This window comes from Neolamprologus brichardi, chromosome 20, assembly GCF_056152115.1.
Source record: "Neolamprologus brichardi isolate AB-2024 chromosome 20, ASM5615211v1, whole genome shotgun sequence".
In the NCBI taxonomy this organism is placed as follows: domain Eukaryota; kingdom Metazoa; phylum Chordata; class Actinopteri; order Cichliformes; family Cichlidae; genus Neolamprologus; species Neolamprologus brichardi.
The window spans coordinates 13,071,888-13,134,463 of NC_142123.1; the positions used below are offsets into that span (position 1 = coordinate 13,071,888).

At 39.6% G+C, this 62,576-nt stretch overlaps 1 protein-coding gene across 2 annotated transcripts; it reads right to left on the minus strand.

The window, feature by feature from the left end:
- Nucleotides 1-34,091: 34,091 nt before the first annotated feature.
- Nucleotides 34,092-47,659, minus strand: LOC102777233 (Krueppel-like factor 15). Of its 2 annotated transcripts, XM_035905473.2 has the most exons (4): nt 47,488-47,659; nt 46,694-46,802; nt 44,083-45,649; nt 34,092-37,283 (listed from the first exon to the last, which is right to left on the minus strand). In XM_035905473.2, exons 3-4 carry the CDS (start codon nt 45,561-45,563, stop codon nt 37,106-37,108), a joined length of 1,659 nt encoding a protein of 552 aa, XP_035761366.1. In that variant the 5' UTR covers nt 45,564-45,649; nt 46,694-46,802; nt 47,488-47,659; the 3' UTR covers nt 34,092-37,105. The 2 variants fall into 2 exon arrangements, with proteins under 2 accessions (XP_035761366.1, XP_006785330.1); XM_006785267.3 differs by lacking the exon at nt 46,694-46,802.
- Between the last annotated feature and the right edge of the window lie 14,917 nt (nt 47,660-62,576).

Genomic DNA, 62,576 nt, shown 5'->3' on the forward strand with positions numbered 1-62,576 from the left:
TATATGGTTAATAAAAAAGGAAAGTTTTAAGCCTAATCTTAAAAATAGAGAGGGTGTCTGTCTTCCGAATCCACACTGAGAGGTGATTCAACAGATTCACCAGAATTAGAGCCCTTCCTGTAAACATTCGTGCCACTTCGTGGTTGCCCTGATGTCCTGCAGTGGAAATATGGCTGCACGTATCCATAATTATGAGGCCAAATACGATGTCTGTTATATTTTCTTGTAAACCTCGAAACAATCACATAGTTTGAGGATTTTGAAACAGTATACACTTGGCACTAATTCTATGTCAGCAGTCAGTGTTAAGAATCATTTGTGGCATTAACCAACCTAATTCTTTGTACAAAAGCTTATATTTCCTTCCACTGAAGCAGGATTCAAATGATATTCATGCCTGGGCCCAATATGGATACATTTTCAGAAGTCAGTGTAAACAACAGGGACTTTGTCTGTGTCAAATCCATGGTTAGACTAAAGCGTTGTACCAAAGTCCTTCTTTGGCAGCTGTCTCATTATCACCTCAGGGGTCGACCTAAGTTAACAAGTTTTAATGATCATTGTAATGAAAGTACCTCATCTATAGAACCACCAGTCATATTGGAGAGAATTGCCCAAATTAGGTTATAAAATTGACATTTTTTTAGTGTGCACAGATACAGATAACATTCTTAGGTGCCAGTCTAAAAAAAATAATAATTTCAGTCATTTTTTTTTTCCTATGTAGGTTCCTACAGAGTGGGTCATGGAGCCAAGCAGTGTGTATAATATTCCCCAATTCTCCACTAGGCAATTTCTGCAGGAACCTATACTTCTACCACCTTTTTTGTCATTGCCTTAGAAGAGTGCAAGCTGTCATTAAAGCTAAAAGAAACAATCAAATACTTTCCAAAAATATCTGCTTATCTGCATTTTTCTTGTTTCTCAAAATTGCTAAGCCGATATTATCATTTGTAATGAAAAAAATGTCTGTGAAATTCAAAACATATGCAAAATAGACATATCATCATTAGTGGTCTCTGACTTTGGACCCACTGTATGTATCCAAAATTCAGAGAGGCCAACAATAATAGCTCAATTATCCCCGAGGAGAACTGTTTCCACAAACTTGAACACAGGAAATGTTTCCAAATCCGGTAGAGTATGTGAGCTTTTGGGAGGTCTTTTGCCAGTAGAGCAGTTTGATTGAAAGAGTGAGCATGGCTTTTGGTTTTTCACAAAGCAATTCATTCATCATTCATCTGCTTCATTTTATGTTATTACTTTAGTTATCTCTTTAATTTTACATTTTCATGTCTCACATTAATTTTTATTCCCGTCATGTGCTATGAGTCAGTATATGACCAGTGGAAGGAAGCACTTGTGTGTGCTTGAATGCACTGACTTGCAGGTATGTGCACAGTAGTTATTCTGCTGTGGTGAATGTGAGTGGGCACGTCTATTCGCCTGTTGTTGTTTTTATGAGTTTAGTTATAGAGCATTTACTCAATTAACATCTATGTTACAATTTATAGTAAAACTTTTGCTCTGCACATATTTGAATAACTTCTGTTCTGTTCTGACTGTTTTGAACACTGATTGATATATTGATCAATAGATTAAATCTTTGATCAATATAATAATTGCCAAAAAATGAGCTAAAGATGGCATTTGATATATTGATCAATAGATTAAATCTTTGATCAATATAATAATTGCCAAAAAATGAGCTAAAGATGGCATTTGTGCAATGAGATAGAAGGCTTTGAAGCTTTTCTTTGTGAATGCATCAACTTAATGATGAATAGACTAATCTTTTCATGTGAACAAATGAGAAACTCCATATAGATTTGGATGACTTGTTTTGATTACCAGTGGCTACATTAAAGTGATGGCCACACACTCAAAAAAGTATTTATGCACAAAATGCTGACTTTAAGTAATTTGACTAGATATTTGTTAAAGTGTGCATGTAAATTTCCATGTAAGTACAATGTTAACCATTACATTTACATTACAATAACAAGTAAATACAGGGCCAGTATTAATGATACAGATACTTTTAATCTATAAAGGAAGGCTTATGTAGAGAGCAGCGTGTCATGATTTATGAGATGAATTGTCTGTGAAGGTTCTCAGTCATCCAGGTCATCGTAGTCAAAGGAGCTTGCAAAGAAAAGCGTCTGGACTTCTTTAAGTTACTTGAAGACGTTTCACCTCTCATCCGAGAGGCTTCTTCAGTTCTAAGGTCAAATGGTGGAGAGTCCCAGATATAAACCTGGTGGGAGTGTCCCCCCACAGAGGGACAAAGGACCCCCTGATGATCCTCTAATCGCCTGAGCCAAGGTGTGGAACTGGGTGTGGGTCCCAATCAGCCAGAGTTTCGGGTGAGTTCATTGTGAAACCTGGCCCCACCTTATCATGCGAATTCCTGAGGTCAGATGGCCCAGGGTGTGAGTGGGCCTTAAGGCGTCTGGGAAGGGATCTCAAAACTGGATTATAGATGACAGAGAGTTGGTGTCGTAAACCACCGCCTCTGTTCAAAGATGGTCGCTCACAGTGGACATAGATGGCTTCTTTCACTCCTCTTTCAAACCATCTGTCCTCTCTGTCCAAAATGTGAACATTGGCATCCTCGAAAGAGTGTCCTTTATCCTTAAGATGCAGATGGACAGCTGAATCTTGTCCTGTGGAGGTGGCTCTTCTGTGTTGTGCCATGCGCTTGTGAAGTGGCTGTTTGGTCTCTCCAATGTAGAGGTCTGGGCATTCCTCGCTGCACTGTACAGCATACACCACATTGTTGTGGTGTATGCTGCTGTGCACATTGAAGAGAATGGCAACCTCAACATCGAAGTTTACCGGAAGCCCACACACACGGACCAGTACCTCCTGTTTGACTCCCATCACCCTCTGGAACACAAACTTGGAGTAATTAGGACCCTTCACCACCGGGCAGAACATGTTCCCTCTAAGCCTGAAGGGAAAAAGAAGGAACACACACATGTAAAGGAAGCACTCAAAACGTGCGGCTATCCTAAATGGGCATTCTTAAAGTCAGCAAAGAGGCACAGAAAAGAAGATCAGACACCAGCGAGGGAGGATAAGAAGGACAGACGCAACAACATTTTCATCCCCTATGTAGCCGGTGTATCAGAGAAACTCAGGAGGGTTTTCTCCAAGCATGACATCCCGGTGTACTTCAGACCCAGCAACACACTCAGACAAAAACTGGTTCACCCGAAAGACAAAACGCCAAAACACAGACTTAACAATGTGGTGTATGCTGTACAGTGCAGCGAGGAATGCCCAGACCTCTACATTGGAGAGACCAAACAGCCACTTCACAAGCGCATGGCACAACACAGAAGAGCGACCTCCACAGGACAAGATTCAGCTGTCCATCTGCATCTTAAGGATAAAGGACACTCTTTCGAGGATGCCAATGTTCACATTTTGGACAGAGAGGACAGATGGTTTGAAAGAGGAGTGAAAGAAGCCATCTATGTCCACTGTGAGCGACCATCTTTGACCAGAGGCGGTGGTTTACGACACCAACTCTCTGCCATCTATAATCCAGTTTTGAGATCCCTTCCCAGACGCCTTAAGGCCCACTCACACCCTGGGCCATCTGACCTCAGGAATTCACATGATAAGGTGGGGCCAGGTTTCACAATGAACTCACCCGAAACTCTGGCTGATTGGGACCCACACCCAGTTCCACACCTTGGCTCAGGCGATTAGAGGATCATCAGGGGGTCCTTTGTCCCTCTGTGGGGGGACACTCCCACCAGGTTTATATCTGGGACTCTCCACCATTTGACCTTAGAACTGAAGAAGCCTCTCGGATGAGAGGTGAAACGTCTTCAAGTAACTTAAAGAAGTCCAGACGCTTTTCTTTGCAAGCTCCTTTGACTATGAGATGAATTGTTATTCATTTGCAAATTTTATTGACCAGTAAATCACAGTGATTTTACCTTCCACAATAATTAGTTAATACATCAAAAGCACAGCTTTCTGAGCGTGTTTTGAAACTGTGTTTCTTGGAGACCTGGAATGTAAATGTGTTTGTCTTTAAAGCACATTTGTGTCAGTGCTATAGGCTATAAATAAACTAGTCGTAACAGTCAAAACAAAAAGGTTCAGACATTTTTCATAGTGGGGTTTTCAAAAAAACAACAATCACAAAACAAGTTATTAAACACAATTCATTAAGCTACATACTGAACTTGGAGGACAGGAATCAAATATCGATCCTATTGGCTCGTATCGATCTGAAACCAATGTCAGTGTTGGCATCGATGATATCGATATTTGGATTGCTCTGTCCACCTCTACTGATCACACTCACAAAGTGTCCCAGTAGCATCTCTCCACTCAGTCTTGCTTAAAATAACCATTATTTCTATATTTAATGGAAAACCCGTCAAGCTCCATGAAGCAGTTGAGGATTGCAGGAAGGAAGAAAATTTTTTCCAAGATTTCAAAATAAAACTCTGTGTTTCTGAAACAAGGCTGTGAAGCGGTGCCACATGAAGGACAAAACAAACTCACATCAGATGAGATGCAATATCCCAGACATCCACCACAAGTACTTGTGGAGCAAAACCGTAGAGGTCAAATTCACAACTCCATCAGTGTGTGACCTAAAAGAAAAAAAAAAGAGGCCAATGCAAAAGGCATTGTGGGAAAAGGCAAAGCAAAGTAATAAAGTAAAAGACAGCTTTTTAAAAACAAACTTCTCACAGCGACTTTCTGGGGCAACCAGTGAGGTTGGTTAAAATTAGCTGGGACAAGTAGGGTTGTGGGGTGCAAACTGATGAAAGATCACACACATTCGTGTGATGGGAAATTTCCTGTAGCACATTAAATATGATTAATATGGCCACTGTGTATGTTGGCAGCCTATCATGTGGAAATGTGAAAGTGTGTTCTTTGTTTCTTCAGTAATTGGCTCTATCTGTCCTCGAATGGCACGAGTACTGCTCTGTTCCTGGCTGAATTACAGTGTCGCTAACCTGGTGGAAACACAGCTGAGCCTGCCAGTCACAAACACACACTCACACAAACACATACTGTAGCCACCATATTGTAAATGCATAAATGTATAAACTAACCACCATACATTCCACCGTGATACAACCACCGATTGCTAGGGAAACATGTATTCCCCAAATAGTTAGCAGTAGTCCTGGAAGCTGCTAGTTCTTGCTTGTTCAAATTGGTTGCAGAGAAAGTGCTGCACCAACAACTTCCTAGTGACTGCTTTTAGTTGTTAACAGATTGCCATGGTTGCCTGTTGTTTTTCATGTTCGTCTGCAAATACTAACTATTAGCCGAGCAATAGTACAACTTGATAAACTGCGATGCAAACTGAAAATGGAAACAGGTCATGTTTAAAGTTTGTGTTGTACCTCAGCAAGTTTTACTTTGAAGGCAAATGGTCTCTATTTCTGGTTTCTGTCACAGTTTTGCTAAAGTTAGGAGAATAGCTAGACAGTGTTGCCTACAATACATGTCACTAAACACGTCATTCAAACTACAATCACAACAATAGCTAAAGTAATCATAAGGAGGTTTTTTGCCAACTGGTAGAGAATCACACATACTTATGTCCCTAGCAACAGGTGGTTGCCAAGAGGTTTCCAAGATGTTACTGATTGGTCAGTAGGTCTGTGTGAGTCGTGACTTATTGATTTCACCCCACACTGTCATCCAAAACAGCTGCCAAGTTAGTCTCACACGGTTAGTCTGTTGGATTATTTACATTGCTTATAAAACGCTGCATATTTTACTAGAGAAGTTGTTGTAATGTGCTAAACTATACAATTTGTTAACATGTTTTAACACATATTGACACTAATGTAATCACCGAATTGCATAAAACACTCCGTTTTGATATGCATTAATTTTTCATCAGTCAAATGTAATTTAAGATAATACAGGAATGGGTTTCTTCACATCTCAGTTCACATCCACAGATTATCTGCTTCACAGAAACACTCTTGATGACAGTAATATGATTTCAGCAGCCATATGGTATTGTTGAGCCTGTGCAGCTTACAAGTTCACACCTAGTAAGAGAAAGGTATCTTGGGCTTCAAGTTAAAAACAACATACACTGAAATCCCTCGGCTCATCATTTTGCCAGATTTAGCCAGTGATTAGTCTAGGCCGAAGCTGCTTTGAGATTCTTTAATTTTATTTCTTAATATGTGCATATACCGAATGCTCTGCCAACTTTATACTACAGCAAGTCTCTGAATAGAACTGAGTGTATTTACATTGTACTTTGCAAATGGTACTCAATGTACCTGGGTAGAATCTGTGGTCTGGCAATCTTTCCCTTTCAGGAACGCAGCCAGTGCAAACAGTACACTGTAAAATGTGATAAGTTAGCTTTGCTTTTTAAAAAAAGTATGTAAACTTGTTTAAAAAAATAAAGAAGAATAAATGAAAAAAATGTTATATTAAAAATAATGAATAATTTTCAGCTTAGATTGGCCAAGTCATTGGATCTCATCCTTACCAAACAGCAGTTTCCTTACTCTGGGCTTCATCATCAAAGAAGAGAGCTTTGCTTTGTCACTTACCAAGTAAAGTTCAGGCCTTCGTTATTCTCTGTCTTTAAAGATATTTAATTTGTAAATAACAGAGAAAAGAGTGATGAGCATTTAACAACTCATGTACCCTATGGCTGCTCCAAGATCTTGACGGAAGAGCTGAAGAACTTGTTTGGGCTGCTTTGCAGAAATAGCTGCAGTTGCAGACCAACCCCTTATTAGCACCTGAAAATAGATAAATGAATGTGAACGTTCACAAAGTACTAAACAGGATTATTTTCATCTCACCATTTAAATGTTTAAAGAAGTATTTGAGTAATGTCACAGATTCCTGACAGGATGATATACACATGGGTGGAGTGAAGGACAGGAAATGAGAAAATAACTTTATCTTCCTTAGTAATCGTGGTAGTGTTCATTTACCTGTCACAGTCCCCGTGTGTGTGTGTGTGTGTGTATTTGAGTGTAAGGGCTTGAATATACTTCTGTATCTGTATATTTAGATTACTACTGTATGTGTATGCTTAGCCAGCCCGTGGTTGCTAATGGGACTGAGACAGAATGTGAGATCCCAATAATGACCTCCATTATTGTAATTTCAAATAGTTCTCCTACATTTTAGGGCAAATAACTACCAATAAACACCTCAATTATGGGGCGCAGCCAACCGCAAGGGTTTTCTTACAGATCTGTCTTTGGTTGCTTACGTTCAAGAAACACACTGTGGAAGAAAGCGTTCAAATGTTGAATGTTAACTAAGTTCAGGCATGAAATGGTTCAGTTTTTATCATTTAAATGTTCTTTAACTAATTATATGTTTTTGTATAAATATGTCATAAAAAAGGGGGACCTTTGTTTTTTTTAGGTTTTTTTGCACCATGAAAAGATGAAAAGTTTCACAAGATAGATGTCAGCCTGCCTGAAATCTGTTCTCATTCACTTTTTTTTCAGTTATTAATAGATTACAGATAATGTTGCAATTTTGTTGAATCTTTGAGAAAACTATTAAGTGGATGAACTTTTGGATTCAGCATCTGGCCATTTAAAAAAGATAGCAGTAGTTGTTATGCAGTGTAATTATAGGATAGTTTTGTACAGTCTGTAGCTTAAAATATTTCATGGTAAAAAAAATAAGTAAATAAACTAGGTACTCAAAATTCACATAATCATTACATGACTGAGTAGCATCATACATAAAATAAAAGTTTTGTGACCTCTGCTGTAGCCAGGGTAGTGCACTGTGACCAGTGGAACCTCCCCCAGAAAGCCACTTTCTGAAATCCTGTGCTGTTGATGCTGATTTGATAATAATAAAATATTGGCATGTGTTGGGATCAGTGTGACTCATTCTTCATGTGTTGTTTTTGCCCCAGGAGGTTTCACACGTTTCCCACAAATAAGAACTACTCACCTGTAAAAGTGTGTTCTGCTTTGGCAGCAATTGCACTACCCTGGTACTAGTTACTGAATTAAAACAACAACTAAATATTCAGTCAGGCTTGAGACAGTGGCAGCGCTCGCTGTGTATTTTTCTCAGTCCACAGAAACGAATCCTTGCTTTCATGTTAAGACATGAAAATCATCGAAAGTGGTTTTTACAATGTTTTCACAAAGAGAGAAAGAGACAGCATCAGTGATGTAAGACAGTCCACATTAAACTGCTCAATTAGCCTCATGCTGCTGCCCACAGGCAATATTTGGAGCCAAAACATTACATTGCATAGCAGCAAACGATTTAGCAGAGTTTCCATTTGTTTTATTTCTTGGATCCCCACTGATTGCAGGATAAAGAGTTCTGCTGCTCAATTCTTGAGTCACATACTGTGCATTTTCATCTTTTGCAACTTCAAGTGCTGGCATATCTGAAGTCTCAGTGAAAACATACTTTTCCTGTTGTTCATGTTAACATTTCCTTATCTTCACTAGGTCAGTAGAGTAAAGTCAGATGTGATTAAGGTTAATGTGCTTCCTTCTTTTTACACAAGTGAAAGTGTCTCTGTATACATTATTGCAAAATGCCTACTGAGAGCTCTCTCGCCCACAACAGCTCCCTCTCTTTGTCGCGAAAACACACAAACATGCATGAAAAGTAAACTTCCCAAGGTGTTCTGTGAAAAGAGCTTGTGTTCTCACTTAACTTTCCACCACACTTGGGTTCAGTGAACACAAGCCAGCACTCATGGAAACAAGTACGACAGGAACTTGAGGGGAAAAGCTACCCAAAAGCCCTGAGTTTGTTGTACTTTATTGACCCCTGTGGGGCAATTATCTTCTCTGATTAACTCCCCCTCCAAAAGGATATCAGAGGTCAGGTACAGAAGAGCTTCTGTGTTGGAATTTAAATCTCTCCTGATTAGATTTTATGATCAACTTCTTATACTACATTTCTTCACACTGACTCCCCGTAAAGACGTCATGGAACAGTCAAAACAACATTGGTGACATGCTTTGGTGTATAGTGTTGCAAGTGTATGGGAAGTACACAAGGGGGATTTTGAAGTGTTACGTCAAGTTGGGCTCTAGAGGTTTTCTTTTAGGAAAGGCCAGTCAGTAGCACCATAAGAATTCACATTTCAACCATATGAGTTCTTCAATGTAGGTGAACCCACAAATGTTACTATAGAATGGTCCATTGGTGCTTTATGGCAGCAGTGGGTGATGTTCTGGGTTATGGCGTTAGCGTGATTGGATTGTCATTCCCAACTCTTTATTTTTTAACTTCAAGGGTTGCCAGTATGCAATGTTTTTAAACCTAAACCTCAGCCGGAAACTTCCCAAGGTGGAGGGCCCACTCAGGGACAAGTTCTTGCCCAAGTGGAGGAGTTTAAGTATCTCGGGGTCTTGTTCACGAGTGACGGGAAAAGGGAGCGGGAGACCGACAGACGGATTAGTGCCGCGGCTGCAGTGATGCGGACGCTGTACCGGTCCGTTGTGTGAAGCAGAGGTCTTTGACAGTTTATCTACGTCCCTACCCTCACCTATGGTCACGAGCTGTGAGTAGTGGTAGTGGTCATGGACCTTGTGGGCTTCAGTACAGTGTTTTGTACAATGTTTTGATACAGTGAGTGAATTTGGTACCAATATAGATCAACAATGTCACCAGTGTGTGTAATAAAGAAATAAGGTGCAGTTATTGTGACCCACCATTGGGTACAAGTTCTTGGTACAAGTTCTTGTACCGCGGGGGTACAAGAACAAAAACTGATATTGTTTTTAAGATGCTGTCTTCTTTCGGTGAGCAATCGAGGCTTATTTGTTAGCAATCAACAAACTGAAGAAAACAGAAGAAAAAACAAACTTTTACTTTACATGCAGCCAGAATCTTCGCATTGCTTTCATCTCATCTTCATGATGATTTCATAGCATTTATAAAATAAGACACGAGTGGCTCTTTGGTCCCCACCCCCATGCATGATAAAGCTCATATTTTTCACTGTGGATTACCACCAAAGCTCCAAACCTATTATTCAGAACAGCCCTAAACTAAACCAGAGGCACAAAATAGAGGGGCTGGCAGAAAAGACTTTCTTCTCCACTGTATGCAAAGTTTTAATGAATTTACAGTTATTCAAATGATCTCAGTCTAAAAAATCACTTTTTGGGTCCATGATGTGGAACCATTGGATAGCTTACCCAGCTTTGCCTAGCTGGTAATCCGGCTCTAAGAAACAGTCCTGTTCCCTGTCCTTGGATGGCATTCAAGTCCTGTCTTTGAATCACCCCTTACGTCACACACCCAACTTAAAACCGATCTAACAACAAAGTTGGTTTGCACAAATCAAAGGGAAAATGGCAAATTATGACAAAAGACAAGAGGATGTAATCATTCCCATTTCTAAACCATGCAAATAATTGCTTGCAGGTAAATGATTAAAATCATCATTATTAAACAAAGTTTGAAAACGTGACCTGACTGTGTTGCCTTGCGGCAGTTAGTTTGTGTTAGAACATGCTGGATGAGAAGCATCTAAGGGTTTATTTGCAAGGTCTCCCGCTTAGTATGTGGCTTTGTGTGTGTGTGCTTCTGCATATTTGGGCATTATTTGCAAACACTTATTTTTGTGTTTCATCTGCGTTTGCGTGCACTGATGAATCCAGTGTGTATGCGCACTTTGTATGTGTTTGGTTCAAAAGCCTCCTGCCAGCTGCACGTGTGTGTGTGTGTGTGTGTGTGTGTGTGTGTGTGTGTGTGTGTGTGTGTGTGTGTGTGTGACTTTGCATAGCACATCTCTCCATCTGCACAACAGCAGACGCAGCACTAGCAAACAGCTTTTTTTCCCCTCCACCCCTCGCTGTGAATTCCTTACATTCATAAGACCTGAGGGCAAATGGGAGTGAGAGCACAAGTGTGTTGTGTTTCCCCTGCTCTCTCTTTTTTATTTTTTTACAACACTGCCCTGTGCCTGGTGTGTGAGCGTGTGTGTCGGCCTCTAATTCATGGCTTCTTTTCTCAAAGTGCTGGTAGAGTGAGCGTAAATAAGTATAATGTAGCCGCAGAGTTTCTATGCAGCCATAAATAACGTGTGATAAAAGGTGACAAGGGTGGGAGGGCGGCGAATGGATTGCTTTTTATATGGCTCCCAAGTGTGGAAATAAGCCACACTGCACATACACACAGGCACAGCACATAATCTTGACATATACATGATTACATAAGACAGAGATTGTGTGTGTCAAGGCAAAGGCAAAGGGGGGTGGGGGGGTCACGGCTCCAATTGTGACTTTTAGCTGTTTGACACACTGCAGGTATGAGCTGTCAAACTTTAATATTGTGTTTTTTAGTAACCCTGTGAGGTCTAAATCACCTACCATGTTGTAGGTAAAAATGCGTGTTGTTTGGGAATGCTCATTTAAATCATTGTTTTTGTTCCCAAGACTTGGGACATCTTCTTTTTCTTAAAAAAAAAAAAAAAAAAAGGGAAATTACACTGAATTTAATTCAGCTTTATTGATGTAATGCCTTGTCACCTCAAGGTGTGACATATTGTAAGGTAAAGACCCTGCAATAATAAAGAGAATTCCCAAACAGATTAAGGTGGCAGATTCAATGTTTTCTCTGTAGCACCTAGCATTACAATGTCATTTTTCTGTCATTGTAATTTCTTTCTTATAGCTCAGTCACACCAGAGTAAAGTAAGATAGCAACTTCTTTGCGACTTGAAAAACCAGTGGCTGCATTCAATTTGTTTCTCTTCTGTGACTGATTGTAAGCAGTTTTAGCAGCCAACTGTCAAAAGTGATCGCCCAGTTGCATGACAAACCTTCAATTACAAGGTGAATGCAACAGTTCAGTGGTGAAAAGCAACCTGTTTTTACACTTGACTCAGACTGACTATAATCACTCTCAGACAGACTGGAGAGTGTTTGCAAACAACCACACTGCAAAAACTTACCAAAACTCTCTATTTGTGGAGAAATGTATGTTTTATAACTAGGAGGTCGCAGCTGGAATCATGAGAATTTCTGTTTAACTGCCGACATGACCCAAAAGACTTACAAACTGATAGCAGACTGACTCCCTCTTATTGCCATTTTAACACTATCTTTCCTGTTAATGAATGGGTATGTGACCATTTTATGCTATAACATGTTGTTTCATGAGTTCAGTTCGTGTATTTGTATTGTTACCCTGGCATGTTAATGTTTGTGGGTAATTATAAACATCTTTTTAAAAAGGGGGGGGGGGGGGGGGGGGGGGGGGGGGGGGAGGACAAGAGCAAAGAAACAAATGTTTGACATCAATCAGCAGCAAGCAAATGCTTTTGTTTCTCTTCCTTGTTCTTTCCTGGCTGTCAAGACCTCATTATTTTCACTATATTTAATTTTGCCATTTTGCCATTTTGCCAGTCATTTGCCTAATGAGTGAAATATTTCTGGTTTGAAACTGGGAAGAGAAACGCACATATGTCGAGTTACCTGCTGTGGCTAAAAAACAAACAATAAACAAGAAGTTATGTATTTATTTCCTCCATCTCCTTCTTTATCTGTCAGATATGTAGTCAAATCAGTGTTTGCCAAAACAATAATTTTATAAGAGCCTCAACTTTACACAAGAGATAAAAGACGAAAGAAAGAAAAAAGTAAAACTGCTGCACTCAATGTTGGAAGGGGAAAAATGAACATTTTGACTTTTCCTCAGTGCTTTTCCTGGGAATTGATAGTTACTATCAGATGTGCCCATTAATGACTTCAGCATGGTCTAAACAAATTACTTCCTGTGAAGTAGCATCTGAACACCTCTAAAGACGAGCACAGCCTCCTGTCCTAGCACCAAGATGTGATGACCCTTGGTACAATAGGGCAGATATTTGGAGAGTCTTCCCTCAAACGGATTTAAGGAAGGAGTTGAGTGAGAAATACAAAATAACAGCCTGACAGGGAAACTCATATCACCCCCTGCCTCCACCCCCACCCCACATGGCAAGTTGCTGCATGAAGTGTTAAAATAAACTTAATGGATGCAGTCTGTCAGTTCCGAATGTTGGAACGACTGGAGGGGGTCTGCTGTACTGGTGCATTAACAGCAATGACATTTTGAAAATGCTAGAATCATTCAATCCAGAGAAAACATTCAGTATGGTTAATGTTTATTTTTGTGGCTTTGACTAAAATACACAAAAAGTGTCTCTCTCTTTTTTGGAAATCCAAATTTAAAGGCTTTTAATGACCTCTGGCAAGCAGCTCCAGGCTACAGCTCACATCTTACCTCAGATTCGTTTTCGTGCGTCATTGGTTTAATTAGGCTTTTCAATCAATGGCCCTCAGGTCAAACTCTGCTTTCCAAAACATTCTTATTTGCTCCTCCAAAGGGTTTAAGAGAGCGATAAGGCTTTCCCTTTTGGTCTCTGTATAACATTTTTAAATTACATTGTGGAATGACATCACTTAACTTAATCTAAGTACACAAAGACACAAAGAAATCACTCTTGGGACTATGAGAACCGGCACGGATACCAAATAAAAAATAATAATATTTTTTCCTTGAATGTAAAGAAAGAAACAGTATTTGTTTCCTAGGAGTTCAAAGTTACAGTAGAGGTGATGCTTCCATCTGCAGTTACTTATATTTGATGGCATGTGCATTTCTCGTGCATAAACAAAATTTGGAGACAGGGAGTTTGGCAGCAAGACCATGCGCAGAGCAGACATTAGATATGACATGACATGATATGGTACGCGTCAGATACAACATGAAGGAACGTGGCTTTCTAGACCGTTTGCAGATGTGCAGCAACTCTGGACAGACTAAAGCTGCTTAAATAGCACACCTCAAATAAGATAACCAATTGGACTTGCAGAAAGGTATCAGCTGAGCCCATCAACTGATGTGGGTTGCATTGATATTAGTTGATCTTGCTGGTATCTGGTCTTTAAGTGATGACGTGATAAATTCTGATTCTGGGTCGAAACTACTCTGCGTTTAATAAGGCTGCTGTGTTTTTAACCTTTTTAAATGCTTTGTCTCTTGTTCTATTTAATCTAAAAACAGTCAGTGATCACTGTTGGCCTTGTTGGCCATTACCGCTATCCATTTTAAAGCTCAGTTTTTAAACCCTTACGATGTAACTACAGCCCAGCCCATGCAGCAGATTATCTCAGTTGTTCTCCTGGCTGAAGTTTGGTCTGCTTACAGCATCCTCCCATGCGACTGCATTTGTCTCTAACCGTCACGTTAACTTTTATCAAGTAGAAAAAAGTTAGGATTCATCCTCTAGTTTCACTGTTTATATTATGCTAACATAGCTGTGTCACTAGCGATCACATAGCACATCGTTATATACCAGCTAGCCAAACTTCAGTAACCCTACAAACATGACTGCTGTTTACTTTCCTGTCTTCATTTATGTCGGATATTTCAGAAATCTCTCAGTCAGAACATGGTATATTAGATTTAGATGGAAACTAGTGAGCTAACTTCCTGCTAACTTCTATCTCCGTTAAATTTCATGAATTCATGTTTTAATGGATGCCTGGATGTTAAACTTAATTGTTAAACCTGGTAGAGCAGCCACACTGATCATTTTATTAAAGATGAAAGGATTTGTACAGTTTTTTAACTCTCAGTGATGCTGCAGTGATCGTTTGACTTATGGACCTGCAGCTGAGTTTGGGCCCAGACACGGCTAATGACGTCAGACTTAAAGATCGGATTGTAGCCTGATGTGTTGGACCGCCAGAACAAACTCTACGCTTGTTTTATGCTCTTACAGGTATACAAGAACACGCCGCCCTCCAACATGAAACCTTTATTAACATTCCTGAAAATGTTTGAATATGCAACAGTTTTCTCACATCTCAGTTTTTGGTCACGTTAAGGTTTCTTGATGAATGATGTAAAAAGGGCAGCTCCAACTGAACTACTCAACTGTCTGCAATGTTGAGGAAACATTATGGTCACGATGATTATAAAAACATCTGTGTATTATTGGCCATACTCTGGTTCAAGATCATATGTCACGGTCCTGAGTCTTTGATCCAGCATTTTAAAAATGGACTTTCAAATTCAGTTTCCTATTAAATAAACATGTTTTTTGAAATATGGCGCAGAATCAGGGTCAACTGCCAGTGATCTCGATTATCTCAGACAAGCTGGCATCTGCCCTGTTAGACTTGGCTCTGGGACTCATGAACTCTCTGCTGCCCAGCCTCCAACTGCTGCCCGGTCCGTCGGTGGTCATGTCAAACCCAGCCTCTTCAGAAGGTGAGGACTGTAGCCTTTTTTTTGCCTGCTCACTTCCAGGAGGAAACGATGCTCCTGCCATTGCGCTCTGCGTGTGTCTGCTGAGACTGGGTGTATCCGAATTTTGCCTCGAGTAACCTTGAATTAATCCCGTGTCTTTATCTTTTGCTAGGAGAAGCCACTTCACAAACAAACTTGCCACTCACTGCATCACTTCAGTCTGAAATTGCCACAAATAATTAATTTGTCCATTTTTTGTATCTGAGCCGGCAGATCATAAAACTGTGTGTTCCATTCATGGGTGTAACTGTATTGAGACTATGTCATTTGTTTTAGAATTATGAAAACATGAGTTGGCAAACTCGAACAAGTGTGTCTTTAGTCCTGATTCCACCCCATCACCCCCAACCGCTCACAGCAGATGGCTGCACTCCCTGGTTCTGCCAGAGGTTTTTTTCCTGTTAAAGGGGAGTTTTTCTTTCCACTGTCACCAGGTGCTTGCTTATAGAGTGGTTGTTTGATATTTGGGGTTTCATTTGTATTACTGTAAGAGGCGCTATACAAATAAAATTGAATTGAATCACAGATTGTATCACTTGTGGCTACTCAACTTGAGATTTGAAATGTATTGACTGTTGTTCTGCCTGGTGCTTCCCCAGAGAGTATTTGGGAGTTTCTACAGGCTCAGCTGGTGACCTCTGTGTATCCTGAGCCTAAGCTACAGCTGCCAGATCCTGAGTCAGTGCAGACTGGATACACTAGCTACAAATAATTGTACACTGCATTCAGCATAATTGCAAGACATATCTACAACTCTAATTCCAAAAAGTTGGGATGCTGTCTGAAATGTAAATAAAAACAGAATAGAGTTTCATAATTTTCAAGTCTCCTAGAATCATATTTTATTAACAATAGAATAGAATATTCTGTGTTTAAACTGAGAAAAAAGTGCTTTTTAAATTTGACAGCAACATGTCTCAAAAACACCAGGACAGGGGAATGTTTACCACTGTGTGACACAACCTCTTCTTTTAACAACAGTCCATAAATGTCTGGGAACTGAGACCAGTTGCTGTACTTTTGGCAAAGGAATACTTTTTACCATTCTTGTGTTACAGGATTCTGTTGGCTCAGTAGTCTTGGGTCTTGTGTTTTATTTATTTATTTTTTGTTTCATGGTCTGCCAAATGTTTGCAGTTGGTTAAGCATAGTTTAGCATTTTCATGCAGAAATATGTGAGGCCTTCCCTGAAAAAGACTTCATCTGGAACTGAACAAATATAAAAGCTGGATATACTTTTCAGCATTAATGGTGCCTTTCCAGATGTGGAAGTCTACCCCATAGCATTTTGATTGAGCTTTGATTGAGCTGGTGAAGACGGTGAGGTTTCGGGTTCATGTTCACATGACTTGGCTTCGTCTTCTCAGGACAGAGCCTTATTAACCTGCATTTATGTTTAGCAGGATAAACTGTGTTCACGGACAGTGATTTCTGGAAGTGTTATGCCTGTTCTTAGAGCATTGCCTGAGAGGCATCCATTATTGATATTCATCCTTGTCCCTTACACAGAGATTTTTTCATACTCTCAGAATTGTTTCATGATACTATGTTTGAGATATAAAGTCTTCACAGTTTTGAATTTTACAAAAATTGTCTGAAAATTGTTCCACAATTTGTAGACCAAGTTTTTTGGGGGAGATTTGTCAACTGTTTCCCATCTTTAATTCTGAGAAATGCTAATTATTTTAATACCCAGTCATGTTACTGATCTGTTATCAGTTAACCTGAGTAGTTGTTCCTCCAGCTATTTCTTTTTAGTACTACCTACTTTTTCATCCTTTTGTTACTCCCGTCTAAACCTTTTGGGGAAGTATTGCTGAGAATAAGCTGAAATAAGCTATTTTTGTTAAAATAGTACATTTTTTCAGTTTAAATATTTTATATATTTATTATCATTTACTGTGAACAAAAAGTTATGGGATTTTTAAATGATTGCCTTCTGTTTGTATATACATTTAACACAGCGTCCCTTCTTTTTTGGAATTAGGGTTGTAATATGGCGATATTTCCAGGGGTTACACCAATGGAACAGTCTTATTGGTAGAAATATTGGATGGTTTTACAAATCCACACATTATAAAATTCATTATAGACTATTTAAAGTGAGCCATCTTACATACATTCCCATCCATTCTCTTCGGCTTATCCTTTTCAGGGTTATGGGGAGGGCTGGAGCCTATCCCAGCTGTCTTAGGCCGAGAGGCAGGGTGCACCCTGGACAGGTCGCCAGTCTGTCGCAAGGCTAACACATAGACACAGACAACCACTCGCCCTCACATTCACACCTATGGGCAATTAACCTAACCCATACATTCCACTTTGTAAAATTATGCTACTTATAAAGTTTGATGAAGAACTTTCAGTAAGCAACCTTTGGAATTGAGAATTAGTCAAAAATGCCCATCCAACATCTTAACACCTTCCCCACGGTTTTGTTTTTTTTCTTCTGTAAATAAAAACAGGATACACTACACTCGCACTGAACCAGGTTGCCAGACTGAGCATTAGTGCTTTTGACTTTTAACCCACAATTACTTTTTTTGTCACGTATCCCATACTGGCACGTCAAAACATTTGAAACACTTCAAAACTTTTGGAACTGCTGTTTTTGAAACTCCAGGGGTGCCTCTGTGAACTGCTCTGTAATACTTGGCCGTTTGTTCCAAAGAGGCAGTGTATGAATAAATGGAATAAATGGAAATGCAGCAGAGAGACATTGTAAATAACACACTGGATTAAAAACACATTAAAAAGTGTCAGTGCTAAAGTGCCAATCGCAGCTTAATTATTGCAAACACATGCGTAATGTTTGTAATGGGGTTCAGACTGGAGGTGATTTTTGCTCCGACGGTGACAGTAATGCTTTGTGTAATGTTACACAAGAGCTGATAGTACTATACAGGCGTGCTGGTACACTAGCAAATCTGTGCATGTACATATACACATTGTACAGCACATCCCCCACCCACGCTAGTGCACAAACACAGACCCACACTGCTTTGAGACAGAGTGAATGTCTTTGCAGATGCTGTCAAGGATAGATTGTGGTCATCACGGCCTTACCCTCAGGGGATATGACTCATTAGACAAACACATGAAGAAACCAGACCTCACATTGGCACTGCTATGCATTTTTTCCCACAGTGGATAGTACAGTGCTCACGGATAATGATTTTGTGACCAGCACACCAGCCTCCTTAAAAGTCCCTTTAACTACTCCTTTACTAGGAGTAATACTTTTGATCGCATACAATAACCTGAAATCAAAGGTTTCAACCTCCCAGACAGCCAGAAATAAAGAGAAAATCTGATGGTTTGAAAACATTAATAAACTAATAAGCAAATGTGTATTCTCTAAATAAGTAGAAGCACAGTCTTTGTTTAGCCACTAAAAAGTTATCTATTAATCATTTTTGACAGAACACATTTGTTCAGAGTCTCAAATCAACAGCCGGGTTTATGTAAATCAACATTATACCAGCTGTGTACAAAACGACTGACAGTGAAGGATGATCACGGCTAATTAAATCCGTTCCCAATAATTTTCTGTAGTCAGCCCATTCTCCTTATGTATATGATCCAAAGTGTTCCTCTACAATGTATAAATCCTTAACCATCGTTCTCTGTCACTCTGCTGTTCATCCCAATCATTGGAGAAAAACCTTAAAGTGTATTATTCTCACAACTGCTTGTTGAAGATATTCTGTGTCTTAAATATCCAGCGTTCACCCCCTGTGGGCTTAAAAAGGTGGCTTTTTAAAGTTTATAGATGTCTCTTTCACAGAAAACAGCAGCTGGTACTGGCTTTATTCACAGCAGGTACAGTGGATTCCAACTGCGGCCAGCATTAATGGCAGGGAAAAAAAATGTGTCAAAACGTCAACAGTACCCACTCAACCCACTCTGGCTGCATAATAAGGCTTTTTCACTGCAGACATTTTGACATGTCGCAGTAGGAAAAGCACACATGTAAATTAGTATATATAGATTGATGGCTTTCTGATACATTTAGTTGCTTTGGTATCAGGGTCATGGTATGCACATGGCTCACTGCCATACTGGCATGTCCAACAGTGACACTGAAATAGAGACATTAGCTAAACTGAACTCAAATTCCAGACAACTGTTCAATTAAAATGAGCAATAATGTATGTCTCAGTCCTACTGTACTCACCTACTATAAGGCTCAACAATTAATTTTAGTGTTTATTTGTTTCGGGTATCAAATAAGGCCATTACTTATTTCAATGACGGCCCCCACCCCCACCCTTACCATAGAAAATATTTATATGTATCCAAAATTATTTAAACATTATTTCAACTATTTTTACAGTAGACATTTTTCTTAGTGCAAGAAAAGTGTGATATTTCCATTCTTTCTTCAAGTTCAGTTACCAATATAATTTATAAAAATCCAAATTATTTTAACTTTGTCATTACTGTTTGCGTTTATTTTAGCACTTTAATAATGTCACACATAATTCATCATTTATAGTTCCCTATCATATCATATTAACTCTGGTGGCTTAGAAATCAGAGGATTAAACTCCTCATATTCTGCCTTAAAGACCTGAGGTCTGACTGCTGAAACAGCTTTAACCATGCCTAAATGTTTCCAGACTATGCCATACACAATTACATTAGACACACCTCTTTAATTTCAGTTATAAAGTAATAAACTAACCAACTTTTCTATGAATACAGGCAGAAGCACTTACAGTCATTGTTTAGCATGCACCACCAGTGACGGTGCAAAGACGTTGGTAGGATGAGAAGATAAATGTGGAGGCAGCAGATTATCTGTGAATCTTGTTATCTTGAACAAATATTTTTATAACACCTATTTTCCATCTTATATTTTTTTGAAAAGTAAAGTAACAAAAATCAAATGATTGATTTTTGATTGAATTATGATATTTCTGCATCTGAGAGATTAAGGTATAGCTAGCCAGCTAACTGCTGGCCTGATGTAACTGTAAGTGTGTTTATCATCCAGCTGGAGAACCACTGAGGCTAAAGACAGCGTTAGAGGAAGGGTCTAAGTGGTGCTAGGTATGGCTCCAGTGAGTCATCAGACCATGACTTCTGGCCCTCCCGAATAATCCCAAACACAGAAATGAGGAAAAATTGTTCGCTGGCCCTACATCATTTCCAGTCGTTTACATGTTTTCACTAATTATTTTCTGACATGTGCAATATTTATTTAGAAATTCATAAATGTCCTTTCCAAAGATTTTCATATTTTCTTTTCCCAGTTGCCAAGCGGATAAATAGCTTTGTGTTAGCTTTCGAAATTACAATTTATGCTCAGCAGTGATGCCACCATAATATGCAACACCAGTTAAAAATGCTTTGAAAGTCTTTCGCCTGGGTCTGGCGGTCACGCTCCAATCCCAACCTCATGAGCCCCTGGCCTTTTTGGCCCTTTGCCCAACTCTTTGACAGCAAGAGGTGATTTTAATGGAGCAGAACAAACTGGCAAAGAGAGACATAGGAAAGGAAGGGCAGAGGGAAAAATGGCTGGTTTCTCCCCTCTACTCTGCCTTCACTCTGAGTCACTACAAATACCCACAATATAAAACATATGCTGATGTTGACAGATAGGAAAAAGAAGGAGAATAAAATATAAAGAGATTGTGACAGGTGTTGTCTCTAAAAATTAGCATCATATTGTGTAGAGACAGTGGTACTAGAGTTTACCATCTAGTAGATCAGGGTCGATCTTTGCCGATGACTCTTCCTGAAAGGTTTACAACATATATTATATACATCCAAGCACATATATTCCTAAAAAGAAAAAAAGTCCAAACGGATGTGTGTGAGCTCCTTGGTTTGCCAACCATGTTGAATGCCAGTGACAGCCCACTCCTTTTGCACTTCTGTTCTACTACTTTTCAATGAAATTTCATTGACTTCACTTCTCTTCCAGTCTGTGGGTGTCAGTCAACTCTGAGAAAAAAGTGGTGTCAATGTTCAGCTACTTCTGTGTTGGATCAGCAGGACAAAACAAGAGTTTTCACAGACTTCTTTTTCATTTTTTTAAACTTCTTTGTCAAGCCCAGAGAATTACAGCATGAAGAGAAGAAAGAAAAAATGAAAATGAGATCTGATGAAAAAGATAACATCCTCCCCTCCCTTTCTATGTAAATTAGGCACAGACACTCAGAGCTGGATGGAAATAATAATTCATGCTGGGAACTTCACTCCATGCCATGTCACTCACTGCAGGCTAACATTAACATTTAGTTTCTCAATATTAGTATTATGAGCAATAATATCACTTTGATGATATCATTTAGTATGGACTTTTTGGACACTGTTTTAAATGAGAATATTTTATCACTCATACTCAAATGTCATATGTGTGTTTTCCCTCTGTATCCATAACTCTACAAAACCTGTACAAAAAGGTTTATTTCACAGCAAACATTTTTCTGGCGCAACTTCTCGTGCTTCCAAGGTGCGTGGAGAGGATGAAAAAAAATCACAATGCAGGGACTCCAGCAACACTTAAGAGGAAGAGGAACAACTTTATTGACTGAGCAACATGTTTCGGCTTGTGGCCTTCATCAGGGTCAAAAAAGTTTATTTAACATTCTACACATGTTATTATCATGATGTCACATGATGTCTTCATTCTCTCGCCTCAACCGGTTGCGACAGATGGCCGCCCCTCCCTGATCCTGGTTCTGCCGGAGGTTTCTTCCTGTTAAAAGGGAGTTTTTCCTTCCTAATGGCGCCAAAGTGCTTGCTCATAGGGGGTCATATGATTGTTAGGTTTTTCTCTGTATATATTATTGTAGGCTGTCAAATTGTATTGTGTGACTGCAGTTGTGAATTGGCGCTGTATAAAAAAAATAGAATTAAATTGAATTGATCCCAGTATGTCACTTGTATGTGGTGGCACTTGTACAGCTGAAATGTATCCACTATGTTCACCAGGGAAGAAAGTAATCAGAATACAGATGCAAATAATGTGGGACTAATGGGACCTAACAGATCCTTGGGTTTAGCCAAGGATCTGTTAGGCATATGGATGCACCTCACATCTAGGAGTATGAATCAAAGCATAGCATAAGCGCAAACCTGGATGCTGTCATACACTTATCATTATTATTATTACCTTTTATTATTATTACTCAATAAAAGGCACGTAAAATGTTGTAGAGGAGGGGCAAGCCATCTTGACTTCAACACCAGAGACCTAGGTTCATATCATACATGTCACTGCTTTTGTCATACATCATTTGCATGATTTTAAAATATGTTCTTAACAACTACAAAATTTTACTGTGATTAGGTTTAAACATTAAAAACTACCAGTTTAGGTTTCGACAATTCGCATGGTTTTGGTTAAAATCCAGTGGTTGCCATATCTTTTAAAACTTGGTTTTCTTGGTTGCTATCTTGACAACTCCCAGCTTTCTGTACAGAAAACAGATGGTTGGACATAAGATATATTTGTTATTGCAATCAATTACTAACAAATTCCTGTTCACTCACATTTAAAAGAAGAATTGAGTGTTTGATAAACTGCTGTGAGACCGAACTGCCCATGAACAGTGCAGCATGAGCGTAACATCTACAGCTGTGAGAGAGACCTGAGAGTCCTGCCTGATGTGTGGATTCTGACAGGACTGCCAACTCACGCTTGTTTGCTGCAATATCACTGCTCAACTTGAGTGCTGAGCAGTCATATTATTGCAGCACAGGGCATGAGGACCCTCAGGTCACAAAAAAATGTCCTGGTTCTCCTGATGGACGTCAAGTAGGACAGTACCTCAGTGGTTAGTGTTCTTACAGAAAGAGATTAATGGATTCAGCCAAGGTCCTTATTAGTGCAGTTTGCATGTTTTCTCCAGGAACAATAAAGCTAAATTATGATTTAAATAAAGGTTAAACAACAAAAGAGTGCTTTAACTAGAATGCTTTAATGCTAAACTGTAGTAATGATTCTCAAAAGCATTATTTCATCTCTAGCACCATCGAGCCATAAAGACACATGTTGTTGATTTATAGGTAGCAGTGTGACAGAGATATTGCTGCACAATAAGCACAATGGCGTTGATGCAACTGCTGGACATGAAATGTTGTTTTCTTTGAAACACTCATGGATTCCTTATGTTTGTGTGGCTCCTGAAAATAATTGGAACACTCTACCCTCAGGAAATTTCCATGTCTTTACTGCATGAAGTGCAGTGCTTTAACACAGTGGTATGTTTTTGATGTTTTTGATCATTATGTACACAAACAAACCCATAATTCTTGATAAGCCATGTCGGGCTCCATGCTGAAATGACTTACCTCAAATTAGAGTCCAAAATATGTGAATAAAAAAGCGTGTGTATTACCACCGGAGTCAAACCCATGTGCAGTAAATCTTTCCTTTGGTGTAAAAGATAGTGACGAGGTGCTGACTGCTGTGTTAGGATGATCTGAATAAATGCCAGCAATACCTGGGCACATATAGTCACATAGTCACACATAGTCATCTTCTTCATGAAAAGGGAATGGCAGACCTGAAGTCAGCTGTGATTTAAAAAAGCAGTCAGATTCCTGACTGTTGCCTTCTTCAATACTTAGGATGGTACTTTGCGTCCACCCACCGCATAGTGTCCTGTGGGGTTTTCTTTGTACCCTATGAATAACCAAATTACTATTAACATGTAAAAGATTCTCCACTCCTGCATACAGTGGGGCAAAAAAGTATTTAGTCAGCCACCGATTGTGCAAGTTCCCCCACTTAAAATGATGACAGAGGTCAGTAATTTGCACCAGAGGTACACTTCAACTGTGAGAGACAGAATGTGAAAAAAAAATCCATGAATTCACATGGTAGGATTTGTAAAGAATTTATTCGTAAATCAGGGTGGAAAATAAGTATTTGGTCAATAACAAAAATACAACTCAATACTTTGTAACATAACCTTTGTTGGCAATAACAGAGGTCAAACGTTTACTATAGGTCTTTACCAGGTTTGCACACACAGTAGCTGGTATTTTGGCCCATTCCTCCATGCAGATCTTCTCAAGAGCAGTGATGTTTTGGGGCTGTCGCCGAGCAACACGGACTTTCAACTCCCGCCACAGATTTTCTATGGGGTTGAGGTCTGGAGACTGGCTAGGCCACTCCAGGACTTTCAAATGCTTCTTACGGAGCCACTCCTTTGTTGCCCGGGCGGTGTGTTTTGGATCATTGTCATGTTGGAAGACCCAGCCTCGTTTCATCTTCAAAGTTCTCACTGATGGAAGGAGGTTTTGGCTCAAAATCTCACGATACTTGGCCCCATTCATTCTGTCCTTAACACGGATCAGTCGTCCTGTCCCCTTGGCAGAAAAACAGCCCCATAGCATGATGTTTCCACCCCCATGCTTCACAGTAGGTATGGTGTTCTTGGGATGCAACTCAGTATTCTTCTTCCTCCAAACACGACGAGTTGAGTTTATACCAAAAAGTTCTACTTTGGTTTCATCTGACCACATGACATTCTCCCAATCCTCTGCTGTATCATCCATGTGCTCTCTGGCAAACTTCAGACGGGCCTGGACATGCACTGGCTTCAGCAGCGGAACACGTCTGGCACTGCGGGATTTGATTCCCTGCCGTTGTAGTGTGTTACTGATGGTGACCTTTGTTACTTTGGTCCCAGCTCTCTGCAGGTCATTCACCAGGTCCCCCCGTGTGGTTCTGGGATCTTTGCTCACCGTTCTCATGATCATTTTGACCCCACGGGATGAGATCTTGCGTGGAGCCCCAGATCGAGGGAGATTATCAGTGGTCTTGTATGTCTTCTATTTTCTGATGATTGCTCCCACAGTTGATTTTTTCACACCAAGCTGCTTGCCTATTGTAGATTCACTCTTCCCAGTCTGGTGCAGGTCTACAATTCTTTTCCTGGTGTCCTTCGAAAGCTCTTTGGTCTTGGCCATGGCGGAGTTTGGAGTCTGACTGGTTGAGGCTGTGGACAGGTGTCTTTTATACAGATGATGAGGTCAAACAGGTGCCATTCATACAGGTAACGAGTGGGGGACAGAAAAGCTTCTTACAGAAGACGTTACAGGTCTGTGAGAGCCAGGGATTTTCCTTGTTTGAGGTGACCAAATACTTATTTTCCACCCTGATTTACGAATAAATTCTTTACAAATCCTACCATGTGAATTCATGGATTTTTTTTTCACATTCTGTCTCTCACAGTTGAAGTGTACCTCTGGTGCAAATTACTGACCTCTGTCATCATTTTAAGTGGGGGAACTTGCACAATCGGTGGCTGACTAAATACTTTTTTGCCCCACTGTATGTGTGCATCTGTCACACACTTAGTGACCTGTCTGTGTGTACCTCTTTTCTAAAGTGTACATGTCAGTACGTACTGACTGTACTTCTCCCATTGTTGTAGAATAGTGCAATAAACTGCTGGTACTTTGGGATCCATTTAGGGTCATTTTGTGTTTGTATGTGTGCTGTTGTGTGTTTTCACCAATTAAACAGAACTAAGATGTGCAGAAATCACATTAACTACTTACTTTCAGAGTCCAGCCAGAACCTCACGCATTTGGCAGTTTGACTGCAAAATGTTATGTCAAGTCCTGTAATACAAAGAGACTCATGACTGATGCAGATGAGTTTCCCTCATCAGTGCCATTCCAGCTGCCAGCAGTCTGAGTCAAACCCCAACTGTTTGCAGAAAGGATGCCTTCCACCAGGCAACCTGTGCAACCGCCTTGTGATTGAAAGAGGCTGTCAGGTGACACAGCTATTTGCGGTCTCCAACAGCAAAACAATTCAGCACAATCAGTGAGCAACCACTGATTGCTATCCTATTTTTTTCTCTACTGTGACTGAGTCATTAGATAATTATTGGATTTACATCAAAAATGAGTTGGCTGGACCATGACTTTCCATTAAACCATTCAAAAGTTGTTGATATGCTTCAGTTTGGATCAAAGTGTTGGACTGACTGATATAGCACCATACTACCACTTCAGCATGACTAAATATGTGTGACATCGCATGCAAAGCTACAGTTTTGAGCATACTACTGTCAAGGAAATGAGGAGTAAGGGCGTGGAGAAATAATTTGTTCCAAACTGGACAGCTGCAGCACAAAGAATGTTCTACATTATCAAAAAGATCCAACACAAACACAATAATTCACTGTGATCAGGAAATCAAGAGAAAGTTAACACAACTTCTAAAGGCTCTTAAATAAATCCACCAGGACACTAAGAAACGCAACCTGCACGTGAGTCTCCACTGTTGCCATGAATGAAGACACGTACAGTTTGATGAGAATCAGATTTCACTGATATTGCAGCATGCATGTGACACGTGCGGCTCTTTATTAGTGTTTTATTAAGTCCACACACTGGGCCTGAACTTGGCAGAGTCGTAGACAGTTGCATAACAGTTATCATCTGATCCCACATGTCAAATCAGCACATGGGCTGTAGTTAGCTGTGGGGTAACTTGCCTCTGACCTTCAGATGTGTGTACAGTATCTATTTCACAAGCTCCCTCAACATGATGAGACAGTGTGACACAAACACGCAATCGCTGGCAACTTTTTTTTTGATAAATGCATTTATATTATAAAATATTCTTTATTTTAATCAACTGATGCTTACCAAAAAATTTAACACAATGCTAAGTTATTATTAAATTTTCATCCTTACTTCAATTATTAAAAATATAAATGTAAAAGATTTATTAGACATTAATGCAGCATCAATTTCCGTCCACTAGGGGGCAGAATACAAAGCCATGATTCCGTCCCAAGCTACTGTTACAGCTAATGAAGGATTTATGATCAGGCAAACGTGTCTGTCTGCAGACACAATTACGGTCGGACAGAGATCTGGGAGAGGACTTTTCACTAACCCCAGACGTGCTCCCATTGAGTCCTCCAAGATCCTGACTTCCCATTGCTGCATGTGGATGATGTAGGCATCTGCTGATTGGTTGGCAAGTGGGCCACAACAGAACAGGGAGTGACAGCAGAGTTCAAATTTTAAACACATTTATATGACCACTACTGTATTGAGATCACATTCCACAATAATTAGCTAACACACCAAAACACACCTTTCAGCTTTCCATGTATTTTGGATTTTTGCTTTTGGAGTGCCTGGATCTCTAAAGCACTTTGGGTCAATAAAATAGAGGTAATATTCAACATAAAGACTAAAAACCATTTCCAGAAGCATTCTTTAACACAATTCAGTGAGCTACATACCGAACTTAGGGGAACTATAGTGCTAGTGCTGATCTGATGCCAGTACCACCATCTGTATTGATACTATCAGTATTTAGATCCAACTGCCTAACTGACCAAAAACACTTGCAAGAGTGGCTTAAAAACTGGTTGTACTACATACTTGGAACACTGAAGCTATCTGGCAACAGAACTCACTGCAGGACCGGGCACCGGATACGCTACCTCTGCTGGACCATAAATCGGGCTTAGCATGTACAATTTAACTCAACTCAACTGAAATGTATTTATAAAGTGCATTTAAAAACAACTCAGTATGATAAAGGTGCTGTTCAGAAGACAGAATCGATAACAGTAAACAAAAGAATAGATCAGATAAAAGCTAATTTTAAGTCTAGTTTAAAAAAAAGAAAACTCAATAGAGGGAGCAAGTTAGACTGTGAGGACGGTGACAGAGAATTCACGTCTCCTCTGAGTATAAATCTAGAGTGGGGCACAGTCAAAAGACTCCGATCAGCTGACTTGGAAGCCAAGTAGGGGTGTAAGACATTAGAGATGTAAGAAGGAGCAACACCAAACAGGAGGATCCACTTTAATTCTAAGCCTCACTGGCAACCAATGAGGAGAAGCTAAAAGATGTAATATGATCTCCTTTTCAGGTGCCTGTGAGAAACCTAGCAGCAGCATTTGCCAGATGGTTGGTTATTACAGTTGTGCGTCTCAGGCCGTGATGGATGCTAGTGAAATATTGGCTGTTGTGTCAGGTCTCCTGGTTGGGTTTTTACACTGTCTAAACAGAGATAGCTGAGTATTCAGCAACCAGATGCACCAGCCACATATTCAGTATTAGGATGAGTGTAAACCATTGTTCTAAGTCAGCTGATCACTTAAACCAGTGGTCCCCAACCCCCGGGCCAAAGACCCATTTGGTACCGGGCTGCGAGAGTTGAAGCTCGGGTGTGAAATTTATGGTTTTCAGGGTTTTTATCATTATTTTTTTAATCGTTTTATCATTAACTCAGTTTCCCTGTGTCTTTTCCCGTGTGTTATGAATAAATCGTCTTTTTTTTTGGTACTTGTTGGTATTTTGTTGTACTTATCCGCGACACCTTAAAGGCCGGTCAGACATAAACCGGCCCGTGGCACAAAAAAGGTTGGGGACTGCAGACTTAAACCATCCAGAGGCACTATTTAATCTTTACTTGTGGTTTAGTTTGAATCTCTTTCTATTTGGGACGTGCCCGATAATGCACTGCCGCATGGCCCATGCCAAAAGGTGTCCCAGTAACAAAGATGTCACCAAAACAAATGATCGCCAAACCAGTTCCAACACCAGTGATAAACGTTTCACTGTAAACTAAGCTGTAATAATTTGCAAAAGGTCAACAATGTAGATTTGACTGACATATTTAAGACAATATTATTTTATTTGCTACCACATAAATATTGTTCCAGTGGTTGGTTGCATGTCCAATTCATTAAACATGGCCAAAGGTTAAAAAAATCAGGTCAACTATGTACAAGCAACCCTTATGAGTCAAACAGTTTTTCTACTGTTGGCTCTGGGTGATGTCAATAAGAGCACACAGCTCTTGTTGTCATGTTATTTTTCCATAATCTGGATCGAGGAATGTGCCCTTGTAGGAAATTTACTGTAAACACATGTAATTTATTAAAAGTGACATATAATGAAACATAGGGGACATGTCGGTCTGCATGATCGGCACTGGATGCAATGCATGACTGAGTGGAAGATGGGGGTGCTGAATGTGCAAACTAACAGATAGCAAAGTGGAAATAATTTAATGGACTGACTACATGGACTAGCTTGCCCATAGACTATACCAGACCACTAGATGAGCTGACAACCCTCTACTACCAATTGTCTGCTGTACTGGACCAGAACAGCCCAATAAACAAAACACACCAGCCATAGGGAGGACACTCATTCAGATCATGCAACATCAAGTGTAGTTAGAGTGGAAGTAGCTAATGTGTGCCCCTCAGCTAACTCAGAGACTACACATGTTGTGTATATGGTGCTAACTGTACACATGAATCACAAATGAAAGTACCATAATGGAAAATGCAGTGAGCCAATCTGTGAATAATTTATTTGTACGTTTGTTGACTTTACTCAGAGCATCTCATCTGCATATTGATAGCAGCTGGAAAACTAAAATATGAATTTCCAAGTAGTCCAGCTTGTGCTGATAATAACAATATATGACATGCATAAGCCTGTAATTGAAGGAAATGGAAACCTAAAGGCGGTCTGAGGTTCAAAGGGTTAATCTGGGCTATAAGGTTTTATGAAAGGGACTCAACCACAAGGCCGCATTCCTGTTGCTCTTTAGAAATTGTGCTTAAATTTGATTTTCAGCCCTGAAATTTTCATGTGGCTAAGTCCTGTGGGAAACAAAGAATGAAAAAGCACAAAATTTCAACTCACACATGTGGACTCATATAATTTAGAATATTTGAGGGTCTTTAACTAGGCAAATGTTCTTTTATTAATGGATTTTCATTAGTATTCTTTCAAATTAGCTGTAGTAAATTTATTGTGCTTAAAAGCTTATGCTGAGGGGAATCATGTGGAAATATTTTTCACATTTCTCATGGGATGAGCCTTGGTCATCTTCACTGACTGCCTGGTCTGCTTTCTTTGTAAACTCACTCCTAGACAGTTTATGTTCCTTCCTTTGCTCATCTGAGCTCTGAAGTGATTTGTGTCTAAAATGAGTTAATAATGGGGAACCCTTGAAGAAAGCTACATTCAGCTGTAAATGTAAGAAATCCAAATTCTCAGAGTCCACGATCAAGTGCAGTTGTGTGTTTTTATTCTGCTTGTATGTGCTGTTTTAATACCATACACTGTGTTCATCTTTTTCTTTAGTTACATGCTCAGAGTAACATTTTAAAGCAATCAGCCTTAGCTGTATATGGTTCAGTATACCTGACATGCAGTAACTTAACTAACCTTCAATTTTTTTCTCTTCTTTCAGAAAAATGTTGGAGCCATCAACAGAAAAAGGAGCCTCAGTGCTAAATCTCAGACGAGCAGCCAGGGTCTAGTTCAGCTCCAGATGTGTTGAATTAAATCCTCCTGCTGCATCCCAGAATGCCTCAGAGACTGCGCTAGCTCATAAATCAACACGATCTATATCTAGAACAGACACGACACAGACACAGCTTGTTTTGCTACCTTTTTTTTAGCACCTATATCTCCGCTTTTACACAGTGACTCAGCAAACATGCCACAAAACATCTATTCTTTAAAGTGTTGTGAAAAACAGGGGGGGGTTATGTGGTAGGGAGTAAAGGAAAGGCTCTGGCTATAACAGCAGTGGATGGGGGTATAATTTCCATGTAAATTTGCCATGTGGTACAAATCTTAAACTGACATACCTCACGTCTCCCAGCTTTAGGTTTTTTACGCAACTTTCCGGGAAGCTTCTTTTTTTTTTCTTTCTTGGATCTCTCTTTCTGAGCTACATGTGGTTAAAAAACATGTCTATAAACTATATATGTGAATAAGTTACCCTTATATAGCACTTGAAATGATGTTAAGGCATGTCATTAAACGTTTGTGAATTTTATCCTGGCTATGTGGGATTCTATTTTGACTTTTGAAAACAAAAAAGACTTGTAGCAGTCTCGCACTTTCCAGACAGTAAGGGAGAGACGTGTACAGAGGTAAAAAAAAAGAAAATAGAGTATAATATTTGAGCTTCACAGCAGCTCAACAATCTTTCTGAGCAAAAAAGTGTAAACAGAACACATTTTATTATGACATTACCCTGCTAATTTGATATAAATAACCATAACCATAACTGCTCTTGCTCTTGACGAAGGCGGTCGCACCTTTCTCCTCTCCTCCTCTCCCTTAGCTTCCCTGCTTAGCCTCTTATGTCCTTGTCTAGTCTCATGTTTTTTGTATTACTTTTCCCTGAAGCACTCTCTCACAGTCTGTTCTCTAAAACCTAAAAGAGGAATTATGGATTTGATCAACTGGTCCCTAAATGCAATTGACACCCCTTTCTCAACAAGAAGTTTGGGCTTGGGTGAGCCTGAGTGCTGAAGATATCTACCTATTCGGAACCATGGTAACAGGGTTCTTGCTGATCGGAGCTGGCTTGCCCTGACTTATCGAAGAATTAAGAAAGCGGAACTGGCTGTTCAAACCCCCACAAGGCTGCCCGCTGGGATTGAAACGATGGGAAGAGGCGTGAGTTTCTCAAAATGGGCTCATTGAGTGCAGCACGGATAAGCTCTTGGAGAGGCTACGGTTGCTGTGAATACTCAGAATAAGACCTCTGAGCGCAATGTGGATTACATCTCAGAAGGGCTCGCTCGGAATAACATCTCTGAGCGCAGATTGGATGACATCTTGGGGAGGCTCACTGTGGTCGTGAGTTCTCCGAATCTGCTCTTTGAGCACAAGAATGACAACATCACAGAGCGCAAGTTTGATAACATCATGGAGAAGCTCACGGATCTCCAATGGGAGATTGAGAGACCAGTGTTGGACTGTTAAAACTGCTTTGAAATTCATATGAGCTGTTCGCACTAAAGTAAAAAGCACCATCACTTCATGCAGATACCCTTTCGGCACCAGCTGCAGTCGCAAAGGCTGGAGCTGAACAAAAACACCCTGATAACGACTGTGTTGAGTCTGTTCCTTCCCATTTCATGCAAGGCCACCTGGGTTGGCTGGAAGACTGTTTACTTAGCTTAGCAGGGTGAAGGACACTGTCTCAGCTGAACTCTGGACACGCACACACATACATATACACTGATATGCACAAACTCATCCCCCTTCCCTTTCCAAACGCCTTCGATGCTTGTTCCCTCCTGGGAACACGGCGGGTCTGAGCCCGCGCTGGGCAGGATGGCTGCTGTGTTTGCTTCAGATTACTCCTTACCCCCCACCCGACCCTGTGACTTGTCACGTGTTCCATAATGTTGTGCTGTGGACATTTATGAGTTTTTTTGTTTCCTGTTCTCATGCTGTCCTCCCAGGAGCCCAGCATGAGTAGAGGTCTCTTTTTTTCCTCTTGTACTTTCCCATTGTAGTGTATATTTCAGTTTTTGTTTTCTGTAACGCTACCGATCTCCGACCTGTATCCCCATGTGATGTCTGTGTTGTGTGTGTAAGGTCGGGGGGTCCTATTTCACTGCAGGGCAACCTGCACGGGGCAAATAAAGCCTTGATTGATTGATTGATTGATTGATTGATTGATTGATTGATTGATTGACCAGTGAGGCCGGGGGGACAAAATCTCATTTCACACACATAATAACTCCAGTCAAAAGCAGTCAAATTTTACATTGCTGAAATGGTGATTAACGGCCAGAAACTGTCAGTCAAATGTATTTGTGTCAAAACATTAGTGATGCAAAAATGCACCTTAAGCACCTTAATCGATTAAAGAATGTAAAAATCACATCTGCATAAAAAATAAAATGCATACATCTGTTACATACGATCTGTTGCTTATTTATATGGACTTTGACAAACATAACGCTGTAAATTATTAGCTTTGTAGTTGCTAGATACTTCACACTTATTTAACACTTAGCTCACTTTCTGTACCTATCATTTGGTTTTGGGCACATTAGCACAGGTTTTTATATGTGAATCACCTGTTGTCAGTAAAACCAGAAAATGAAGAGAGCAATGATTTGGAACCAAAACAGTTGATCTAAGTTCTATAAATCAGTACTGTTGTGTAACCATTGTACAGAAATGTGCACAACAAAGTATGAGACAAATATAGGGCACTGGCTATTTTTGGATGTATGTGGTTTTGTGCGTTTGTTTAGAGCCAGACATGTTTGACTGAGTTTTTAAGCTCTGTCCAATATATACAGAATATTTCTGTTAATATGCAACACTTTGCCTTTTTAAGTATGAGATATATTTGACAGGGTTAACTGTAGCCTAGGAGGAAGACCAGATTATATATTAATTGGTAGTTTGATTCCTAGGGCGCTTCAGTATTCTTGGGCACATTGTCCATTTAAAGATGATTACTTATACACTCTTGTAAATCTAACTCATGCTTAATTGCTCTATTATGCTCTATCTATTAGAAGTAGTTATCTTGCTGTATTCTGACATTGTAGTAGTAATTTACTACAGTAACATTTAATTAATTAATTAATTTACTCAAGTCAGCAAGCCTAGGTTTGGTAAAGCCAATCACTTACAGCTAATATTAGATGGCATAAGCAAACCTTAGCTAGAGACTATATCAATCTTATAACTAAACAGCAACTATAGATATTGATAGCGTCAACACTTTTTACTCTTTACTCTTAAAAGCTCTTAAAAAAAATGCACACATGCAGTCAGAAATAAATTCATTTTGTCATTCTCAAATAATGTGGCCCAAATCTGAAATTTTTACTGTATCATGTGACTGAAAGTCTCTCAGCAAAAACATCAGGAAAGCAATATAAAAAAAATCTAATGAAACACTTATTGGCTGTTTAAACAGTAAAAACAAGTCGTGTTTTTTTTTTTTTTTTTATTGTAAATGTTTTACATTGTAGAACAAAAGCAAAAAATAACATTTTTAGCTTTTTGTTGTAGGTATGTACAGAACACATCTGAAAATGACTTCAGTGTTTCATAACACACGGACAATTTTATTTCCAACTCAGGTGTAATTTCAATTTGTTTTATTTTCAATGTTAAACCAAGTGCATGTAAATAAACTGTTGCTGACATGCATTTTTTTGACTTCTTACAAAGAATGTATCATGAAACATGTAATAAGTCTATTGTATGTGTTGTGTACAGACCTCACAAACACTAAGTTAACTAATTTTAAAACAATATATTTGAATTATCATGTTATGTACACTTTCTTTACAGTTTTAAAAATCTTTCACAATCACAGAAATCACTAGAAGAATATTTCAATTCTCTTTTAGATGAATATAAAGTATTTACATACATTCACGGGATCACGTACGACACCCTTTCAGAAAAGTGTTTCTTCTAATTGCATGGAAGGAATGGCTGACTGAGTTTACATACTTCCTTTATATAGCGTCACTGGTGGCAAACCTAAAAAGGGTTTGACAATCACTGCAGGTTTCAGCAAATCATCAATTTCTAAAACCACAAAAGTCTTTCTTAAAACCGTATTTTAAATCTGTTTCAAATCTGTGAATTTTGTCAAATAATTCTCAACTTTATGGCACAGAAATTTCCTCTGAGCTCCTCCTATGATATTTGGTTTAATTGAAAGGAAATTCAGAATAAGAGATTAAAGCAATCTACTCAGTTAAGTGAGATATGAAAAAAAAAGCTTAACAGTCACTGCTTCCTTACAGTACAATACCTCTTTTAGAACAATCAATATGTTCAAGACCAGCAATAGTGTTTCTTGAATGCTTTTGAAAATGGTATATATTCTGAAAGATGTGCTGTAAATTCATGTTTGGGCACAACCAAAGTAAGAAAACTTACTCATGAAGATTTCCCTTTAGATGTGGCATTTGATGTTGCAATGACACTAATTTTCCACTCTCAATGGAAAGTTAACTGAGCTCTTTTAGTTTTAATCTGTGGAGAAAAGTGGGACAATATCTATTTGATGCCTCTTTAAGCAAAATCCAAAATATTTCATACATTAATTAATTAACAATTTATTCTCTTACAAATTAAGTCTTCAGTGATAAAGCACTGATTTTAAAAATGCAATATGTACTTGGGTATTTTGCCTCCGTTGCAGTTGGTCACTATTAGCTAATACAAGTTAGCTAACACTAGCTGATGTTAGCTAACATTTTATAATGCTAGTTACCATTTTGTAATTGTACATCATTTACGCTATGCACTATGATAAACGATTGAAGGTACTTATAATTTTCATATGTACTGTGATCCTGTCATTGCAGCATGTGACAACATTGGCCAGTTCTTTAGCAAAAACAACATAGCTTATCTTTAATCTTTTTACTTTGGTGTCCTTGGTGCTAGCCTTAATAACTGGCTACCAAATAGACAAACTCAATTTGACAGGTAACGATTTCATTTAATTTTAGATGTTCAAAAAATCTGGGGCAAGACAAAAGATTCACATTGATGCCAGCAGATTTACCATCTTGTATCATATGACAGCAGTGACATAAAGTAAAGAAAGTCACATTAAGTAATAACTGATATGGTATAACAAAATTATTAAACAGAAGTTGTGACATTTCATGAGATGAACAAAGACAGAGTTTTAAAGCTTGGCTTTAGGGTCATCAGCTTTGATCCAATAAAGGCCGTTAAATTTACAATTATTACGATAAGTAATTTTTTGACAAGATGAATCAAAAAGAGTCAGACCGCAGTAAGATAACACAAAATTCTCAGAATTCTCAGTATGGGCAGACAACCAAAAATGTCATGTGTATCAGTGCAAATTACATGATATTTGTTGGTGAGCAGTAATTCAACATCAACTTGAGCTTTGTTCTTGTGTTTGAGGTCGTAACAGACTCTAAGGCAACAAAGAGACTTATTCAAAGCTAATGGAATGTTGGTGTATATTTTTATCTACTGAGAAAGAATTAAACCAAGACCTTAATAGTCCCCATTACTTCCTAATAGTATGCCCAGTAAGCTCTTGTTGCCGTGCAACAAACGAAATTCAAGCCATTAAGCAGTAAGTTTTTGCTAGTATTACTTTTCAAAACATTTGGCTCCAGGAAGAGTATAAAAAGTGGAGGTTTTAAACAGGGATGCATGTGACTAGTCAACTAGATGTTTAAATCCTACTGCTATTGCTAGTCAGAACCAGAAATACTAGTCAGTTACACAGACTGGTACACCTGGTAGCAAGATGGAAAGTAAGCAGATTACCACTAACCAGCTTGGTTCAGCAGTATTTTGACGCGGAAAATGAATGGTTGTATGTCACCTGTGCTAGCATGCAAGCTAATGGTAAACTAATCATTGTATCTGTGTGCAACATTACATACAGCTCAGAGTTCCACACATGTCAGAGACATTTAAAATGCAATCTGATCACGGAGGAACGTGATTGAAAGTTTCACATAGATCTTAGATACAGCCAATGTTTAACCTCGTCCATTAAGTTTTCATTGTTTTCTACCTTTTAGACAAGTCAGCTAACCTGATTCTTATTTAAACAACTAGCAAATTAGTCGCTATAGCATCCCTAGTTTTAAATAGTAGCCAACCCACCAGTGTTATACCTTTTATTGATATAAGGCTTTTGATTGAACATAGCAATAACACACACCCCAACATGTAAAAAATAGCAGATCTTTCTCCAAATTAGGTTAGCTAAAATATCTGAGAATAAAGTTGTAATATACAAGAAGCTTATTCCACCTGTGAGGGTGCTTTGTCAAGTAACAGTTTTCTGTTTTAGTTCGTTACAGTCTTTTCCTCGTCACCCAATAAATTATCACAGTACCATGAGTGTACGTCACGCACACGTATTTGAACATAAACACACTTGGGCAAAAAGGAGTCCGGCGCAAACTCCTTTAAAGGGCATCTGGACTATCACCCCACCACCCTCCTCTGTCTTTCGTCACATTCCCTCCCCTTCCCTCATATCTGTCAGGCTGCCAGAGCAGGGTCAGAGGGGTCCATTTGCAGAGCGTCCTGTCCTGCTGCTTCGTGGAAAGCGGTGGACTTTGAGGTGTTTCGACAGGTGATCACTGCGAGCAAACTTCTTCTCACAGACTATACACTGGTATGGTTTCACTCCTGAGTGGGAGCGGCGGTGTCGGGATAGCTCGTCCGATCGAGAAAATCTGTTGGAAGGAAACCCAGCATGTGGTTAACAAATTAATCAAATTTTACTGTAAATTAAAAACATTTGGCTATAATAATCCCCCATTATTGCTTCCAAAGGTTCTATTTTATTATTACTATCAGTAATGTGATCTGTTTGTATACAGCTATTGTTATATATATATATTAAAAACAAACTAAAAACAAACTGATGTAGTCACGCTTTAAGCTGCCAAATAATATAAAAGCCATGCCAGCCTTTTTTATTTCAGGGTAATCTGATAGGTGTGAGTATTGCCCTGCGACTTGAAGTTAAAGAGCCATCCCATATTTAGCTTAACACATGAGCACTGTAAATCCAAACCCAGTCTATTCCTGGCCTGCTCTGCTGTGGTTTCTATGGGCTTCGGCCAGCTTGGGTATCAAGCCAGTGAAGGGTTAAGTGGATGACAGAGCAGTGCCTTTATACCTTGATTTGGTTCCGTATATATTAGTAAAGCTGTTAAGATCTGAACAATCTGCAACACAGATTGATTTTCTAACACATTTCCAGGAGCAGAGGCAGGCTGTAGACATGAAGGCGATAATTCGGAGATGTAAAGATGTCACTCACAGTTATTTCAAACCATTTCCACTGTAGACATGTATTATACAACTGGCCTATTCATCATTTTAATAGGCCAATCATAAAAAGAAGGTACATGACAGAGCTTACAAAGCTAAGCAGTGGCATCTGAGACAGCAAGAATCTTAAAACAAATCAAGACGACTCATGTTGTTGATATGGAGCTCTTTCTCTATTGCAAGTCCCACATAATCTCATATAATACTCCAGAAAGTACAGATAATCAGTCCCCAGTGTAACAAAAGAGTCTGCAGCCATAATAGCTATTATGTGAGACACAATGAGCCAATATGCTCAAAGGTGGCAATGCTAACATGTTTGTCCTAAGCAGGTAGAATATTTTCCAAGTACACCCTTACAGCTTTCAGAGGCTTTAAGATGGCAAGTAGGAGGCAGGTGCCAAGGTGACACAATAGCGAGAAATGTTTTAGCTAACCATGATCTTTAAAAAAAGCAACTGTCGCTGCCAGTGAATCTAAAAAGTGTTGGCCATTTGTGGCCATTTTCCAAACAATCTGAATCCTACCACTCTAAAAAGAGAAAGACTGGTCACAAGTGAAAACATTCAGGACAGGTGCCAATCTTCCCAGGAATGGACTTCCCAGCAAATTTACTGCAAGGTCAGATCATCCAGTGCTCAGAGTACCTGCAAAAAGCCTAAAAGCTACAGCTCAGACTTTACAGGCCTTGGTTAGCATGTTTAATGTTAAACTTCATGACACTACAATTGGAAAGGTTGCCAGGAGAAAGCCTTTTCTCTATAAAGCTGCATTTGAGTAAACCACAAGACTTTTGAAACAATCTCCTTTGCACAGATGAAACCACAGTGGAGATGTCAGGCCATAATGCACATCACCGTGTCTGGAAAAAAAATGCAAAAAATGCAACCAAACAACTAGAAAAACAACATTTCAGCAGACACAGCTCATACCAACTGCCGAGCCGGGGGTTTGGACTTCTAGTATTCTAGAGTCAAATGTAAGGCCATCAGTCTGACAGCTAAAGCGTGGCCTAAACTGGATCATGGATCAGGACAATGATCCTTTTGTTGTAAAGGAAAAGAATCAAGGTGCTACAATGGCCCAGTCATGTGTGGATCTCAACATGACTGACATGCTGACCTTAAGAGAGCTGCAAACCTCAATGAACTGAAGCAACGAAGAGTCAGACCAGATTCCCCCACAGTAACAATAATAATGATGAAGTCACACATTATCATACATTGCTGTTAAATGTGTTTGTGCACACTAGTGAATACTGGGGTGTACTTTCTTTTTTGTGGCTGTATTCAGTAAAACCGCACCATTTAACTATTTGCTTTATGCTCTGTTGGGAGCAGCACATCGGACTGACACTAAAAGTTATGACATTCACCAAATATTGTCTAACCATGTTACAAAGGACCTTTAGGTAAAACAAAACGCAGTTACTGATATCAAGTTGCAAAGCTCTCCAAATGTGTGAAAAACACTTTTTGTTGCAGGCTGTTTGAAAAGTTAACTGAGCAACAGAAAAGAGGCAAATGAAAGGTGTTTTTCTAGCTCTCTTACACAAACACAATGTTTACTACAGTATATACTACAGCTAGGGATGATTTGCTCATCTCTTTGTAGCCCTGAATGCAGTTATAAAATGTCATTTTGTAAAACTAACAAGCTCATCTGTTTGTTACACATCTACAGTAGAAGACACAGCAGAGCAAAATAAGGAAAGAGTTGTAGTTTGGATAACGAGCCAATGGAAACTTCTATGACAGGTTTCTTTTCATTTGACACCCCCATGTACCTCTTTACATTTCACACAGTCATTCAGTTTTGTTAACAGACAGTTATGGCTTATTGGAGCCTTGAATAACATTAATTTTGTGATAGACTGTCTACTGAAGTCTTTTGCCTTTGTGTTGAAAGGATTAGTGGGATTTTCTTTTAACCTAGTTCTCCGTACCTCAAGAACATGTCAAGTAAACAGAAATAAATACTGATCCATGTCTTTACGTTCTCTTCTTTATGCGACTACACTCTTGGTAATTGCTGGATGATGTGAATGCAAGCATTAAACCCTAAAGCATTACTATATCAGCTACAAGCTTGGGCACGGTAGAACCCATACATGTGTACTCTATGACTAAATTTAGGATGAGCCTATAAGAACTATAACATAATGTACTGTACCCAGAAAGATCTTTCAAGAGAACATTCATGCAGGAGTTATGCAATTACATAACCTCACTCTCCTCACATGTATGTTATTTGGCATAACGCCTGTTCTCTTTTGTCACCCCACCTTCTCTCTCTCGCCACCTCATCCCCATTCTTGCTATAGTTCTTTGTCTACAATTTTAGCAATGCCACTTTTTCTCACCTTACATGTCACAGATTGTGGACAGAGAGAGAGAGTGTCCTCAAGCTCAGTGAGTTCAGCGAGTTCATAAGTGCTACAGGTTGGGATTAGGGGCAATTTTCTTGATTACGTGAGTTTGTGCTTTTCACTGAGGATTGTGGCTTTTGCGCCTCAAGTCCTTGGGGCAGCTTGGCGTGGAGCTGCACAACACATAGTATACATAACAGCGTGGGCCCTGTGGGAAACACAAGCAGGTCTTGTTCTAACTTGTCCCTGAACTTAGATCTTCCGCCAAAGCAGCATTCAAAGAAAACAGCCTAAAAGGTGTGGCGGTAACAAACAGTAACACAGATGCTGGCATATATATAGGTATAGGTATGCCTACTACATGTTAACCAACACAAAGGCCAAGAAACTCTTCTGAAGGATTTTTGCAAAATAGATATTATCTTTTTATCTAGCTGAATAGCAGCAGCTTTCCATCCACGGTGGTCCCCGCCAGATCAACAACCCTTCGTGAGTGATGGATCATAAACTAAGCACCCTCTCTTCCTTTCCCTTTGTCTCTCTTTTGAGCTCTAAGTGTCCAAATCTGAGGCTAAGTTTGACTGTGACAGCCCCGTCACCACCCAACATTGTTTTGTTGTAATGATGAATGCATCAGCTGACAAAGACAACAAGCCACAGCCCTGATGACAGATGCCGAGCACGCACACGCTGGAGTGTTTTTACAGCAAACTTTGGGTTCCAGCTCAGATTCTCAACAGAATCCTCACATGAGAGCCTCAGTGCAGGCCGGAGATGAAAATGCTCCATGTTTGTGTGCGTGTATAGGTGTGTGTGCGTGTGTTGCTTGTATGTATGTGCTAATTTAAGTGTTTACATGTGACCAGATGGTCACAAGAGGGGAAAAAAATTCCAAAAAGCTTTAAAAAGGAAAACCGTTTGGCAAAGGAAGGAATATAATGTTGAGTGAGTTATATGTGGGAATCCAGCCAATGAAATACCTCTCCTGTCTACTTCAGAGGAGCCAACACATGGATCTACTCTAAGGTTACAGAGGGTACAGGGAGCCTGACTTCTTACTTCACGTCCATTTCCTGACTCAGAGGGAGAGGAGTGTGGAAGAGGTAACTTTATAATATAGTAAATTGCTGCTGCTGTCACGTAAAGACGATGGAGATGAAGTTTTGAAAGAAAATTTAGGATCACTTAAAGAAACATGTAGTTCTCAGTGTTTGCATTTCCTGACAACACAGATTAAATCCAGTCATAAATGAAAGCAAGTGCACCATTAAACCTGACCAATCGAAAAACATGGCTAATCTTGCCACACTGTCAAAACACACTTGTAACCCAAACAAAAAGATCTAAAGTTTAAATAAGTATCAGCAGAGTTTTCTCCACCACATAACAAGCTCATTAATTTCCCTGAAATGAGAACTCCATCTAACACCTAGCTGGTTTCTGAGCTGTAGCACCTGCATCTTTCTCCTTTTCGGTGGACCTCACTGCCACTAGCATAGTCGTGGTGAGTGCTTAGCTTGCATGTCCTACTTTAACATGCACTCAGCTGCTCCTTAGCACCTGATCACACTCACTGAATCAACAGTATGATGGGAAACATTCCTGAGATTTTCTTTTTAGTCACAAGGAGCAAAAATGTGAAGAAATTTTAACAGCATCACATTGATTATTGTAAAGAGTAACTAAATAACCGATTACTTGAACTACAAAACTAACACGTTGGTATCCCCAGTTTCAAGTGATCTGCAAACTGATTACATGCATTGCGCCCATATGTCTGCCACTGATAACAATAACACAGCAATGCAGCAAAACAAAGCTCCGATACAAATTCATTTTGGGCTTCAGATCAGAAGTTAGCTTAGCTTAGCATTAAAATTTGAAAAGGAGGGCAGAGCTAGCCAAGAGTGCCTTTTCAAGCTCACTAATAAAAGTGTTTTTGATCTCATCTCTTTGGTCTGAGGAAAAAGCAGAAAACTAACATCCACAAGCTGTAACTGTTGCTTTCCAGTGAGTGCTCGGGTCCAGTGACCTCATCAAGTTTCCCCTGGATGCCTTAAAACTTCCCTATGAAGCCAAGACATGAGAGTCGTATCACTCATCTCATCTGTCCTTCATCAGCAAGCTTGATGGAATGATAAAGGTTACCAAAGGACAAGTGCCTATAGTACTTTATTTCTCATGGAAAACATGGAAAAAGTATGTCTTAGACTCCAAAAAAGAGATCATTACATACATAACAGGTGACAGATCACAATAACTTGATATAGAAATACCTGGATGTATATCCATCCATAATGTTGTTAAAAAATGTCTGACATGTTTTTTTAATGGCTATAGTTGTAGCACAGTCTCCTCACAGTGTGTGCTGATTGCAGGTGTAACTTTGCACTGGACAACTGCTGAGCTGGACCACCATATCCAACATATCACTCCATGACAAAAACACATCAACCTTTTCACTCTAACTTTAACCTAAATTTAAATCTACCCTTTACTTCAAATCCTTAGCAGAGTTATTTCAACGTTTCCAATGCTTGCCCTAATGTAGGCTGGCCTTTGTCCATATGTACAAAAACACACACACAAACACACAGGGACATGTCTATAAGGCTCTATATGCACACTCTTGGGCAACAACTGAAATAAATGACCACTGCACCAATGATCAAAGAGTTCAAGTAAGGATTTCTTATTCAAATCTAGTCCATGATTTAAACATGGAAAAGCTACTCAGTTTGCAGCAAATTAGACTTTTACCTTGTGTCCTACACTGATAACTTTAAACTTGATTCTGTACTAATGCTCTGCTGCGAGAACAGAAGTAAAGTGGTTGCAGACAGTGAGCAAACAAATGGAATAACTAACAGGGGACAAAGTCTGCATGCAGACTGCTTCAAAAGGCACTCTATCTAATCTGCAATTTTACCATGGTAGAAAAACACACAGCTAGCCGGGATACAACCAACATGTAGAAAAGAACAAATTCTAACCTTCTAAAAAAGCCTTGAGTGCAGCTTCCCTGACGATGACCCATTCCTCCGTTCACTACCATCCATAAACTAATCAAACAGAGGTTCCTGAATCCTCTCTCTGTGCATTTAACATACATTTATACCCTTGTTAAAGTTTTCACTCTCTTGTAAAATGATATCTTTGGTTCTTTCAGATGACGTGGGGACATCAAAGATGCCTCAAAGACAGATAAAGGATGTGGAACAATTTGCTCTTCCTCCAAGAAGCAAAAAAACCCCCTTCTAGCATATTTCAGAAGTCAAAAAGGACAATAAGACAGCTTAATGCTGCTGCACTCGATGGATTACATTTCCTAGAGTATCACTTCTTATCAGTATTAACCTGACAATAGAGTATTCTTCATTACATGACACATTAATGTGTAGCACTGTGGTACCTCATTAAAGTCTGTACACAGTATTCAAGTATCCTATAGAGTGGAAGTCGATAATCCTGGTTATTGTAATCTCTGTAGTGTAGATACGGATATATATGCAACATTAAACCTCTTAGTATCCACCATGTAACCACATGCTAAATAGGAAATTTTATAAAATGAACTTTAATACATTGATTTTGACATTACATGATTTCTTTTCCATTTGGGTGTTCCAAATAGATGAAAATTCTTTAAAAGGGGGGGACCATGGCCTAACTCACTCCCTACTCTTAACCCTAGGTGGGTTGCTGGTTACCTGGTGGATGTTATAAGAAGCTAAAGCAATTGAATGTGTGTCATGTGAAGCTGGCTTGCTTTTGACTTCATTTGAAGTCATACCAGCTTTACTATAAAAACATTTGGTCCCGCTCACCTCCATCCACAGCCAGGCCACGTGCAGGCAAATGGCTTCTCCCCCGTATGCCTCCTCAGATGTGCTTTAAGGTGGCTGCTCTTGGAGTACATCTTATTACAGCCAGGAAACGAGCACTTGTGCATCTTAATAAGGTCTGCGACTGCATTCTTCTGGTACCTCTGACCTCCAGAAAGCACCCCTGTACCCGAACTGCCACCTAACCCACCTTCCACAAGCCCTGTGGGTTTAGCTGCGATGGGCACCGGCGCGATCCGGACAAATTTGGACGAAGTGGTGATCCCGGCTTTGCTTGAGCTCGCGACGTTAGCTGAAGAAAGCAGCTGAGGCACTAAGGCAAAAGTCTGCCCCTGAATGTTAACCAGGAGCTGAGCTATTTTGATGTCAGTTGGGGCCAGGGTTTGTTGGGACTGAGATTTCTCAGGATTCTGTGTGTCAGATTCTGAAATGGCACTGGAGTTTGGTTCCTGTTTGATCTGTATAGGCTGGATTTGTAGGATGACAGGCACAGGAGAAGCAGAGCTGGAACTTTCGGATGAGGAAGGCAGTGATCCAGAGTCCTCCTGTTTGATCCCTTCTGCATGGCTGGTAGCAGAGCTAGTTACAGAGCTAGCATCTACCGATGATGATGAGCTGTCCATGTCTGATGCACATGGTGCATGTTTGGTCTCTGTGTGGGAGGAGAGTGGAGAATGAGCCACAGGCACAGTTTGATCCGAGTTCTGCGACACTAGTTCTCCTGCTAATGTCCTTGAATTTTCTGCATCTACATCCTCCGACGTTGGGGACATCACTTCATCGCACCTTTCCTCTTCTTTTTCCACTGCCACAACCATGTTTTCCTCTAGGAACTCCTCAATCTCCTCTAGAGTGGGCTGAAACAGGAATGCCGCAGGATCCTGCAACTCATCGAGGAAGACTGGGAACTCGTAAGAATCCTCTTTGGCCTGCTGCTGCAGAACACTCAGCTGTTGCTCCCAAGCCAGCCCCGTAGGTAAAATGGGAACAATAGGAGAAGAAGATGTGGAGGAAGGTGGAGAGGACAGGCAGAGAGAGGATGAAAGAGTGTTGCTGCTGTTGCTGGTGTTAGAACTTAATGAGGTGGTGTGGGAGGCCTGAGACAGCAGGAGGTCTAGCAGGCTGTCTTGACTCTCTCCTCCCGAGGAGCTGCAGCTCCCACTGCTCCTGCTGCTCCTGCTTTTGTAGCTGGAGCCGAGGACATGTCGTGACACCGGGGACGAGGACTCGGGACTGGAGCAGAGGGACGAACGAGGGCTGGAGGAGTCACTGAGGTCGTCCTCAGAGAGCCGAGGAGAGGAGGAGAGAGTCACTCCTTGGTACGGGTGGTGGTGGTGGTAGGTACATGCGTCAGTCACCATGATGCCACCATTAGTGTGGCAATAGAGGCAGCTATAGTCAGACTTTGGGGAGCCGGTGTAATACAGGAAGGTCTCCTCACCAAATGGTAAGTGATCAACCATTCCTGTGCGGATGAATGGCAGCTGGCTTTGCTTCACTCTGCTCTGAAGATCGGGCTGTTGTGAACGTTCAAGCGTGTTTCTTGTTCCTACAAAACACAAATGATTCAGTTTATTAGGTATGAAATTGAAAGAGATTCTCCAAAATCCTCATCTAGTGGCAGCTGCTCGGACTGTGTTCAATTTTAATGAAATGGAACTTTTAACAGGCTTGTGTTCCTGGGTGATGGTTAATCCTAAAAAGGTCCAGCGTGACACAAACACAGCAATGCTGTCAATGAGTCTGTTTGAAACTCAAACTCAGGTTAATTTTTTAACGAGAAAAAATAAAAAAAATAAGTAAACCAGCACTAACAGACTGAGAATGATCTCCTATTCTTTGTGGTTTCTACCTGCTGCCTGTTCAAGAGGTTTGCAGCTGATGGCACTTCAAAAGGAAAGTCAATCATGTGTGAAGGAAGTGGAATTTAAAGACTGTGCATGTGTGCGGGAGCGTGGATGCTGCAGCTGCTGGTTCAGACTTCAAGTTGACCATGTGGAGTTTGGGTTTCCGGTTTCTTCTAACATTAAAGCCATATGGTCATTAAACGTGTTTTTCTACCTGTGGTCCTTTGCAGAGCTTTTGTCTCAAAGAGGACACCAATTGAAATTTTGTATCAATAAGATTTTCAATACGGTAGATATTCGACATTAAATCAGAATCAGAATACTTTATTGATCCCTAGGGGGAATTATTTTGGTTACAGTGCTCCAGTATAAACATTAACAAGACAGACAATGCACTAAGTAAGAAATAGACACAATATATACAATATATACATGACTTATATACATATAAGTCACTTACTGATAAATAGCTGAATAAGAGGAAGAGCGTGTGCAAAAGGGTGTAGCTATAGTATACAGTGTGTTAAGTGGATGAGTTGTACAGGGAGATGGCCACGGGCAGGAATAAGTTTTTGTGTAATGTAAAGCTAGAGCCCAAAAGCTTTCTGCAGTTTTGGAGTCAATCGGTGTCACTGCAGGAAGAGTGAGGGATTTAGTGTCTATTTTTATGCCAGAAAAACAATGCACCACATCTACATTTACATGGATAAAAAAAACAACAACGCACTAGACACAAATCTACTTACATGCAGTGAGTGGCTTATGATGATTAAACGCAACTCTGAAATCCCCCTTTAAAACCTCAAAAGTCTGCATGAAAACGGGACTAGAGACAAAATGATAGTGCGCCCTCTTCTGTAAAAGAATAAAAAAAAAAAATAAAAAAAAGTTTTCAAGTGCAGAGATCCTAAGAAAAAAAAATAAAACAAAAAATGTTTTTGTTATGCACACACACACAGAGAGAGAGAGAGAGTGAGAGAGAGAGAGAGAGAGAGAGAGAGAGAGAGAGAGAGAGACAAACACACACACACATGAATTTTTATCTAATGTATGATCTCAGGCTAGAATAAGGTAACATCATATGACATTGAGGGTCTGGTGTTCTGCAGCTGCTGCTTCTACGTGATACCTTATGGGAGGGGGGAGAAAAAGGGGTTTGGAAGAGAGTTCGGGATAGGTTTGGCCACGTCTAAACGATCTGCCCTGGAGTAACCCTGCAGCCATTAAACATCAAACAAGAATTTTGACAGCATGGTGCTCTCCTGCTCTTAACCACGCTGCGTGCTTAGTTAGGTGTGGAGGTTAATTCGGAATTCACGGCATGTTTAACGCTGCAGGCTGACAGCTTGTCCGATCACAGGCACGGGATTACTTCTTTTTTTGTAATACTGCGCCAATTCGCTAAATATTTCTACGTATCATCCGGTAACAGCTTTGCGTGCATGCATGTCTTTCATCAGAGCCACGCTTCACTGCACACCACACGGATAAACAGAAGACACACAGTCACATATAAACAGCAAATCGCCTACACACTCACCTGTATATGCAAGCAATCCAAACCCCGCTCCTTTAAAGCTGAGCGCTTCTCTCCTGGAAGTCCGTGCGTAATAGTGCGTAATGGCAATAGAACTCCACCGCACTGTCTTCGCACACTCTCTCTCTCATACAGCTCTCACAAGATCTCTCTCCCTCTCTCTCTCTCTCTAGAGTAGTCGTTGGTTCGTTTAACCGTCACGTGATCGAAGTTCGGCATGTTATACCAGTGAAATCAGGGCTCACGAAGGCTCGTCTGCTCGGCGCACGGTAATTGGCCTCCGATGACGGGAGGCCGGCCTTAGGGCTTGGCGTCAGTGGAAAGAAGGTGTGAGTAAAGGAAAGAGAGAACATGTGTGCCAATGAGGCTCGATCATAAAATCACTTTCATATCTTAGCAACTGCTCTTGAGGCTATTGAAGGCGCAAGTCATTTTCAACATTGTGTTGATGTGCTTCATTTGCATTTGGCAACTGGTAATATTTCCATTGCCCTTCCAGCGAGTGTGCCATGTGTGTTCACTGAAAACCTGCAACAAGAAGTGTCTATAATATTCTCAGTCAGTGCTGCATGTATTTTCTTTCCTGTATCACTTATTTTGTAGAAATAAATAGCTTTTACACGACATTACCATAGAGACTGTGTTTGAGGCTGACACATGATAAATCATACATTAGTATTAAAGCTGCTGAAAAGTAACAGCCCAATTTTCCTGAAGGGAAAAGCATCAGCAGCTGCTGCCTAGAAAGCAAGCTGAGATTTTCGCATTTACCATTGACCATGTCTGGATAAGTGGCCAAGTGATTGAGTGAATGAGGGAGCTATTGAGCAGGCAAGTGAGCGTGTTTACATGCTGCCTAATGACATCAGTAAGAGAAGTTTTGCTTTCACTCCAGCTGAGCAGACCTCATATAAACACCTCCGCAGGGCTGAAGGAACTTTACTGGCTACAGCCTAATTTGATTTGCCTGCGTAGGTTAGATTACCGTTCAGTGTTTGGATAAATGATCCACTTTCAGCCTGCTTGTAAACATTAGAAGTGTTTCAGTGTGTACTTGCATGCACCACAGTCACTGGCTATTATGATGTATAAAAACACACACACAATGCCACACTGAGGAGGTTCGTTGTGTGCATGACTCCCGTTGAGCACTTCCAGTGCCACTGCTGAAACTGCTACTGTCACTCGTGGCACTGTTTTTTTGTTTTAGTACAAAATTGTTATTGTTTAGTTAAATGTTGTAGTTTGTTTCCCAGGCACCAGGTGCAACATAACTGTTGAATTAGAGTTTGCCATGGAGCTAATTTGTATCTACAGTCTCAGTGCAGGAAATCGTTAGAAACAATACAGTGCAGTACAATTATTAAAGTTAGGCTGACATCATATAAATATCATATGTTTGTCATTTTACTAGAATATTTGCATTGTCTTACACCATTTATACTGTTAATCATTGTAAAATTCAATATAATTTCAGCAGCTATTTTAATGCTACTACAGTTACTAATATTTATTATTATTATTATTATCATCATTGTAGAGTTTTTACTGTTGTGATTTGGTGCGACATAAATACAACTGAATAGAACTGATCTGAACCATTATTACTGCTGCTGTTACTAGTGTGACAACTAGCACTGCTTTTAAGCTACTATGACTACTAATATTGGAACTAGTATAATTATGATTGCTACTACCTAAACTATACCTCATACCATCACTAGACTGCTATTCTCATTGCTAATATCATGACTACAGAGGGTTGGTGAGATAGAAGAGGATGCTAGGAACAGGATGAGATGGAAGCAGATAGCCCGTATAAGAAGAAGGCTTTTATTGCTAATGTCATTACTAATGTTACAGCCTCCAGTAATGGTAGTCAATGGTAAAGATGAGGTTGGAGTGATCAATTTAGATCATAAAGCCATAAAAAAAAAGTTGACTGAGATGATAGTGAGTGGTCAGCTTGTTTGCTGATAGACGCCTGTATAAATGCAGATTTATCAGAGAAGTTTTGCTCACTGGCCATAGAGAGGATACAGGTTCAATACTCCTTGGCGATGCTAATGGTACACCTTTGTCTTTGCTGTATTTCTACTGCTAACACTGCTATTATTGCCTTTGTTACTTCAAATAGTACAGCAGCACAGGGCCCAATCAATAAATCAATCAACCAATCAATCTATTTATTTATAAGCAAACAACACAGGTTGACCAAAGTGCTGTACAAAGAGAAAAAGTAAATAATAAATAAACAAACACACAAATAGAAGATAAGATAAGAAGCTAAACAACTCCGTCACAATTAAAAGCTATAGCAAGTAAAGATGCATCTTCAGGCGGGTTTTAAAAATGCAGAGTGTTGGAGAGGTCCTCATTTGAAGAGGCAAACTGTTCTGAGGTTTAGGCGCAACAATTGCAAAGGCCCAGTCTCCTCTGTGTTTTAGTCTGCTTCTAGGAACAATCAGAAGAAAGTTATCAGCTGACCTTAGAGTTCTGTTTGGAGTATGTTTAGCTAAAAGATCAGAGAGGTAAGAGAGAGCTAATCCATTTAGAGACTTAAAAGCAAGCAATAAAATCTTAAAATCAATTCTAGAATGTACTGGAAGCCAATGTAAACGAGCCAACACCGGGGTAATATGGTCATGTTTGCGTGTGCCTGTCAAGAGTCGGGCTGCAGCATTCTGAACAAGGTGATGACGAGAGAGCAGAGCCTGGCTGATACCTAAATACAGACTAATCTAGTAGTCAAGCCTGGTGTAATAAATGCATGAATTACTTTCCTGCAGCAGGCTACAAAACATTCTTACGTTTTGCAAGTGCCCTGAGCTGGAAGAAGCTGCCATCAAAGAACACCCCCAGATTGGGACAACTGGGATTACTGTTCTTATGGCTGTTTTCACAAATACAACTACCTGTGCTGCTATTACTGCTTTTGCTTATACTTACTAATTCCAGGCTACATCTAGCAGCATGAAAGTTGTTGTAGTGTTTTTACTGCTGCAACTACTGATGCTGCTGTTACAACTGCTACTACAATTATTGCCACAACAGCACCAAAGCAGTGAAGTGTAATTATAAATGATGTCATGAATGATTATCATCAATTCCATTTTGCTGCTTCACTTTCACATTATTGACTTAATGGGACACTTGAGTGGAATCGGGCCTGTTATTAGTAGTTTTTTGCTCTGAAACACAAGAATCTGTTCATTGAAAAGTATTTTGTTTCCTACTACTGCTGCTGGATACAGTAAATACCTAACATGAGCTTGAGCGGGATTACAGTTTGAGTTTAAACATTCTTTCCCTGCTAATTGAATGGACCATGGCTCATTTACCAGAGTTTCAGCCTCTCTCAGTTGACACATACCTGAGTCAGAGAGAATTCCTGTAATGAAAGGAGAAAAAACAAGGAGATGAAGGACAAAGTCTGTACACTGCACCCTGTAAAGACTTCACTGTTTCCTCATGTAGATTACATCTTTGCTCATATCAATAGACAGCTTGTTAAAAATGTCAGGAAGCCCTGGTATCTTGATGAGCTAGAAGTTACTGGAGTTTGTGACTAATTGCAGGTCCCAAGATATTTTTCAAGCAAAATTTTGCTGGAAATTGTACTGCAAGAACTGTAGTGCTGCTAGCATTTGAGGACATGCAGAGCTCAGAGCAGTTACTCACTGCAACAGTCACATGAAGCCTACAGAGGTTCTTTTCTTTGCCCCACATACTAATTGGTTTCGGCTGCTCCATTCAAACTCACAAACACCTACACATATGCATATTATGTAAGCCCCAGATGGACTTAATTAATCAAATTGATTTATTTCCTCTGGTAACGCTAGCAATCTGCCAAAACTGAAATGGGTAAAATGTGTGCTTCTTTGATCACAGGCAATACCCTCAAAAGAGCTGGCATTCTCGCCGAAGAACCACTGGCCGGGAGATAGATAAATACTTCCTTTGTATGACAAGCTTCTTGCATATGGAAGAACACAAAATAAAAATCATAAGTACTCACATGTAAATGTAAACAGTTTGAGACTTTGGTCTTAGGTGGGTATCAGTTGGATCTTTGGTATGATTACTAAATGCATATGTTAGATACAGTGTTTGTACCCTTTCTAAAGTGTTATCATGGGTTGGGTGCTCATGCTGTAACAGGATTTAGCATCACCAGCTGACCAGCTGACCAGCTGACCAGCAGACCCCTGGAGAGTTTAATCCTGCCATGTAAACAGTCCACTGTGTGATCTGAACAGGTTTACTTCCCTTCACACACACACACACACACACACACACACACACACACACACACACACACACACACACACACACACACACAATTAATTCAACTGTGACCTGTTTTGTTTTTGGAAATGTTGGGAATGCACTTCCAAGAACAGTTTTCACGAGCAGCTGACCCTTCACAAACACACACTGAAAAACTGCAAAACGACTACTCTTGTAAACTTAGCCTTTACTCTAAACTTTGTCTAGCCTGAACCTTACATAAACCTTAACCAGATTTTCATACTTTGAGTTGAACGTGCGTGGGTCCCTCAATATAAGCGTATAATCATGTCCCCGCAATGTGAGTAATACAAGTATAGACGCACTCACTTCTATTATTAGACGCTCTCTTGAGATACTAACAATACTAACAGTAACTCATATTTGTTTTCTAAAAAGTGTATTTGGGAACAAAGATGCCCTCTGAGAATTGTGCAATGGGGCTTTAATAAAACTGCAAAGAAGCTCAGCTCTTCCAACTCCCCCATCCAGTCGTGCTGCTACCACCAACACAAACAGTCACACTGGTACAAACACCCTTCTCGACTCTAATGCACTTCTTAGACAGCTTAGTTGGCTTTTAGTTAACCTGGCAAGTCTCATCCTATTTGATGGATTAACTGCTTTGCCTTATGCCTCGTACTGACTCTCACTCAAAGCCATACAGATACTTGGCAAACAAACTGCTTTGTATGCTGATTTTTTTAACACACTGTGGTTGGAATTGACCCTAACCCTACTTTCAAATATTAACCTTAACCTTATCTTTTTGTGAAAGTCAAGCAGAACCTTTTTGTTTTTAAAGTAGGCAATTTTTAATCCATGTCAGCTACAGGTAGAATGATTATTTCTTAGCTTCCTGATTCCTGCTAAGATCTGGCAGGTAAAAAATTTAATATTCTGATAGCAAAGGATTAGGGTTAAAGTCATCACCATGGACGACTTAGTCCTCACAAGGTTAAAGATAGTTAATTGTACGCATAGCTGTCAGTTAGGGCCTATTCACTAGACCATTTAGTTTATTACAAACATACAACACATGTTGGCTGACAAGTGTCAAGACTGGAGGTCAGGAATGTCAGAGTTAGCCAACCATTTATTTCTTGCTACTTACCACAGACACATCCTGTCTCTTCCTGGAGGATTTGTAGTCCAGATGGAATATAAAATCCCACCAGAGCACTGTGCCCAAAACAAATGTAAGTGGCAATACTAATTTAGTTTTGGCTGAGTCAGAGCCTTCTTTGAAAGCCATGTCCAGTTCTTCTTAATGTGTCTGTTTACAATGTATCCATAGAGGAAGGTGCCCTAGGGACATTAAAATGAGACTTTTTAAACATTAAGTGACCTTGTTAATGTTTCCATTTTCAAACAGCAGGATACATATACAGTATGTGTAATCCTATGCACAGTGTAGTAGGAGTCTTAGCATGTGACATGATGACATCGAAAAATTTACTGTGTAGAGATTATTAAAGAAGACTGTGACATTATAGCTTTGTCATATAATTTACATTTTTTAAAACATTTATGTCATCATATTAGCTTCTGTACTTTCATTCTAAGATCACAAAAAAAGAAAGACAGTCTGCCCTAAATCCCCCAGGGTCCATACATCCTGCTGATGTTTGCTCTTCTTCCTTTGTTATTTGTTTAACCAATCAAAACATGATCGGGACAGAGTGCATAACCCGCCTTTCAAGGTCGTCAACCAATTCTGTCGTCAACAGACGTCATGGGTCAATCTTTTATCTGCCTACGTTTGCCTACACACATTTGTTTACAGGAGGGAATTATGTGAAACATTATACGTATACCCTCAGTTAGCTCTTATTTTTTTTCACTCATTAGAGCTCCTTTTACTAACAGTTTGTTTCCTGAAGCCTCTAACAGGCTGTTGCACAAACAGTTTAGTCATATTATAGTCTTATAGTCATATAAGCCTTATTTTTGAAATCAAGTATCCCATTTCAGGAGCTAATGGAAAGCCGTTAGCTTGCTATGTGAGTGGGTGTTTAATAAATACATGCTGTTAATGTGGAAGAAAGATGGTATATCAGACCCAAGCACATTCATGGCATCGCGTTATGCAAAATGCCTGCTGTGAGATTTATGTCTCCATTCTGTTGAATTTCCTGATGTTTTATACAGTATAGTGACAGAGTAGATCAAGTGCTTATAATATTGCTTTCATTTTTTATTTGATTCAATAAACAAGTATGATTTAGGCTTTTCCATTAATGGTACTGCATTCTAACTTTAAAACAGCAGTTTACTTTCCTTTTTTATGAGCAGTAGTTTGATTATTCCCCTTTTGAAGAAGACCAGAAAAAAAGACACAAGAGCATGTTGTGGCGGTGTAAAGGATAGGAATAAATGGGATTGCACAAAGCTGTAGATAACAGAGAGTCACCATCGTCATCATCAGGAGTGGAAGAAGGAAAACCAATATTTAGTCAACGACAGCAACACTGCTGTCATAGTTTCTGGTAGCAGCTGAGATATTTTAATGTTTTAATGCACAATAATTTTGTCTTTTTAACATTTACCTTTGTGCTTTATTTGTACACATATTAATTTTTTTAACTCTTTAACTTCTGAAGCCTAAAGACACATACACCGAAGAAAAAAACAAGTGATTGGGGCCGATGGGTCAAATAATGTAAAGCATCTTACAGATCAGGAAAAAAACACAAAAACTTTAATATCAATATTTTATAACTTTAAAAACACACATATTTACACTGTGTAGATACTTGTGGGTCACCTGAGTCTCATATGCTCTTAAAGCAGCATATGAGAACCTCTCTGTGTTCAAATACAGTACTCTTCAAGACATGTATGTGTATGACACCAAACTGTCCAATCAAATTCTTAAACAAGGCAGGTAGCTCAATGTTAATTGGGCAGCGATGAATTGCGCCCTGAGCTCCAATTGAAACTCAGCCTCAGACGCTTGTGACTGAAAAACTCCCAAGTGGAATTTGGTCAGTGCCTACAGGCAACAACACGTTATATGAGGAAACTGTACATATGTATTTAATGTATGTTGTTTTAGATTTTGTTCCTGGTTATATTTTTACGGCCCTAGCACCCTCTGTTGACGAACCGCCACTGCTGACAGTTGTTGAATCTGTTATTTTAAAAAAATAAGTACAAGTCCATAGTTCAATTCCAGCATCAGGCTGGGGTCTTTCTGTGTGGAGTTTGCATGTTTTCCCCATGTTTGCGTTGGTACTCCCCGGGGCCTCCGGCTTGGGGATAAGTTAATTGGAAACTCTAAATTGCCCGAAGCTGTGAATGTGAGTGTTGAATGTGAGTGCAAATGGTTGTCTACGTGTTAGCCCTGCGACAGACTGCAATATTCCCTCTAAGCTGCGCACGTGCGCACTGCTGGCACTGTGTCTGGGCACAGAAAATCTGCGTTGCGCACAAAAAAATCTAACCTGAATTGAAATTAAAATTAATACTTTAACAATTCTGTTTTGCAGTGTTAGTCAGTAAGTGACTGGCTGCTCCCATATGGGATTAGAACGATGCCACCTGCGATTCAAATTCGTATATACGCAGCTAATCAACGTCGTTGACAGGCTATGACAGCCGACACCGGTGTTTTAGCTAGAAAAGCGGCGTGGCTGATGTGGAGTGAAGCCACATTAATGACAACGTGTACAACCATTGGAGATGTGAGCAGGACAGACGGAACAACTGACGGAAAAAGTGTGGACTTTATACCAGTTTTTAAATTGAGTTGATAGGCCACGTAAAGCCAGAGTTATGATAAAAATATATGCAATGTTTGGTTTTCTTCCTGAGTACTATCATAGTTTATATTTACTGCGGGAAGACACGGTAAAAACGGCGTTTTATAAGAAAAAAGGCTCGAAAGCGCTCTCCGCCTGTGAGCAAAATCAAACCCCGCCCCCCTCTTCCTTTCCTATTCGTCCAAAAAAGTACCATGTCGACCAATCAAAAAATGATATGGCAACGTGGCATCTAGATGTTAAGAAACGGGGGGAAGTTTTAGGAGTGACGGTGGTGTTTTGAGATGTGAGAGATTTGAGACATTTAGTGCAAATCCTGTGTAGTTAGTGTGTAGTGTAGTCAATAGTTTTGTTGTGTGCGTCAGAACAATGAGGCGACTGCTGAATGTTACAGGAGTGATACATCTTCTGTTGTCAGGCATGCAGGTATCAGGCTGTTCTTCTCCTTTATCTCGTAGTGGACAGAAATTATTTTTTGGAGTGGCACAAATAATTTTTGTGTCATCAGATTTGATGGAGAACAGCTGATTGTTCTGTCAATAGTTTGAAATGTTTATTTAAAAAAACGCCTCGGCTGCATTTTAAAAAAATAGCTGCAAAAAACGTTGTTGTTTGCATAACTCAGTTACTTTTTTGAAGAAGTAACTATATAATTAATTGCCCAGCATTGGTCATTATGTACTATATTTTGCAGACAGAGAGTTACAGGACTCTCTCCCAGACCACAGACTCATAAGTCAGAGCTTTATTAAAAAAAAGAAAAGAAAAGAAAAGAAAAGAAAAGAAAGTGGTGTTTTCAAAATTGGAGTTCAAGTTATTTTTTACTTCCAACAGTGTTAACATACTACACAGGTCAATGACTAGATTTTTTTTTTTACATTTTCATTGTAAATGGGCTAAAGCAGTTAATTAAAAGTAGTCTAACATAAATGTAAACGCTGTAATTTGATTATTTTAATAAACCATGTAACTTGGATGGATTTGATGCTGGCGTGACCACAGTGCACACGTCTGATGTCACTCACAGTGGTCCATTGGATCGCTCAGGGAGTTTGTTTGTTCGCTCAGACACGTGAAAAATTAGAGGGAACATTGCTGACGACCTGTCCAGAGTGTACCCTGCCTCTCGCCCTAAGACAGCTGGGATAGGCCTCAGCCCCCCGCGACCCTGAAAAGGATAAGCGGTAAAGAATGGATGGATGGATGGAAGCACAAGAAAATATTAGATTTATTGTTGTCATAGTAGAACTTTACGGCCTCTTCAGTGAAATGTGCAATGATCGTCAATCTTTAAGAAATGGTACAGGTCGTATTTTCATAAAAGACAGAGCTTGGACTTGATACCATGGAGGAAGACGTCAACGGGTTATTTTTCAGATGCATTTAAAGTGGATCTGAAAGGTTAACACTGAGCATAAATGGTGTCACAAATCTGGCCGACACAATAAAAATCTTTGGGGCTTTACCTTAAAGGTCTGACATTTTGCTTGTGGGATGTGCTATACTGTAAAAGGTACTAAATAAAGTCATCTGCAACATTGTTTTCCAAGACTCCTCAGCTCCCAGATACTGTTTTTCCAGGACAGAGGCTGCAGTGTTTAGCGCTGCTCTCATGGCTATTGCCATGCTCCGCTGAGAATATTATGCCTCCAAGTCTTGCATCTGTAGTCCTAATCCAAACCGTTTACAGACACAGAGAACAAAGCATTGCCTTTATTCAAAGTCCAAAACAGGGGTATTATGTATCCCTCTTCTTCCTCAGTCTGTTCTGATCTAAAAAATGGTTAGCTTCAGTATGTAGTGGCCAAATCATGATTTAATAGCTTTAAATTATGTCTCAGGCTATTCACAGAATCCAGTGATGGGAAAAGATGCAAAGATTATATGATTGTCAGTATTGTCAGGTACTTTTGGACTGGACATCTTGCACTGAGATCATCAAGTTTGATTGGATTTAACAGAACTGACTGTAATGAGAATAAATGCAATATGTAGCAAGCAGTGTCTTCCAAGTATGCTGTTAACATAATTGTCATGGCAAAATATACCAGGGATTTAGTGGATAATTTGATCCAAAATAGCAGTTCACATTATAGCGGGTTGCCTCAGAAGCCCCAGGCTAAGCTGGATCCTTTTTCCTTAGTGTGAAAAAGTTCGTGCAGATCATTAAAATATAGACCTTTAAATTACAGATGAGTTTACATTTTATATAATACACAAAATGCATACTTGGTAAGTACAATTATGGTAGGTACAAATGGTTAGCTTAGATTAGCGTAAACAACAAACAGCTAGTCTGGCTAAGTAACAAAATCCACATTCAAAGATTGTTTCTTCACAAAGGAGAACATGTAGTAAAGCATTGACATATCTCTTTGACTCATCAGAAATTAAGCACAACCAAAAGGTCAAAGTAAAAGTTGGGTGGAAAACTATATCTGACTGGACATCTCTCAGTTAGATATAGTTATGTCCAAAAGATTTTCCCAATTTTTGTATGGATTAAATAACAAAAGTCTATTAGTTATCACTATTTATCTATTTAATAAATGTTGAAGTGCTTATAAGAGGAGAGCTAGCTGTTTCTTCTTGCCAATACGGTTTAACCCAGTTAGCATAAACACTGGTCCAGCATAGCCGGTTAGCATAGGTTTACAAACTATGCTAACTGGCTTCGTATGAGAGTAGTGTTCAAATTATCATCTGATTAAATTTCAAAGTGTTTCTTTAAAGGTATTTGAGTCATCCCCTCAAGAGAGACATTACGTGCATTTACGCAGCATGAGATTTTGCCAGCTTGCTCTTTATTTCTCTTTGGTTTTTACCTTCATCTGCAGCACCTCTCGGCTATGACAGCATGGCAACAACAAAAAAGCTGTTTTATAAAGCAGCTTGGTGGTGAGGTAAGTGGAAAAACAGAAAGGCTGCATTGTTGTTATAGGTAATACTACTGGTGCTTTTATGGAGTCTTTTAAAATCTGACACGATTTATTTCTCCTCGATTATTTACTCTGCTTTAATTTGCAGCTTATATGATGGATTCTGACACTTTGAATTAGGCGCAGACATTGTAGAATCTCATAAGTATTCTTAAAGTCTTGCTGAGCTGTACCCTACCTTGGTCCTAGTTAACATTTAAGCAAACCACTCTGGATCAAATTCAAAAACTCTACTGCTTTTGTCTGTAACTAGTACTTAAAGCAATTTTCTTGAAAAGTGTTACGCACATTCTGACAGTAGTCTGCCCAACCCCGGTAGCCCTAAAGCAGCTTCCTGAAAATTTCACGTGTGCCTCCAGTTTCTTGCTTTTTTTTTCGCTCAGGGCTTGAAAGCTTCATTTATATTTACCCAAAGTTTCCCTGAGCTAAGCCTCTCTGACCTATTACCCAAAGTCCCACAAAACCAGGTTTGTTCAAGTCCCTTTAAAAACACACGTTTTTGCCAGATGTTGTTCCTTGTTTCTTTCCACATACTCATAAAATATTATGTTTAGAAAGGAGGGGGGGGGGGGAAAGAAGAGCGTTGTAATGACATCAGGATCTGCTTGTTGTCCAGAGGTGTAGCACACTGAGGTGCTTTGGATTACTGAAAATGAAAAGATGTCTGGGTGACTGCGACATGAAAAGCAGTTTATCTGCAGTAACATTACACTTTGCTCAGAGGTAATTTCCTGACCTGTTTTCAGCCTGTGTGAATGAACTCTTACTTTCCTTGACTCTGGCCTGCTTCAAAACACCTCTTTTTGAAACACCTTTACATCCAGTCAGAGTTACTCCTCTGTCTCTCTGGGTCATTGTGTTCAATTGGCCGTCACAGCATATCTGGCACCAACGGGTCCACTGTTTTCATAGTTCAAAGAATGGTGCATCTGGGTGACCTGGGATCAAACACTGTATGATTCCTTCAAACTGGAACTAAAATATGTACCTAAACTGCAGGTACTCAAATACATTATATTGCTGGATTGTATTAACTGATTTATTAATATGTATACATTGTTAATGTTGCATCTTGAGATTATTTTAATTACTTATATATGCTGCTGGGTAGCTTTATCTATAATAATATAATATAATAATAGGTTTAAATTTCAAAGTCTGTAAACTAAAAATTGTATAGAGTACAAAGCATCATAGTCGATTTCCAGAGGGGGACATACAATATGAAAGTTTTTTTAAAAGTTATTTCAAGTAGCCATTTTCAGTTTGAAAATGTAGAATACTTATACCAAAAAGTCTGTTTTGTTTTAAATGTGTATTACCTACCTAAACTTTAAATCAGTCATAAAGGGTAACTAAAGAGTTAAGGTGAAAAGTATCTTTATTTCAGTATTGATGATGTTTGTGAGAGCTTCCAGGGTTACTATGGAGAGGGCAAACAGGGTGATCGCAATGGCAAGAGTTTCAGAGATGATTTGATAGAAAGCTGAACTAAAGTCCATAAATGGTGTCTTTGTGTAGCTTCCAGGAGGTCTAGGTTTGGCAAATATGATGTAATCTGATTTTGACTGCATCTTCCACAGACCTGTTTGTCTGGTAAATTAAACTGAAATGATCCAACAGATTTGCCAGACCAAGTCTTTTATGAAATAAACACAGTAACTGTTTCAAAATCAGGATATCAGAGGAAAATATTTATCTACCTCTTTTAAATGTTTTTTAATGAAGACCTGAAGAACTATGATGGAAATAATGTTGTCAGACCTGCTGTGGAGAGACTCCTCAAAGCTTCAATACTGAAAGTTCAATTACTCAGAATAAACACTTAAAGACTTTTAGGTTTACATCAAAATTACAACTGAATAGTGTTGGCACTGTGGATACTTGAGAGTAATTTGAACAGTAAGGTTGTTTTTTTTCTTCTGTTATTCTCTCATTTCCACTTTAGACAAATTTACCATAATCACTGTGTCTGCAAGAATGCTGTTTGTCTGACAATAATTTATCTTTTTAAAAATCATCTGTTTTTTCAAAGAAACTGTTCGATAAAACTGGAAGCCTTGAATTGGATATCTGTTATCTGTATCTTAAAACCACTGGATTCCCAAGTTATCCACTGGGTTTCTAAATTATTCTTACCACAAATGAGTGGTAATAGTCAGTACTTGCTCTGGGCACCCAAAACTAAACCTAAATTTGTAATATTAATTAAATTACTTATATAACACATAGATACATGTTAGCAAAGCTGGTCAAATACACATTGAACGTATTAGAATTTTAATCAAAATAAACATTTTCTGATTTTTGGCGGTGGGCGGGTCATCTATCAAAACGATTCAGTTCTTTCTACACTGACAATATGTCACTAATAGTAGAAAAGACATAATGGCAGGATGTGCTAGAAAAAGTTCAGAGACTTCAAAGAACATTTTTGAATGCACAGCAGGTAAGAATTTGTAGTTCACGAAAATGTTCCTGAAACTGAGATTCAGTTGCAGGCTTTCGAGACGGTTTGTATCAGGCAGGCCATTTCTTCCAGCCAGACCCCTCAAGGTATCACTGGTTTTGGCCAAGTGAGCGTTGAAGTTTCCCACTAGGAAAATGGAGTGACCAGTTAGGGCACCCTCTAGCACCACACCAAGTGCATTTAGTGCAAATGACAGTCAGGACCTATTTCCTGACCTGAAGGCGCAGGGACGCAGCCCTCTCATCCACTTAGGCAAACCCCAACGTATAGACAGTGAACCAGTGAGAATACAAGGATACACGCCAAGCCCCAACCACTAGGTGCTCCTTCCCTGGGCCTGGTTGCAGGGTGGGGCCCCAGTAGCCCTATCCTGGGCAAGCTAAACTGGTCCCTGGATTTTCTTCTTTTTCTTTTTTGTGGCCCCTTACCCAGGGAAATTTGCCCTGTGAAACAACATAGCCAAACATGGGATCACTGAGCCACCTAAACCCTCCACTGTGATAAGGTGGAGATTCACTGAGGAGCTCTGTTAAGTACTGTATTTATTTTCACGACAAGATGAAAACAGATATAAGGCAATGAATCCAAATCGGTAATGAAGCAAATGCACCACCATTATGTATTAAAGCTCTTTAATCTTTTTAATGAACCAACAATTTAAAGCTGGAACTCATTCTGAGTGATCTCTATAGTGCTGCTGAATGAATTACTACATACAACATACAACCAGCAAGAGTGTGTTGCTTTATGTTCGGATATATTGTACTGCAGATCATCACCTTCAGGTGATATGCGTAAACACAGACATAGTCAAACCTCATATTGAAACACGACAAGATATTTGTCAGAACAGTTAAGGGTTTCTAGGTCAAACATCTACATTCCTCTTATATGGACATTCTAAAAAATGTCAACATACAATTTAGCTGTTTGAAATACAGATGTAAAAGTTTCTTGAAGCTTTACTGTAAGCAAAAAGAACATTTATATACAATAAAACTTTAACCATCTTGTTTTGTTTTTTTAAAGAGCACCTATTATGCTTTTCCTTATACTCACATGACCAAAGGTTCAGCTAATGAGCTCAGGGTAGGTGTCAGTTATCCCTGCAAGCTAAAACTCAGGGTTCAAGCTGCTTTGAAAACTCTTTTTTTCAGTTTGTTTTTTCTAATCTTGGCTCTGTATGATGTCTCACAGAGCAGATATCACTGATACGGTCAACCGAGAGCCACAGCGCAGTCAGCAAGCACAAAGCTCCACCAATCTGCTGTTTAAGTCAGATTTTTATGTTGGGTTGCCAATCAGCGGAAATGCATAAAACAGCTTGGTTTATACAGGTTACGAACTGATGCGCTGCACCAAGCCCCAGTATAAGATAAATAAGGATTATGTTTGAGCTGTGACTCATGCAAAGCAACTTTAGTAGAGTACCTGAATAAAAATATGAAGTTAGAAATAAGCATAATAGGTTGCCTTTAAGTTCATACAGCCATAGGACAACAGTAGGGGATAGACAAAAATCACAGCAGGGCTTTAAATAAGTTCAGAAAACGTTCTAATACCACTGGCATCTTGCAGAGTCTTTGCATTTCTGTTTTTCATGACCCTGCCAAAATATCAAAAATA

Excerpts from the sequence above, each read along its gene's own strand:
- LOC102777233 (XM_006785267.3), bottom strand. The coding sequence starts at position 45,563 with ATGGTTGATCACTTACCATTTGGTGAGGAGACCTTCCTGTATTACACC. Across the intron at positions 37,284-44,082 it reads TGGCCTGGCTGTGGATGGAG|ATTTTCTCGATCGGACGAGC; the intron begins GTGAGCGGGACC and ends TCCTTCCAACAG.